The sequence below is a fragment of the Vombatus ursinus genome, unplaced genomic scaffold (assembly GCF_900497805.2).
Source record: "Vombatus ursinus unplaced genomic scaffold, bare-nosed wombat genome assembly UNPS02014942.1, whole genome shotgun sequence".
In the NCBI taxonomy this organism is placed as follows: domain Eukaryota; kingdom Metazoa; phylum Chordata; class Mammalia; order Diprotodontia; family Vombatidae; genus Vombatus; species Vombatus ursinus.
In genome coordinates, this window is record NW_020954720.1 from 6,193,137 (window position 1) to 6,265,225 (window position 72,089).

General features: G+C 37.3%; 1 pseudogene; it reads right to left on the reverse strand.

Annotated features, from left to right (window-relative positions):
- Positions 1 to 2,565: 2,565 nt before the first annotated feature.
- LOC114029889 lies at positions 2,566 to 26,516 on the reverse strand (annotated as a pseudogene).
- Positions 26,517 to 72,089: the final 45,573 nt, after the last annotated feature.

The window sequence follows — 72,089 nt, forward strand, 5'->3', positions numbered from 1 at the left end:
GTTGTCTTTGGTGTTCCTGTGTTGAGAAGTCTGGAAACTGCCACAGCTGCCAGCAATTCAGTCCTCTGAGGCCTGCTCCAGGGTCGCTGTGGCCTGCGTGCCTAAGCCTAACTGCTTTCCTCTCCTTGCCCGGCGTGATATACCTTTCAGATCAACCATCCAGGCTGTCTTTGGCTGGAAATTTGTTTCACTCTGTCTTTTTGTGGGTTCTGCTGCTTTAGAATTTGTTCAGAGCCATTTTTTTAGGTATTTGGAGGGCTTTGGGAAAGAGCTCAAGACAATCACTGCTTTCCCTCCGCCATCTTGGCTCCACCCACTGCATGAGACTAGCTTAACTGGAAATAAAGGGTATAGAATAAATATCACTTCAAACATCAATGGACCTAAAATAAGATCCATCAACAACTCTTTCCTCTTGGGAGTCAAAGGCCTCAAATACAAGAAAAAGTGAGGACCAAATGTGCAGAGTGCCCTGTTTTATTTATTGTTGTTGTTGTTGTTGTTGTTAAGTCATTTTTTGAGACTTGTCTGACTCTCTATGAACCCATTTGGGGTTTTCTTGGCAAACATACTGGAGAGGCTTGCTATTTCCTTCTGTTGCTCAATTTACAGATGAGGAACTGAGTCAAACAGGGTTAAGTGACTTGCCCAGGGTCACACACCTAGTAAGTGTCTGAGGCCAGACTTGAACCCAGGAAGATGAGTCTTCCTGACTCCAGGACACACCCTCTATCCACTGCATCACCTAGGTGACATTTTACTTGTTAGTGGACCTCAAATGATAGTTTCAGTCATTTTTTCCCATTCATTTTGTAGTTTGTCAGTATCTATAAGTTCATCAGGATAAAGAATCTTAAAGTAGTCCATTGACCAGTTGCACAGAAACTAAGTTTGATAAAAACCCAGAAGACAATGACTTAAATGAGGAATAATATGACTTTTTCATTCTTCATGTGGTCTAGAAAAATCAATAGAGACTATCTAGGGCTCCGGGGAGGATACTGTTCAGATTGAGGAGAAGGCTGACCCTAGAGGCAGACACTTAGTTCTTAGCTTCTCAGTAGACTTTCACTGAGCTCCTCTTTTAGAATCTGAGTGCCCCAGCTTGTCCCCTGGCCTAACTTCTTTGGCTCTTAAATGAGAAAATATTTTGGAGGCAGTTGGAACTTCTCTGTTGCCAACATTTCTCTCATTCTTATGAATTCTGCTCAAAATTTTGGGTTAAATTTTCATCTTCTTCTCCCCCCCACAAAAAAAAAGAGAGAGAAAAGGTCATTAAAACATTTTTTTTTAATCAACAGAGAACAGAAAGCCAGAATGAATTCAGACAAGTAGGACAGCACTGAAAGTTACATGTTGAACTTTTTATATACTTAAAAAGAAAAGGAAGCTATATGTAATAAAGGATTCAATTTTTCATGTACAATCCTCTCTTTACATTCTATTGTGTATGTATATATGTATATACATATATCATATATAATATATGTGCTTGTTTTAGTGTTTAGTAATGTCAATAAAATTTTATTCAATTGGCCATATCCATTTGACTTATTGAGTGCCTCAAGGCCAACCTATTAGTTTCTATTCATCCAGCAACTGAGCTAGCCTGTGGTTATCCATTTGTTCTAGCTCTGTTGTTCCTTTGACTACTCATCTTTGAACCAGTCTTTCCAAACACAACAATTCTTTGGTTTTCCTTCCTGCTTGAGGATACTGAGAAATGGACCTTAAACTTCTTTTCAGTCCTCCAAGGTATCAGATTAACATTAGTCTTTGCAAGCATTCCCACACTGATCTCAGGATGTCAAGCTACTTTTGAGATCACATTCAGATTCCTCGAGACCTTCACTAGCTTTGTCCACTTCTCAAGCTTAGTTCCCAGCCACCAATGTATTGTTTTAATAACATATCCTAACAATGATTCAGACAAGTTTGTCCCCAGAGAACTGATTACACTCTCCTAAGAAGGTTCTTATTTTCAAGTTCAGAAAAACTTTATTTTCAAAATCATAACACTAACTTCAGATTTTATAACACTAACTTCAAACTTTTTAATTTAACTGCTGCGTGAAAGAACTATGAACTATTTTTTAACTTTTTAAAATAATTTCAGCTTTCTTCTCACAAGAATGGAAAATCATAGATGCTAACTTAAAAGGCACAAAATAAAAATTAGTTCTCAGTAGTCCTCTGGTTGTTCAGACAAAGTGAACTCAATTCTTAATTTCTTTGAAAAGACAGTTTGGTGGGAAAAGCTCATATTTCTTTTAATATCTGCTTCTGCCTCCTCTTTCAGATCGGCCTCCCCCACAGCCACCACCTCTTGGCACTCCACGGCTTGAACTGCTATATGAATCATGAGGGGCAAGATATCCTCTATCCATCGAAGGAGGAAGCCCTCTCTCTTATCTGCCAACATGATCATGACCACTTGAGTAGATATCACTTCAGTTACTTGAGTAACTTTCACAACTTCCACCATGTCCATCTCTTGAACTGCTGTAATCATCATAGTGACTATTTCCTCCACAGGAGGGAAGAAACCCTCAAGCAAGTGGAACACTACAGGACTCTCATAAGAATCTCGGTAGGACCCTCCACTTGGATGACCTGAATGGTCTCTATCACGACCTCCACCATAGCCATCATGGTCACTATACCCTCTAGATGTATATTCATCACGTGAGCTAGAATGGCCATAATTATATGTATAGTCCCTTGGGGGAAGAGCATAATCTCTGGTATCCGAAGAACTTGCACAATCTCTTCTTGAATAACTTTCTTTAGTACTGTGACCATCATCTCTTGGTGACATATACACATCTCTGCATGATGACATTGGTTCATTTCATGGAGGACCTCCATAGCTATCTCTTCTACATGACACTGGCCCTCTTACTCCTATTCCACTACCGCTACGCACCAGTCCAGAAGGTACAGACCTTTTAGGTGGAGGTCTCCCACTTCGTGGAGGTGACCTCTTTTAACTGGAAGTGGTCCCCTGGAAGAACCCATGTTGAAATTAAGAGAATATCCATTGTCATCCATGTGCCTTCCACCAGGTGGCCCTCTTACTTCACCACTCCCTCCTCTTCCACCTCTAAGACCTCTTGGAGGACCTCTGCTTCTTGAAGGGGGTGGTGGCCCTCGCCTACCGCCACTTTCAAAAGTTGGTTTAGTGGCTTGTTCCACCTTAATTGATTTTTCATTTAATGACTTTCCATTCATGTCTCTTGCAGCATCTTTTGCATCAGCTAGACTCTCCAAAGTAACAAAAACAAAGCCTCTGGATTTGTTGGTTTCCCAGTCTTTCATCAACAAAACTTCTACTATCTGGCCATATTTTCCAAAAACTGATTCAAGACCTTTTTCAGTTGTTTCTGTATTGAGTCCTCCTATAAATGGCTTCCCTCGGCAATACACTTCCACTATTTTTCAAAAAAAAATAATCTTCTCTTTCTTTGACTCACATCAACTACCTATAAAGAAGACCACTATCACAACTGCATAACAGTTACCCTAAGAAGATTCTTAACTTGAGTAGGAAGTCCCTTGAATAGGCACTGGTAGTTAACCAAGGTGCTCACTATCTCTAGCTGTTTCTGGTATTATCAGTTCATCTTGCAAGACAATATTAAGCTGTATTTCTATCTCTTCATCTTTGAGGGAGTGGGAATAGAAAGCACATGGTAATCAATTTCCAAATATTCTTCCCAACCTGAATCTCTACAAGATGCTGATATGTAGCATTGGTTCAATATATTTAACACAATCCTATCACCACCACTACCAATAACAACAATAATAGCTAGCACTGACACAGTGCTTTAAGGTTTACAAAGTGCTTTACAAATGTTATCTCTTTGGATCCTCACCAAAACCCTGTGAGTGAGGTAGATGTTATTATTATATCCATTCTACAGAAAAAGCAAACTGAGACACAAAGAGGTAGAGGGACTTGTCCAAGATAACATAGCCAGGTAAATATCTGAAACTTAATTTGGACTTGAGTCTTCTTTAATCCAAGGCTAGCACTCTATCCACTACACTATATACCTACCATCTGTCACTAAAACAAACCAACATGAGCACATCCAACCTAACATCGATTGACTCCAGGAAAACTTAACATTAGATGGAACAAAGTTAAAAGAGAAAACAGTTGCTTCAATAGCTACAATACTATGTGAGGGGATTCCTTTTAATGGTTCCTACTGTTACAAAGGGAGTTGGTGAGAGTGTATTAAATATTAATTGTATGTAATATAATAAAATGTAACAATTATATTGCAAAATAATGTAGGGCATGTGAACATTTTACACGGTATGCTCTGTATTGACAAAATGATACAGAAGCTTAAAATGGGTGAATGAGGTAAGAATGACAAGCTTCACTTGCCTGTACTGGGATAAGGGCCAATTTTCATTCAATTCTTTAAGGACTGACTGGGAACCTTCTCAGATTAATTCCTTCTCTTCTAGAACCATGCCAGAAGGCAACTCAAAAAGACAGAGTTTAAGGAACAAAGTGCCTCCTACTAAAGACATTGAGGGATTAGGGTCCCCATGTCAATGAAAGTACACATGAGATAAAATAGAAGTAAAACTATTTATGCAGTAACTCAAACTTTGGTCAGCCATAGACTTAGAATATGACTTCTAGATATGCATTCACTATATTAAAATTGCACCGTAAAAACAATGTTTTCATCTGGGTTCAATGGGGTTGACTATAATGGGATTTCCTCTGCATTTTTAATAATACTTATTATTTGCATAATTCCTTTCCTCTTTACAGCTTAATTAATCATTTGACAACCATCGTGCCTTTGGACTCCATCAGTTACAGAAATCCCAACTGTGTATAATAGCTTGTCCCTTGGAAATTGGTCAGTTGACAAACATGCACTTATTATGAGCCAGGCACTATTCTAAGTACTAAGGATATAAAGAAAACTTAAAATCAACAAAAGCAGTTCCTTCCTTGAAGAAACATACATCTTAAAGGGGAAAGACATGTAAATTACTAGGTACATGAAAGACAAATTAAATGGCAACCAACAACATGATGGTCAAAATTAAATCAGAACTTATCTAACCATTAATCATTGCCTAGTCAAACTGACACCTGGAAAAGATCTTAATTTAGGAAGGCCAAGGTCACCCACTACATCCTGGACTGTGGCCAGTTGTTTTGACTTACTTCTTGTCAATGGACTTCAAAGACTCTGGAAGAGAGAGTGAGGCTGATGACTTTACTCTGATCTGCCTCACTTAAATCGAATTCATGCACAAATCAAATGATGCCATTGGTCCTCCTCAAAGAATGAAGAAGGAATAGCAACAACAAAATATATAGAGGGAAGGTGGAAGGTAAGCTAAGAGGGGAAAAATTAGCATCTGGGGGAACAGGGAAGGGCTTCCTATACAAATAGGGTTTTGACCTGAGTATTGAAGGCAGTCATTGATATCAAGAGCTGGAGCTGAGGAAGCAGAGCATTCCAGGCATGGGGGACAGCCAAGGATGTCAGAAGACAGTTCAGAAAAATAAAGGCTTAGAGAAGAGGTGGAATAACATGTTTATAAAATTCTGAGCAGGCCATTGTAGCTGGATTGTAGAACAGGGAGAAAGTGCAAGAATGGAAGTGGGAAAGAAAGATGTTGTGAAGGTAGAAATGACAAGATTTGATATTATATTGTACACATGGAGTGAATGAAAATGAGAGTTGAGGATGAAAGAGCCTGGATGATGAGGATTGTGGTACTTTCTACGGTGACAAAAAAACTTTGTAAGGAAGAAAATTTGGAGTTAGAGGAAATACAGAAGGATCTGTTTGGGACATGGTGAATTTGAGGTGCCTATGATACATTCAGATCAAATGTCTATGAAGAGTTTGAAGGCACTTGGCTGTAGTTCAGGAGACTAAGTCTGGATATATTCAGTAGGGAATCATCAATGTAGAACATATGTGGGCTGATAAGATCACCAAGTGAAATGGTGTAGAGGGAAGCAAACAGGACCCATGACAGAGCCTTGGGGGATGCCTACAGTTAATTGCCAAGATATGTGTGAAGAACAGTAAAGGAGACTTACCAAGAGTAGTTGGACAGATAGCAAAAGAACCAAGAGATAGCAGTGTCACTAAAAAAACTAAAGAGAGAATATCAAGGAAAAGATGAGCAATAGTGTCAGATTTTGCTGAGAGCTCAGAAAGGATTAGCATTGAGAAAAAAACACATTAGATTTGACAATTAAGAGATCACTGGTAACTTTTTTAAAAATATTTTTCCAATTACACATAAAAATAATTTTTAACATTCATTTTTTGAAATTCTGAGTTCAAAGTTCTTTCCCTCTCTCTCACCTCTTCCCAGGAATTTTCCTAATATGGCAAGCAATTTGATGTAGGTTATACATGTACGGTCATGAAAAATATATTTCCATATTAGTCATATTGTAAAAGAAAGTAAAGACCAAAAAAATTGAAAAAAATTAATTAAAAAATTGCATGCTTCAATCTGCATTCAGACTCCATCAGTTCTTTCTCTGGAGGTAGATGATAGCATTTTTCATCATAAGTCCTTCAGAATTGTTTTAGATCTTAGTATTGTTGAGAATAGCTAAGTCTTTCATAGTTAACCATCATACAGTATTGCTGTTACTATGTACAATTTTCTCCTAGTTCTGCTCACTTCACTTCATCAATTCACATATGTCTTTCCAGGTTTTTCTAAAAATGTCCTGCTCCTCATTTCTTACAGCACAATAGTATCTCATCGCAATCATATACTACAATTTGTTCAGCCATTCCTCAATTGATGGGGCATCCTACCATTTTCCAATTCTTTGCCAGTACAAAAAGAGTTGCCATAAATATTTTTGCATACATAGGACCCTTTCTTTTAAAAAAAATCTCTTGGGCACCTAGGTGGCACAGTGGATAGAGCACCGGCCCTAAAGTCAGTAGGACCTGAGTTCAAATCTGGCCTTAAACACATAACACTTACCAGTTGTGTGACCCTGGGCAATTCACTTAACCCCAATTGCCTAAAAATAAAAAAAAATAAATAAAAATCTCTTTGGTTTATAGGTTCAGTAGTTGTATTGCTGGGTCAAAGGGTACACACAATTTTATAGCCCTTTGGGCATAATTTCAAATTACTTTCCAAAATGGTTGGATCAGTTCCCAACTCCACCAACAGTGCATCAATATCCCAATTGCCCCATAAGCCCTCCAGCATTTGTCATTTTCTTTTTTTTTTATCATATTAACCATATTAACTGAAAGGTGTGTAGCACTTCAGAGCTATTTTAATTTTCATTTCCCTAATCATTATTGATTTAGAGCATTTTTTCATAGCTTTGATTTCTTTATCTGAAAACTGCCTGTTCATAGCCTTTAACCATTAATCAATTGGGGAATCACTTGTATTCTTATACATTTGATTCATTTCTCTACATATTTGAGAAATTATGCCTTTATTAGAGAAACTTGCTACAAAAATTTTCCCCAGTTTTCTGCTTTCCTTCTAATCTTAGCTATATTGGTTTTGTTTGTACAAAACCTTTTTAATTTTATGTTATCAAAATTATATATTTTATATCCCATAATGTTTTCTATCTCTTCCTTTTTGCATGAAGCTGACAGATAAAAATATTCCATGCTTCTCTAATTTGCTTGTAGTATCACCCTTTATGTCTAAATCACGTATCCATTCTGACCTTATCTTGGTATATGGTATAAGATGTTGGTCTATATCCAGTTTCTGCCAAACTACTTTCCAATTTTCTCAGCAATTTTCAGTCAAATAGTGAGTCCTTGTCCCAAAAGCTTGAGTCTTTGAGTTTATCAAACACTAGATTATTATGGTAATATAATACTACTGTATATTATGTACCCAGGTCTATTTCACTGATTCACCACTCTATCTCTTAGACAGTACCAGGTTGTTTTGATGATTAGCAGTCTGAGATCTAGTACAGCTATGCCACCTTCCTTCACATTTTTTCCCATTAATTCCCTTGATATTGTTGACCCTTTTGTTCTTCCAAATGAATTTCATTATTTTTTTCTAGCTCTACACAATAATTTTGGTAGTTTGATTGTTATGGCACTGAATAAGTAAAATAATTTAGATAGAATTGTCATTTTTATTATATTGACTCAGCCTTCCCATGAGCAATTAATATTTTCCAATTGTTCACATCTGACTTCATTAATATGAAAAGCTTTTTTGTAACTGTGTTTCCGGGTTTGTCTTGGCAAGTAGACTCCAAAGTATTTTGTATTGTCTACAGTTATTTTAAATAGAATTTCTCTTTCAATTTCTTGCTCTGGACTTTGTTGGTAATACATAGAATATCCTGCAACTTTGCTAGAAGGCAGCTATCCAGCATAGTAAATAGAGTGCCAGGCCTGGAGTCAGGAAGCCATTTTCCTGAGTTCAAATTCAGCCTCCAACACTTACTAGCTGTGTGACCCTGGGCAAGTCGCTTAATCCTGTTTGCCTCAGATTCCTCATCTGTAAAATGAGATGGAGAAGGAAATGGCAAACCACTCCAGTGTCTTTGCCAAGAAAACCCCAAATAAAGTCATGAAGGGTTGGACATGACCGAAAAATTACTGAACAACAACAAAACTTTTCTGTAGTTGTTAATTATTTCAACTAGCTTTGCAGTAGATTCTCTAGTATTTTCCAAGTATACCATTACATCACCTGCAACACTGGTAACTTTTGAGAGGATAATTTCAGTTGTATGATGAGATTGGAAGCCAGATTGCAGAGGATTTAAAAATGAGAGGAAAGACATTTAAGGCATTGAGTATAGATGACTTTATCGAGTTTAGCCACAAAGAAGAGGAGAGATAGAGGGTGACAGCTGGCAGGCATGGTAGGATCAATCGAGCATTTGTTGTTTTGTTTTAAGAAAATGGGAGACATGGGTATGCAGGAATGGAGCCATTAATTAGGAACATATAGAAAATAGAGAGTAAAAAGAGAGTGATACACTTTTGAGCCATGCCAAGATAAGCAAGAGGCAAGAGGGGAGCCAAACACCTCAACTGTTCAAGTGAAGAATGTATTTCAATCTTCCACCAAGAGGGTGGGGAAGAGGATGCCATAGAAGAGAGAACAATTTTCGCTTAGCCACTGTGGACAATGGGAAAGTGAAATTATTAGGGAGGAAAAGAATGTTTTCCTTTCTGCAGTGGTTTTAAATAACAAATTTTAGTGGACCTAGCCATCATAATTTCGCATAAAGGAACAAAATGTGTGGTTAATGAGTGATAAAATAAAAACCAAGAAAAAAACCACATAAGAGACTTCCAGAAATCTGAAAATAATCCTATTTTGACCATGACCATACTAAAAGCAAAACTCTCTTCAATCTAAGAAAACTGAAATTCATGTCCTATCACTTTATTCATGTTTGGAAAAATAAAACATAGTCAAATATGTGAAGATGTTGATCACAAGTTTACTTAAAAAAATTCTAAAAAAAAAAAACCATCCAATTTTCAAGGCTCATTTTCCCATTCTCACAATGAGTTAAGACTACTTTGGAGTCAAATCCTTTAATAAGAAACAACTACTCTGTTAGACTGGTTCTCCTCATCTCTGGCCTTCAGACTTATTTATGTACTTTTCATTTCACTATTTGCTCCATGATTTCAGGCTTAATTCACTCAGCTAAATGCACTATCTTTGTCCCTATGTTTTGTTTCTACTCCTCTTTTTTATCTAAGCAATGGTCCAATTCTTGGTGCCTTTATTTAGTAATATTATTTTTTTAAGAAAATATAAGACAGTCACAAAAATTATGCAGTTGCAGAAATAAAAAGACTTTACAGAATGGCTGAAATGTCAAACAGTTGAAATAGAGTCATTTCCCACAGAGGAAAAAAATGAAAATATTCATTATTCTGTTAAATAACCTGTCACATTTCTTCCTATGAACTCAAATTATTTACTAATATTGAATTTTATAAAATGCATTTGTCCAAGAAAATTATAAATACCAAGTTCAATTTCCTTCCCATCATCAAGGCATTTAATGAATCTGTGAAGTGCAGGCAAACTGTATTACTTAGTGCTCTGCTGAATAATAGAAGATGACCATAAAATATTGCCTCATGTAAACTCTCCTCCAGCACCCTCAGAGCAAATTATTCTGAGTACAAAGATTGTTGTCCTCTTTATTGTAACTGAGAGAGAACTGCCACTATAGGGCAAGGATGATTAATGGTGTTACATAATTGGTTCCAGCCATATATAAAGATATATTTTGTGTCTAACGCTCTGTTATAATTTAATACAGATGATGCTGAGTCCACTATTCTGATATTATCGTTCTACTCAATCATGCATTCATAATTTTGTCAGAATTGGTGTCTCCTTAGGTGTGTAGGGGTAATGGAGGAGAGGGAATCTGAAAGAAGCCTCCAGGACTTCGTCATTTAACCCATTCCTCTTGCTGCCATACCTCCTTATCATGGGATTTCTGAGATCTTCCTAGACATTTCCCCTCCAGAGAGGTCATCAAGGGACCACAGTGCCATGCTTTTTTAGCCTGTTCTTTCAGATAATGTAGGTCAGTGCTAGGGAAAGAAGAGAAATGAAGACAGTCATCATGTGTACCACCTGTAGGATGTCATCCTCACTTTCCCATCCTCTAGAAGCCATAACACAAAAACTTCATCCTTTGCCAAGAGGCCTTGTGTTATGAAAAGCTTTTCCCATTTTGCTCCTGGTACTATCCTCACCTTTGTCCAAGAAGTAGTGATGCCATGTAGTTGACATGGTGCTGCTTATTTGCCCTTCTGACTTCAGATTTATGACCAAAAGATGCCCAATAAAGACATTCTACTGCGCTAAATTAATTCCTGAGTTAACTTGCCCACCCTTGAGAATCTAAACACAGAAATTAAATACAGGTGTCCTGAGACATATCCATAGATACTTCCACTCTATTCTGTCTCTTTAGGAAATCTATAGAAAGAAGCAAGGTGAGCTAAAAGGGAAGGAGATGTTTTTGGACCTCCTTCTCTGGTAGCACACATGGAGAGTTCCATCTGCTTCCCTTCCAATTCCCATTTCCAATTTTGAACCAGACTTCAGAAAGTAGGCTGTACCATGAACACTTGCTATGGCCACAAATCCCACATTGACTCCATGGTGTGGCAACCTTATCAACAGTTGCAGTATCTGAATCCAAGTAGCCAATAGATCTCACCATTATGGAAGACTGCCCAAAGTGCCTGGTCAAGTGCTCCTCTTAATGATCTGACCACACTTACTTGTGCAATCAGTACAAGAACAAGAGCAAGATACATCCTCATCCAAAAGCTGATAAAGCTCACAGAACCATGCTAAAATGATGCTGTTCTAATGCAAAAAAGGGAAATGCTGACCAGAAAGTATTAGTTTTACTTCATAAGACTGAATGGAGTAGTTCCATCACTATGCTTAGTTTCACAAAAGCTGTGATCTCCATTACCTAGCAGAACCCCAAAGCAAATATACCATGAAACATGTATGAGCTCAAGTTGCCACATACGTAAAAACTTATGGATTATTCTAAGGTAGGAGTCATCCTCACCAATTGGACAGGTCAATCGGATTTTTCAAATTGAACGATGAGACAATTTTCATGCTTGCCGCCAAGGTCACCAACCCAGAAACAGATACCAAGCAGAGTTTTCAAGCAAAGCTCCTTTCTTAATTCTGCCTGGGTTTCATTTGCAAATGTGGCCACTCTTGTTAATTTAATTACAAGGTTATCCCTGGCAGATGATAATTTGACATCCTCTCTGTTTTCCTGGAAATTGCAGGAAACCATTTCTGTCTGGAGAGGATTGTTTCTCAAGGCAGACAGCCGTTAAATAAGCAGCAAATGACCTGCATGGTGGTCAATTGTAGCTTCTATTTCTGACATCAATTTTACCCTAGAGGCTCTTTCCATACATATGCTCACAGGATGCCATGCACCTTATTAAATAAAACCAGGAGAAATGCCAGCTAATTAATTTACAGGAAAAAGGTGAGGGAGGTGAGTCTCTCAAAACTGATCTGAAACACCCCTAGGCATTTGCTCTTCCAACAACATTAGAAAACTAAACTGGTTAATTCATAGTCCCAAATACTTTAAATTCTGCCTGTTTGATGAAGTTAGGAGGGGGCGCAGTTAGAAACTGTAGGACAAGAACAAAACTATATTGTAATACTGACATGTTGAGCTAGGAAAGACATGAGATGCACTGTAAATATCAAGATAGTAGCTTTTATTTACAGTAACCTGTCACTGCAATAACTGTAAGAATATTAAAGACTGAAATATTTCCACTAATGTACAAGGGACCACAGACAATACATTCTAATATTTTGAAATGAACAGACTGTTGGTATTAGAATTCTGCTTGCAAAGGAAATATGAGTGGTTTGGAAACATAAAACCCTCTAGACAAAAGGGCTTTTCAAAAATAGCCAATCAAGCCCCTACTCAGATCATGAAACCTGTCTACAACATCCTGAAGAAATGGTCATCCAGACCACTAAGAACTACACATTTAAAATAATTCACACTTTTATAGTGAACTGTGGTTTATAAAGCTCTTTTGTCATAATCATGTGAGATATGGAATTTTATATATATATATATATATATATATACACACACACACATATATATATGTAATATCACCCTCTTTTTACAGATAAAGAAACTGAGGTTCAGTCAATTTAGTGATTTTTCCAAGTATGACCCTAAGGAAAGTCACTTAACCTCTCTTTACCTCAGTTTCCTCATCTGTAATGTAAGGCAAGTTCCTTGAAAACAGGGACTTGGTTTGTTTTGTTTTTTGGTAGAGAATTGTCTTTTTATGTATCCCCAACACTTATGCCTGGAACACAGTAGTCACTTAATAAATGCTTGTTGACTCTCTGTTCTAAGGTCTTTTGCAGTAATAAATCTATGATCTTAAGTGTCCTAAGCAGAAATTGAACCCAGATCTCTTGATTTTTTATAGCCCCAGCTCTGTCACTAAATGGTGTCCAACAAGTCACTCAACCTCCCTCAGTCTCAACATCTTTTTTTTTTTAATGAAGGGGTTTGACTACATAATTTCCAAGGCACTTCCCAGCTTTTACATTCTACGGGTCTCTAGATACATCCATGCAAATAGGAAAAAGACAAAAACCACTAAAAGAAGCCTGTGTTTCTATCTTCTCCAAAGGGCAGGTTATAGGAAACTTTCTGAAAAGCACTTATCCTTTTAATCAGAAGCAATGGGACATTAAACAGAAAATGGAGAACAAGTTTACACTAACTCTAGTGGGGGAAAATGAACATGATGCCACAACTCTGAGTCACAATTCTAGGGGTAGGTTGCTTTTCCCTAGCATGAAGTTGAGAACACCCAGGCTCGAAGTTCAGCTTAGCTATTAACTAGTATAACTTTGGGTCAATCAGTTAAATTTTCTATGGCTCACTTTCCCTATTCCCAGGGGAAGGGGGAAGAGGGTATCGTAATACCTGCCCTCCTCTCAATTCACAGAATAGTTAGGAGGATAAAATAAGACTGCACATCAAAGTAAGTTCTTTCATCCATCCACCATCATTGTGGTTCTGGGTACCTAATGGAAACCAGGAACCATAGAACATCAAGGTTGGAAGGAACTAGAGGGAGAGTGGTATAGTGCATAGGACGCTTGAATTGAATTGAAAGCCAGGGTTCAAACACTGCCTCATAGTCCTGTGACACCAAAGCCATCTCACTTATCTGTCCCTCAGTTCTCTCATCTGGCCCCAAAGTTCCCTTCTGGTGCTAGATCTATGATTTATGAGCATATGACTGTCTATTTCAGCCAATTTCCACATAGGAATCCCCTTTCAAACATTCTTAAGTGGTCAATCAGCCTTTCCTTGAAGACCTCTGGTAGGGGAAACCTACCAGAGGTAGGTTTTTACGTATGTGGCAACTTGAGCTCATACATGTTTCATGGTATATTTGCTTTGGGGTTCTGCTAGGTAATGGAGATCACAGCTTTTGTGAAACTAAGCATAGTGACGGAACTACTCCATTCAGTCTTATGAAGTAAAACTAATACTTTCTGGTCAGCATTTCCTTTTTTTGCATTAGAACAGCATCATTTTAGCATGGTTCTGCTAGTCCATTCCATTTTTGGATAGCTGTAAAAGTTAAGAAGTATTTTATACATCAAGACAAAAATTATTATCCCTTCCACTTTCACTCATTTCTCTTAGTTCTTCCCTCTGGATCCCAGCCGACCAAGTTTAATCTCCCAGTGTATAGTTTTGGATTTGGAGTCAGGAAGGCCTGGATTCAAATCCTGCCTCAAGCATTTACCAGATATTTGGCCCTAAGGAAGTACTGAACCTCTCTCAGACTCAGTTTCCTCTTCTGTAAAATAGGGGTAATAATAGGGCCTATCTCATGGAGTTGTTGTGAGGGGTAAAAGAGATGTTGCAAATCTTAAGGCAGCATATAAATGCTATTATTGTTATTATTCCACAGGGCAACCCTTCGAAGAAAGGCAGACAGATCATCCTTATTCTCCCTGTACCTCCAGTCTTCTTTCATTCAGAATATACATTTCCACATCCTTCAACCAAACCTTGTGTGACATGCTTTGTTTTCCTAACCATCCTGGTCATTAAATATATTTTGACTTGATTCAAATTACTATATAAACTCTTTGAAAATTACCAACATTATAAAAAAAAATGAAAAAAACACTTAACAGACCTCACCTCAACATTTATTTTTCCTTGAGCAATTTGGAAGCTAATTCAAGGACTCATCTTGGACAATTCACTAATCTTCAGGGTCATCATCATAGCCCTACAGAAACACAAAACGCAAAATTACATATTTGTGGGTAAAGTTTGATAGACTTTCATTTTAAATATACAAAGCACTTTAAAAACATCAATGTATTTTCAATAGCTTCAATTAAATGCCTCCTGAGTCATGAGTTCTGATAGCCTCTCCTCACAGAGGATCATAGATTTAGAGGTAGAAATCATCATGTAATTTAGAGGTAGAAATCATCATGTATTTCACAACTGAGAAATTAATACCCAGAGAAATTAAATGACTTGCCTAAGGTCACACAGGTAGCCAGAAGGAAAGCCAGGGTTTGTAACCAAGTCCTATGATTCCAAATCCAAACATAGAAGAGGATATAAACTCTGTTAGGAAATTATCTAAGTTCAAAAGAACAACAGTTTGACTAAATTCATCTGTCAACAAATTTCCCAGGCCTTTCTTCAGGAACCCTGGGAGCCAAAGGGGAGACAGTGTCTTTCAATCTGGATACAACCAACATGAAGAAGCACTTGATATCATTTCTGTTCAGTAGTTTCAGCTGTGTCTGACTCTTTGTGACCCCTTTTGGGGGTTTGGTTCATTTGTTTGTTTGTTTGTTTTTGGCAAAGATCCTGGAGTGGTTTGCCATTTCCTTCTCCAACTCATTTTACAGAGGAGGAAATGGAGGCAAACAAGATTAAGTGACTTGCCCAGGATCACACAGTTAGTGTCTGAGACTGAATTTGAACTTAGGTCTGACTCCAGGCCCAGGGCTCTATCCGCTATTCCACCTAGCTGCTTCACTTAGTATCATAGGGTCATCAATTAAGAGCTAGAAGAGATTCAGAAGCCATCTAATCCAGCCCCTACAACTCTTTCAATGCTTCTTAGCTCTGCTCTTGATTCTCCAGATTTTTCCATTTCCCAGCAGCCTTCTCACCCTGGAAGATCTCTCTGTATCTGCAGCCCCCTCCTTCTTGAACCTTCATTTTTTTTCCCTTTTTTTAGTAATTTATTTTGATTTATCAACAATCACTTCCATAAGCTTTTTAGTTTTAAATTTTTCTCTCCCTCCCTCCCTACCTCTCTCCCCAAGACAGCTTGCAAACTAATATAGGCTATACATATATATTCTTATTAAACATAGTTTCACATTAGTGATGTTGTAAGTAAGAATTAGAACTAATAGGAGAAACCACCAGAAAGAGGAAACAAAACAGAAGAAAAAAATAGCAAATAGTATGCTTTGATCTGCATTCAAACTCCATAGTTCTTTCTTTGGATGTGGATAGCATTTTCCATCACGAGGCTTTTGGAGATGTCCTTGTATTGCTGGGTTAAGCCTATCAAAGTCAATCATCACTCAGTGTGGCTGTTACTGTGTACAACGTTCTCCTGGTTCTTCTCACTTCACTCAGCATCAAACCACACAAGTCTTTTCAGGTTTATCTGAAGTTTGCCTGTTCATCGTTTCTTACAGCACAATAGTATTCCATTACTTTCATGTATCACATTCCCAATTATGATAACTATCTGTGTCTTTCTCTCCATCTTTTCCCCTCATGTTTATGCTTTTCTTTCTCCTTTCTCCTTTTCCCTCCTCACTAATGTTTTGCTTTTGACTACTGCCTCCCTCCCTTTCTTTTCCCCTTTTCCCTCCTACTGCCTATAGTGCAAGTTAGATTTCTATACTTTTTTCTTTTTTTGGCTAGGCAATGGGGTTAAGTGACTTGCCCAGGGTCACACAGCTAGTAAATGTTATGTGTGTGAGGCAGGATTTGAACTCAGGTCCTCCTGAATCCAGGACCAGTAATCTATCCACTGCACCACCTAGCTGCCCTAGATTTCTATACCTAACTGATTATGTTATTCCCTCCTTAAACCAAATCTGATGAGAGTAAAGTTCAAACAATGCTCATCTCCCTCCCTTCTTTGCCTCTGCTGTAATAAGGTTTTGTGCCTTTTCCTGTGATGTAATTTACCCTTGTCACCCTCCTCCTTTCCTTTTCTCTCAGTACACATTCTTAGTTAGATCAGATTAATTCACTTACTTGGATCCATTTAACCCACTTGATTAGATTTTTTTCATCATTACATCAAAGTTAATTTATATCCACCCCCTTTATATGTACCCCTTTAACATGGTGTAATAACAATACAGTTCTCAAGAGTTACAAGTGTCATCTTCCCTTGTAGGGATGTAAAGAGTTTGCCCATATTAATAACAGGTTGTTTCTTTCTGTCCCGTTTGCCTTTATTACGTCTCTCTTAAGTCTTGTATTTAAAGATCAAATTTTCTGTTGAGCTCTGGTCTTTTTATCAGGAAGGTGTGGAAGTCCCCTATTTCATTGAATATCCATCTCTTCCCCTGAAAGACCATGCTCATTTTTGCTGGGTAGTTGAGCCTTGGTTGTAACCCAAGCTCCTTTGCCTTACGGAATATCACGTTCCATGACTTTCAACATAGAAGCCTCAAGGTCCTGTGCAACCCTGACTGTGGTTCCATGATATTTAAATTGCTTCTTTCTGGCTGCTTGCAATATTTTCTCTTTGACCTGGTAATTTTGGAATTTGGCTACTATATTCCTTGGTGTTTTCAATTTGGGATCTCTTTCAGGAGGTGATTGGTGGATTCTTTCTGTGGCTATTTTACTCTCTGGTTCTAGGACCTCAGGGCAGTTTTCCTTTATGATTTCCTGAAAGATACTGTCCAGGCTCTTTTTTTCATCATGATTTTCAGGTAAACCAATAATTATTAAATTGTCTTTCCTGGATCGTTTTTCCAGGTCAGTTGTTTTACCAATAAGATATTTTACATTTTAATCTATTTTTTCATTCTTTTGTTTTTGTTTGACTGATTCTTGTTCCTTCATGGAGTCGTTGGCTTCCATTTGCTCAATTCTAATTTTTAACAAATTGTTTACTTCTATTAGATTTTGTACCTCCTTCCCCATTTGGCCAATTGTATTTTTTAGGGACTTGTTTTCTTCAGTGTACTTTTTATCCAGTTGGCCAATTGTATTTTTTAAGGATTTGTTTTCTACAGTTAATTTTTGTTCTTCCTTTTCCAAGCTATTGACTCTCTCTTTCATACCTCTCATTTCTTTTCCCATTTTTTCTTCTACCTCTCTCATTTGACTTTTAAAATCTGTCTTGAGTTCTTCTAAGAAGGCTCTTTGGGCTTCAGACCAGTTCATATTCCCTCTTGAGGTTCCAGATGTGGGTTTGTTGACAATGTTGTCCTGTTCAGAATTTCTGCCTTGATCTTCACTCTTCCCATAATAAGAATCTATTGTGTGTTTCTTTTTGCTCATGGTGTTTGCTTATTTTGTGGCCTTTAAAGAGATTGGGCTTTCCTGCTGGGGAGAAGAGGGCACTGACCCAAGCTTCTTGTGTTGGAAGTCTAGGACCTGGTCAATGGGGCCTCCAATGTTGGCAGTAGGATTCTGGCAGCTTACCTGGTGTTGGGCTGGAATCAACAACACTGGAACTCTAGGGGTAGGATTGGGTTGTGTGGCTTCTGGAGATTTCTTGCTTACCCAGCCCTTTCCTTCCTTTTGCTTTCTTCAGCTCCTTTCAGATGGATGTTGTAGGGTTTTTATCCACCTGGGGCCCCTTGGAGCACTGCTTACCTTAGTTTTGCTGAGGCACTGGGAGAGCCGGTTGCTGTAGAATGCCCAGGTACCTGGTGGTTTTCTGAGCTGGTTTCCACCAGTTCCCCCACCCTCATTGAGGCACTCAGGGGTCTAGGTGTTGGTGTTTGCTGCTGTACCACTTGGGTTTCAGGATCTCCTCCTGGTATGCTGAGGTAGGGCTTTCTATTAGCTTGCCAGGATGCCTCCCATTCTGTACTGCTCCCCTTCCCCCAGGGTAAGAGCGGCCTTTCCAGTTAATCCATCAGGCTACCTGGGCTATCGGACTACTGCATCCCATCTTTCTTCTGGTTGAGCTGTTCCAGGGTTTTTCCTAGGGTGATATTTTCTGGGCTTTCAGGGGTTAATAAGGGAGGGTAAGAGAGACTCACTTCTTACTCCATCTTCTTGAACCTTCATTTTTTTTGCCTAATTCTTTTTTTTTATTTTATTTTTAGGCAGTTGGGGTTAAGTGACTTGCCCAGGGTCACACAGCTAGTAAGTGTCAAGTGTTTGGTCTGAGGCTGGCTTTGAACTCAGGTCTTCCTGACTTCAGGGCCAGTGTTCTATGCACTTGCACCACCTAGCTGCCCCTTTAACCTTCATTTTTAAGAAGTGCAGAGGCCAGCCATGACCCCTTCACTTCTCTCCAGGCTCTGCTCCTGACTCCTTACATATCTCTCCCATCCCACCCCCAATTTTCATCACTGCTTCCTGTGTTGTCTTCACCCATTAGAATGTAAGCTCTTTGAGGGCAAGGTCTGTCTTTTTCCTTTTATCTGTATCCCCAATGCTTAGCACAGTACTTGGCACATAACAGATACTTAATAAATGATTGTTTGCTGATTCCTGATTATCTATATTGTCTGTTCCCCCACATAATTTTCACCCACTTTAGTGTATAGTTTTTACCTTTTCTGCTTAGAATGTAACCTCTTTGAAGGCAGGTCTTGTGTTTCTTTGCTTTTATTCATATTCCTAGAACTTAACAGAGTTGTTGGCATGTAATAAGTGCTTAGCAAATGCTCACATTATCTCACAGATGAGATAACTAAGCCTGGAGAGGTTGTGACTTGCTCAAGATAACACATGTAGTAAGTAACAAACCCAGAACCACTGAGTCCAAGACCAGTACTGACTTGGTGGCATAATGGTCAGAGCACTGGATCTGGAGTCAGGAAGACTGGAACTTCTGACACTTAGTAGCTATGTGACCATGGGTAAGTCACTTAAACTCTACTTCAGTTTTCTCAACTGTAAAATGGAAATTATAATAGCACCTACCTCACAGGGTTGCTGTGAGGATCAAATGAGATAATATTTATGAAGTGCCTGGCATATAGTAGATGCTTAGTAATTTTTGTTCCACAGCAGAAGTCATTAATCTTAGCTATGTCATGGACCCCTTTGGCAATCTGGTGAAGCCCATGAACCCCTTCTCAGAAGAATGTTTTTAAATATATCAAATACACAGGATTACAAAGGAAACCAATTATATCAAAACAGTTATCAAAATGCTTAAAAAGCAAAACTAAGCATAAGTTCATGGATCCCAGTTTAAGAAACCCTACTCTAGAGGGTGAAAAAACTGAAAAACTTGAGCATCTTGTCAAAAAATCATCAGTAGCTCTCTATTGCTTTATACTTTATGCAGCATAAACTTTATAAACTTTATACACCATAGCTTTAAAATTTCGAGCCTTTCACAATCTGGCTTCTACTTAACTTTGCAGTTTCATATCATTCCCTTTTATACATTGTTATCCAGTCAAAATTAATTTCCCCTTGTTCCTCTAATCCAAAATGACATTTCCCACCTCTGCACCCATACGACCCACCCACTTTCCTGGAGATTGCTCGTCTCCCATCAAAATCCTTTTTGCTTAAAGCTCAGCTCCAGAATCACCTCCTTCACATATTTTTCAATGATACACTTCTCCCCCTCTCCATAAATACACTTGAAAGTATTTTTCTCCACATCAAATAGTCCAAGGATCTCTATCTTGACATCATCACTCTCTGATTATACCATAATTTTTTTTAAGTTATTTATAAAAGCCAATGTCCTCACTCATCACTAGAGCCCCTTGTCATCCTGGGTTTGACATGAGGTATTTGGAGGTAATTATAATTACATAGATTATAGCTCAAGCCTCCATTACATGGCACCTTCTTTTCACAAGCCACAAATCAAATAGTAAAATATTTAATTGAGGCATAATTAGTGATTGAAATCATCCTCAACACCTCTATAAATGGGTACAAACCCATACAGGATTCTGAGGAATTATACTCTAATCTCCCCTTAATTCCATTAATCCTTTAGTATGTCAAAGGGAAGGGACACTGCTGCTTCAGAACTCATTCTGGATGGAGAAACTCTCTGGCAAGATGGTAAGATACCACCAGGCAACGTTTCTGACTTCATTCTCATTAAAAACAAATAAACAAAAAAAAATCCTAGTTTCCTCAATCACAGAGATCACCTCTGCCTCTCAGCTTATTTTTGGTAGCCAGAAACAAAGTGAGTCTTCCTTTGGTGTGCACCAAGCATTGCCAGCTCCCTGCAGGCTGACTTGAACTTCTAGGTTCATTTCCTCTCAAAACATCCATTCGTTTGTCTCAAGAACATGTTTAGACTGCCGGGACCTTGGACATTACCATTTGAGACTATCCTACATAGTGCCTTTCCATTTTTTTCCTGTTATAAAATATTCCCTCACCCATACAATGTGTTTCATGGTATTTCAAACCTGGGAAATTGACATCCTGGGAAATTCTTCTAATGATAGCTCCCTTGTCTCAGACATTATGATTACCAAAGTCAGACAGAAGATGTAGTCTGTTAGACTCTGTTAGATTGTATCCCCAGCACATAGCATAGTAATAAAAGTTTATTGAATGAATATTGTATAAACGAAAGGTAGCCTCAAGCTACTTCCACATAACTAGAGCCACAATGACTATAATAACACTAAGACTAATGGTAAGGCAAGACTGTGAAGACTCTAATACTTCTCTAATGAAGGATCTGTGGTTTCCTTAGTATAGGCACTCCCTCCACTAATTCAGAACACAACAAATCTTAGTTTTTACAGATGGGTTTTTGTGAATTACTATAGCTTTAAAACAGTTAATCACCTAATGACCAGTGCAGTAATGAATATTTCCCAATTTATCTACTCTAGGCCTCAGACAACAGTCTTCTATCGTGGTGGTAACTAAACCCTTACTGGGTTGATGTGACTTTCCATAACTATGCATTCTAATTAAAACAATTCATCAGTTCACATCTCCAGAGCCTAAAGTCAACAGATAAGTTGCTGTATTTTCTAAGAAAAAAGTCTTTGTAAAATTGTACTTTCACTTTATCCAAGTTTATCCTTTCACTGTTTTGGTGTCATTATTAGTATATCATTAAAGGTGCTAATAATGACACCAAACCCACCAAGGGACATTTTAAGTTGTCAAAAAATTGTTGTTGCCTTGGTATTTTCCAATGTTTCATGAAGACCTGGCTTTCCATGATTTCTAGGGATATTCAACAGAGTATGAAGACCTTATGTTGCTTGGATGCCTCTGGTACAAACAAACAGAGATAAATATAAAGCCAATTTTGTCTTCTTAGGCTGATGCATCAGTGATACTGGTTTTTGTATCACCTGAAATGAAACACATTCTCCTTTCCCTTACAGTTTGCCCAAACTGAGCACAAGGAGTTTCACCATTTAGTAGGAAAGGAAGCATTGCCCCATTTTCAATAGCTATTCATTTGTTCTCCCACTCGCACTCCCACTCCACCCCCAAAACAAATAACACTTAGAGTGCAACACACTCCAAGTACAAGGCAAAAGCTTCAACTCTTCCTGGATCTACTGAATTTCAACTATATTTTTCTTCCAACAAAAGGCTGAGTTCTTTCATCAATTAATGGAATAATATATCCCCTGACATTGGGCATGAGGACAGTTTCCAGAAGGACAAGCATTCATTGACCTCCCAGTCTATACTGTCATAATATAGTGTCAAATAAGCATTGTTTGTTATTATCATTGTTTTATATTTGAATATGAGAGCTATGCTTAGTCAGAAATGTCATATGGTACAAAGGGATCAGTTACTTGCTTATTATTCAAGCACAAATTCACCTACCAAATGGAACAATGCACAAATTAGTAAAGAATCTCTTGCAGTTATAATGAGTTCCACAGTTCAAAACCAACCCTACAGCAATTTTTTTTTCAAATTTATATGGATGAGAAGACTTCATCTAGTAGGATTGTATTCTAAGGATAAGCCTACCCCTATTACCTATTTAGTCCTGGCATCTTCTGGTCAATGCTTATGATTACATGTTTGAAGAGCAGCCTAAGTTGTTGTTGCCTTGAATGTATATCCATTAGTCTGGTTCTAGATCTCATGAAAAAGAAACATCCTTACTGGTGTGCAGATCCATGGGACAAGCTATAATGCTGAGATGGTTTCATCTTGTGGCAACATCACTTAGCTGACTCAAAAGTCAGTTCAGATCACATAAAACTGGATTGAGCTGGTATAGTTTGATCTCTGTCAGGTGAGAGCTAGATTTTGTTCCATGTGTGTTTCATTGTTATATTTTATTGTGACTTAAGAATGGATATTATTTTGAGGAAGTTTGCAAAAGTTGTCATTCTTTTTTTTTAATCTAATATTTTATTTTTTCCCAATTACATGAAAAAACAATTTTGAACATTCAGGTTTGTTTTTTTTTTAATTTTAAGTTCCAAGTCCTTTCCCTCCCTGTCTCACCTTCCCACTCCTTGAGAAGGCAAGCAATTCACTCTAGGTTATACACGTGCCATTATGCAAAACATAATTCCGTATTATTCATGTTGTGAAATAAAACACAAACCGAAATAAAACAAGAAAAATAAAGTTTTTTTAAGCTTCCATCTACATTCTAATTCCATCAGTTCTTTCTCTGGAGTTGAATAGAATTTTTCATCATAATGCTTTGGAATTGTCTTGGATCATTCTTTTACTGAGTATAACTAAAGCTATTCACATCTGATCATCTTACAATATTGCTGCTACTGTGTACAATATTCTCCTGGTTCTATTCATTTCACTTTGCATCAGTTCATGCAAGCTTTCCGGGTTTTTCTGAGAGCATCCTGCTCATCATTTCTTATGGCACAATAATATTCCATTACACTCATATGCCACAATTTGTTCAATCATTCCCTAATTTTCACATACATTTTCAATTCTTTGTCACCACATATGAGTCCCTTTTCCTTTTGGGGTTTTTTTTTTAATCTCTTTTGGATACAGACACAATAGTGGTATTGCTGGGTCAAAGGGTATGCATAGTTTTACAGCCCTTTAGACATAGATAGCTTCAAATTGCTCTCCAAAATGGCTGAATCAGTTCACAACTCCACCAACAGTGAATTAGTGTCTCAATTTTTCCACAGCTCCTCCAACATTTGTTATTTTTTTCCTGTCTTACCAGCCAATCTGATAGTTGTGGGGTGGTACCTTATAGTTGTTTTTATTTGCATTTCTCTAATCAATAGTAATTTAGAGCATTTTTATATGACTGTGGGTAATTTTGATCACTAATGATTACTTCATCTGAAAACTGCCTATTCATATCCTTTATCAATTGGAGAATGACTTGGATTCTTATAAATTTGACTCAGTTCTCCATACATCTGAGAAATGAGACTTTTATCAGAGAAACATGCTATAAAACTTTTTCACAGTTATGCTTACTGTGATTACTATTGTTCCCAGCTTATCCTTTCTCCTTTGACCCTGTCTGTCCTCAAAAGCATTTTGCTTCTGACTGCTTCCCCATCTCTCTCCTATATCCTTTCCCTTCCTACTTTCCTGTAGGGTAAGATAGATTTCTATACCCAGTGTGTGTGTTATTCCCTCTTTGAGCCAATTCTGATGAGATTAAGGTTCAAGTGCTTCCTCCCCCTGCCCTACCCACCTCCTCAATCTTTCCCTCTACTATAAAAGCTCTTTTGTTCCTCTTTTATATGAAATAATTTACCACATTCAACCTCTCCCTTCTCTTTTCTCCTAATGAACTACTCTTTCTCACCCCTTAATTTTATTTCAGACATTGATCCATCATATTCAACTCACACCTGTGCCCTCTGTCTATGTATACTCCTGTCCTAATAATGATAAAGTCCTTAGGAGTTACAAGTATTATCTTGCCATGTAGGAATGTAAACAATTTAGTCTTATTGATTCCTTTATGCTTTTTCTTTCCTGTTTAACCTTTTCACTCTTCTTTCAAGTCTTGCATTTGAAAGTCAATTTTCTATTCAGCTCTGGTCTTTTCATCAAGAATGCTTGAAAATCCTCTATTTCATTGACTATTCATTTTTCCCCTGAAGAATTATATTCACTTTTGCTGTGTATGTTGTAATCCTAGCTCTTTTGTCCTCTAGAAAATCATATTTTGAGCCCTTTATTCCTTTAATGTAGAAACAACTAAATGTTGTGTGATCCTGAATTTGGTTCCATGCTTTTTGAATTGTCTCTTTCTGGTTGTTTGTAATATTTTCTCCTTGACCTGGGAACTCTGGGAATTGACTATAATATTCCTGGGAATTTTCATTTGAAACATCTTTCAGGATGTGATCAGTGTGTTCCTTCAGTTTCTATTTTACCCTCTCATTCTAGAATATCAGGTCAGTTATCCTTGACAATATTTTGGAAGATGATGTCTAGGTTCTTTTTTAGTCATGGCTTTCAGGTAGTCCAATAATTCTTAAATTATCTCTCTTCAATCTATTTTCCAAATCATCTGTTTTGACAATGACATATTTCCCATTTTTTCCTATTTTTTCATTCTTTTGATTTTGTTTTATTGTTTCTTCATGTTTCATGGAGTCATTAGCTTCCACCTGCCCAATTCTTATTTTAAAGGAATTTTCTTCATGGAGCCTTTTTACCTCCTTTTCCATTTAGCCAATTCTACCTATAAAGGAGTACTTTTCTTTAGTGGATTTTTGTACACCTTCTTCCATGTAGTCAATTTTGTATTTTAAACAGTTCTTCTCATCTATGAATTTTTGTATGCTTTTCCACTTTGGCCAATTCTGCTTTCTAAGGAGCTCTCTTCAGTGGATTTTTGTGTCTCTTTCATCATTTGGCCTATACTATTTTTAATTTTAAGGTGTTGTTTTCTTTAATATTTTTGTGACTCCTTTATCAAGATATTTACTCTCTTTTTCATGATTTTCTTGTATCATTCTTATTTCTTTTCCCAATTTTTCCTCTACCACTCTTATTGGCTTTTCAAATCCTTTTTGTGATCTTCTAGGAATTCCTTTTGGGTTAGAGACCAAAATCTCATTTTTCTTCAAGGTTTTGGACATAGCAATTTTGACTTTGTTGTCTTCTTCTGAGTTTGTTTTGTTCTTCCCTGTCATCATAGTCACTGTCTATGGTCATGTTCTTTTTTTGTTGTTTGCTCATTTTTCTAGTCTATTTCTTAACTTTTAACTTTATGTTAAAGTTGGACTCTGCTCCAGGAATGACAGGGGCACTGTTTGAAGCTTCATGTTTTTTGTGCAACCATTTTCAGAGCTAGCTCTGGGAGTCTGTAAGTTTTCAGTTCTTCCAAGGTGGTTTGATCTAAGGAGAGGTGTATTTACTACTCTCCTGGCCTGTGCTCTGGTCTGTGAGCAACCACAAACACTCTTTTCTGCCCTGAAACTATGACCAGAGTGCCCTCTCCCTTGTGGCTGAAAGCTCTGTTGTGCTAGTAGTGTTCCTGCTCACCCTGGGACTGCAACCCAGCTCCATACATGGGAAATGCACCAGAGTCCTGCACCCAGCATCATTCCTTCTGACCAGTTGTCTAACTACTTTACCATCTATGTTCTGAGAGCTCTGGAAGCTGCTGCTGCCAGTTCAGCAGCTCCCAAAGCCTGATGCTGTCTTGCCAAGGAGCTACACTGAACTGTACTTCACTCTCAGACATGACAGAATTCTCAGACGTGACAGACTTCAGTCTCAGCATGACAGAATTTCCTGCTGACATTTTAGGTTGTCTTGGCCTGGAAAATTATTTCACCACATTCTTTTGTGCATTCTACCACTCTAAAGTTCATTTTGAGGCATTATTTTAAACTTGTTTGGAAGGGAATCTGAGAGAGCTCAGGCAAGTCCCTGCCTTTTCTCCACCATCTTGGCTCTATCCTAAAAGTTGTCATTCTTAAAGAACACACTTCAATAACAGAGCTATTACAGGAGATTATCCTGCCCTCTGAGGCATCTCATTCCACTTTAAGACACTTAACTGAATGAATCAATGAATAGTGTTTACTAAGTGATTTCTATGTGCCAACCATGATTGGGAAGGGAGCAACATGGTCTTCACATTTACTGAAAAGAAGGCAGCCATATGATTTTAAAGTAGAAAGAGACTTCAGAGGTCTAGTCCCATTTCCTTGTTTTATAGATGAGGACAAAGCCCAGAGAGACTAAGTGACTTAACCAAAGCCAACTAGCTAAGAGAGCCTGAATTGTTAGAGCAATGCAAGCCAATTTAAAAAAAAAATGCTTACTATATGCAAGGCATTATGCTAGCACAATACAAAAAAAAAAGACATAGTTCTTGCCTAAAGTAACTTACATTACATTTTAAGGACACGATATGTACATAAATAAGTATACTACAAAGTAGAGCATGCTGAGAACAAAGGAGAGATGCAGGCAAAATTCCCTAGGAAATTTGGAGGAGAAAGAAAATAACAAATTCAATCATGAGAATCAGGGAAATTTTCATGAAGGAACTATCACCTAAACTGGGCCCAGAAATTAGGAATTCCAGGCACTGTGAATAGTCTGTTGTAGTGTATGGTGGTGGGAAATAGTATTTTATTACAATGGCTAGCCAGGGGCTTACGACCTGAACCTATTCATTTCTTCTCCTTTCCCTTACAGTTTGCCCAAACTGAGCACAAGGAGCTTCACCGTTTAGTAGGAAAGGAAGCACTGCCCCATTTTCATAGTTATTCATTTGTTCTCCCACTCCAGCTTCTCCAGAAGCAATTCTATTTTTGATGCAGGTCTAAGAAAGAGAATGTATCAATGTTTTGGGGGTGAGAGGGCAGTGAAAAGGGAATAAGAGTAGAAATACTGTTACCAAGAGTTGAGACACCAATACCAAGAGCAGAAAGATGAATCATATATGGTAGGGATAGTTTTATTCCCTCATAGAAACAAGAATACTAAGAAATAAAGAATCATTGAATGATTAAACCAGAAGAGAAGAATTTATCAGTACAAATAAAAGCAATTGAAAGGATAATATCCAAGCCTTGTTAAGATGTTTTTGATCAATTTATAATGGCTGTTAAGGAGTTGTTCTGACAAATGTTTAACAACAGCTCTTCAGGGGAAAAAATGTACTCATGACACACTTCTCAGTTTTAATTTACATTATTAACATTTTCTCTATCGCATTGTTAAATGTAGGAAGTTAACAAACAATAAATCAAGCCCTGATTTATATCATTTGCTGATTTATAAGGTATAAATGCTCACCCTGAAAATCTGGCTCTCAAGCCAATAGAAACTGGACCTAGCAAGCTCCATTCCAACTCAGCTGTCAATTCAAATAATTTTTTTTTTTTTTTTGGTCGCAACCACAAAGTATAAATCCCTGAGTCATCACTGCCAACAGGAAGGAATCAGAGGTTATCTGACATTTGGACCTATTCAAAAGTAGTGGAGCACTGAGGAATGAGTGGGTTGGATTATTCAGCCTCAGCTTCACTATCTCCATTGACACAGAATCCATTGTTATCTCCTGAGGCAGCCCATTCAACCTCTGAGAACTCTGATTATTAATTAGTTTTCCAAACCTAAATTTCCCTCTTTGTAGCTTCTGCCCAATGCTCCTGGCTCTGTCTCCTGAGAGTAAACAGAACAGTATAATTCCTCTTTTACTTGACCACCCTTCCAATACTTGAGGACAGCTATTGTGTCTACTCCAAGTCTTCTCTTTTTTTGGCATAGTAGACATAATGCTGGATTTGGAGTTAGGAAGACCTGAATTCAAATCATGCCTCAAACCTGGGCATGGAAGGGAGTTTGAGAGAGCTCAGGCAAGTCCCTGCCTTTTCTCCACCATCTTGGCTCTATCCTAAAAGTTGTCACTCTTAAAGAACACACTTTAATAACAGAGCTATTACAGGAGATTATCCTGCCCTCTGAGGCATCTCATTCCACTTTAAGACACTTAATTGAATGAATCCTGAGCAATTCACAGCCTATCTCAGCCTCAGATTCCTCATCAGTAAAATGGGAATAAGAATAACAATCCCAGGATTGTTGTGTATGCCAAATGAGATAACCTATGATAGCGCTTTGCAAGGCTTAGTGTGCTATTATCCTCATCATAATCATCTTCATCATTAATAATAATAAAAAACACCTCTAGTTCTATCAACCAGCCCTCAAATGGCAAGGGTTTGAAGCCCGTTAGCATCCAGTCTGCTTTCCTCTGGACATTCTCTAGCTTCCAAATGTCTTTTCTAAAGGACATTGTCTGTAGTGCCAAGAACAAGACATAATACTCCAGATGTTTTTCTGACTTTTCTCGTCCTTATTCCTGAACACTATATCTCTCAATGCAACCCAAAATAGCACTGAGTTTTGTTTTTTTTTTGGCTGCCACCTTACCTTATAATCAGGCATTGCTGAATGTGCTGTAGCCCAAAGGGGCAAATCATGGACCTTTTTGGTATGCATTTCTGAGAGAGGTTATCACTATTATACTTCTATTTTTATTACACACATTAGATCACAACAATTTCATATTTAGGCCATTCTTTAATTTCATTAACTCCATGATTTAATCTTCCAAAAACTGAAGACTCTGATTAATCCCCATACCTTGGTTGCCTTCAGAAAAGGTTTTTTAGCAATATTCACATTTATCTGGGGCCTTGAAAAAGAAGAAAGGAAACCATCCTTATCTTTGGGGCAAGAAAGGATATGGTCTATTGTATGAGACAAGCCTGAATTAAAAATATCAGTTTTCAAGAGTATTAGCAGGATGGTGCATCACAAACCTATGGTGTAATCATAAAACTTCAGTTTTTGTCCTGGAATGGGAACATTATGGTTTTTTTAGTCACTCTCCCCCTACATCCCCATATCCATCAACAACACAAATCCACTCTGCACTGTCTTGGGCGTACCTTGATTTTTTTGTTCAATCTGCTCCCAAACATAGAATGACCACATTTAAATAGATCTGGAAAATAAAAGGCAGAAAGCCAATCATAGGTGATCTAAGCTATTAGTGAGTTATGTATGGATGACTAATAATTAGCCCTGAAATAGTCCCTTTAGACCAAAATTTCAGTACAAGGGAAAGACAAGTCACGGTCAATTGAAAAAAAAAAAAAAAACTTCCAATTGCTTTTGAGTGCAATGTCTTAAGGAGGCATAAATTACTCTTTTCTAGGCTTTCAGAGATGGAAATATTTAGTAAATTGGGCCGCTGTGCCTGAGAATGTTTAGGAGAAAGAGAAGAGAGAAAGAGAGAGAGAGAGAGAGAGAGAGAGAGAGAGGAAAGAGGAGGGAGAGAGAAGAAGAGAAGGAAGAGAGAGAAAGCGAGAGAGGAAGAGAAGGAGGAAGGGAGAGGAAGAGCCAGTTGCAATTTAGATAGAGCATTAAAAAAATAAATGCCTTAAAGCATGGCCTCTGTATGGATCTACAGAGACATACACATGAAGTAATGTAGAATCAAGTCAGATAGGATGAGCTCTTCAATAGAAAACAATACTGAAGAGAGATGTCAAAATACATGCCTTCCTACTTGGTTGTTAAGTTTAAAATACATTGGATAGTGAGGAAGAAGAACCTTTGCTTCCAAAAATCTAAGGCCCAGAGATTTAGAGCTGGAAAGGACTTTAACAGCTATCAATTCCAACCTCCTCCTTTTACAGAAAAGACAACTTCCTCCCAAAGAAGTTAAGTAATTTGTTAAAGGTCAAAATAGAGGTGAGATTTGGACTCAGGTCTCCTGACTTCAAATTGAGGACTTTTTTCTGCTCTACTCAGATGCCAAAGTGATTTTCCTAAAGCAAAGGTCTGATGATGTCACACACCCCACCTCTACCCCCAATCAATAAACTCCAGTGTTTTCCAATTGCCTCGAGGATCAAATATTGTTTGGCATTTAAAACCCTCACCCCCTCTTACCTTCCCAGGTTTCTTCCCACTTTACTCCCTACTTCCACACCTTGTATGGTTCAGCTGCTTTGGCCTATTGGCTAGTCCTCACACATGACACACCATCTCCTACCTCTAATTCTTTTCACTTGCTGTCCCCCATGGCTGGACAGCTCTCCCTCCTCTGCTCTGCCTCCTGGTTTCCTTCAAGACTCAGCCCAAATTTTACCTTCTGCAGGAGGCTTTTCCCATACCATTCCCACTTGTCTCTTCCCTCAAGATAACCTTCCATTGACACTATATATAGTATTTTATGTTTTATACTATCTATATCTATGTATCTTACACTTATCATCCGATCTGCTATTTCCCCATTAGAATTTTAATTCCTTGAAAACAAGGACAATGTTTTGCATTTAAAAAAAAATACACAAGCACTTAGCACATAGAAAATGCTTGATTGACTGACTGTAACATATTGCCTCTGTACATGATATTTCTATCGTTGGCAGAAAATGAATTGGGCAAGTTCTGCATGGCTCTCCCCTCACATCAAATAAAGTGGGACCAAAAAAATGTATAAGGAGAACATCCTTTTCCTCTCAATAATAAAAAGAACAGGGAGAAAAAGAAAAAAATTTGAGGGAAGGAAAAGGTAAAAGAGGAAAGCCAAGATAGACATTCACTTTTTGCAGAGTTGGAAACCATTTTGGATGTGAAGAAAAGCTTCTAAAATTTCCATGCCTGTTTGCCAGCAGCCATACCATTTGGTGCATACCCCAAGGGCATCAAAGACAGAAAGAAAGGTTTTATATATACCAAAAATATTCATATCCTTAGAGAGTAACACTAAGAAAAATAAAATGAAGGAATTTGAGGTGGAAGGGAAGGCAAAATCACCCCAAAGCTAAGTGCTTTACAATTATCTTATCTGATCCACAATAACCCTGGGAAGTAGATTAGATTATTATCCTCATTTTACAGATAAGGAAACTGAGGCAAACAGAGGTTAAGTGACTTGACCAGGGTTACTCAGCCAGGAGATACCTGGTCCTTCTAACTCCCAGCCCAGAGCTTTATCTACTATGCTGTCCAACTATCTTTTAAGACATAAGTACTTACGTCCTCCCTTTGTTGATTCCCAACTAGTTGATGCCTTCTATATGACAAAGACTACCTATGAAACAGTGGGACAACAATGGAAAAATAATTTAATTTAGTTAAATTCAACAGGCATTTCTTAAATGCATGTTATGTGTAAGGCACTGTGCTAGGCATTAAGTATAGGAACAGCAGTCCTATTAATCAATCACTCAGTACTACATGCCAGGACCTGGGCCCACAAAGAAAGCCAAAAACCACAAAAGTAATCCCTGCCCTCAAAGAGCTTACACATTAATAGGTAGGGGAGGAAACATACAAATCAATACATACATAAATAATAGATAAGGAACAGAGGGAAGGTAAGTTTGGAAGGCAAAGCTCAAATAAGAGAGGTAGAGGACTCCAGCAGAAGGTGATATTTGGACTATATCTTGGAAAAAAATCAGGAATGTCAAGACTTGGAGATGAGAGGGGAAGTATTCCAGATATGCTTAGGGGTGGGATGAAAGGGGGTAAAGAAGCCAATACAAAGACACGAAGACATACATGTAGCATTTGAGGAATAGCAAGTAGGCTAGTATCGCTGGACCATAAAGTATATGGAGAGAAATAAAGTATGAGAGGTATGGTCTAGAAAGTTGGGAAGGGATAAAGTCATGAAGGGCTTTAAATATCAAATAGATGGTTTCATATCTATTCCTGGAGGTAATAGGTAATCAATGAAATTTGTTTTTTAAAATATGTTTTATTTATTTCATGAGGTAGCTAGGTGGCTAACAGAGCTCTGGGACTGGAATAAGGAAGACCTGAGTTCAAATTAGGCCTCAGATACTTACTAGCTGTGTGACCCTGGGCAAATCACTTAACCTCTGTTTGCTTCTGTTTGCCACCCCCTCACCATTTTCTCCTGTATTGTAAAAGTTCTTCTTTGAGCACCTCTTTTATGTGAGATAATTTTCTTTATTCTTCCTCTCTCCCCTTCTCCCAGAAAATCATACTTTTTTGCCTATTCATTTTTTATATCATCTCAACATAAAGACTCACTACTACTTCTTCTTTCTATTCTCTTAGAAGTTAAAGGTATCATCTTCCCACATAGAAATATAAACATTTTAACTTTATTGAATTCCCTTATCATTTCTTTTTCATGTTTAACTTTTTTATGCTTCTCTTGAGTTTTGTATTTGAAAACCAATTTTCTATTCAGTTCTGTTTTTTTTTTTAAATCAGGAATCTTTGAAAGCCTTCCTTTTCATTAAATATCCATTTTGTCCCTTGAAGCATTGTACTCATTTTTGCTGGTTAGGTTATTCTTGGTTGTTATTCTAGCTCTTTTACCTTCCAGAATATCATATTCTGCTACTTTAACATGGTAGCTGTTAAGTCTTGTATGATTCTGACTTTGGCTCCACAGTATTTGATTTATTTCTTTCTGGTGGCTTGAAGTAGTTTCTCCTTGACCTGGAAGCTCTGAAATTTAGCTATAATATTCCTGAGAATTTTTATTTTGGGATCTTTCAGGAGGTAATCAGTGGATTCTTTCAGTTTCTATTTTACCCTCTAGTTCTAGGATAACTGGGCAGTTTTCCTTGATAATTTCTTGAAATTTGATATCTAAGCTCTTTCTTTCATCATGGCTTTCAGGTAGTCCAATAATTCTTAGATTATCTCTTTAGGACAGTTGTTTTTCCAATGAGATACTTCACATTTTCTTCTATTTTTTTTCATTATTTTGCCTTTGTTTTATTATTTCTTGATGTCTCATGGAGTCATTAGCTTCCACTTACCCAATTCCAATTTTGAAGGAATTCTTTACCTCAGTAAGCTTCTGCACTTCTTTTTCCTGTTGACCAAATTGTTTTTAAGGTGTTATTTCTTCAGTACTTTCATGCTTCTTTTAACAATCTGATAATTGTCTCTTCATAATTTTCTTCATTTGCTCTCATTTCTTTACTTAAATTTTCCTCTACCAGTCTTAACTGATTTTAGAATTTTTTAAATTCTTCTAGGAATTCTTCTTGGGCTTGTGTCCAATTCACTTTTTTTCCTTTGAAGCTTTACTTCTAGGTATTTTAAAACTGTGGCCATCTTTTCAGTTTATGTCTTGATCTTCCCTGTCACCATGGTAGCTTTTTATGGTTGAGTTCTTTTTGTTGTTATTTACTCATTTTCCCACCCTATTTCCTGATTTTTAACTTTATGTTAAAGTTGAGCTCTGTTAACAGTGGGAGTGGGAGTGGGGCAAGAGGGGCATAGTCTCAAGTTTCAGGCTTTTTCCATACTGCTTTCTTCAGAGCTAATTCTAGTGCATTGGAAGTTATCAGTACTTCCAAAGTGATGTGATCCTAGGAGAGATGTGGTCACTGCTCTCTTAGTCTATACTATAGTCTTTACCCAAGAAGGGCCCCTGATCACTTGGGATTGCAATAGATACTTCTCTTCAGAGCCTCTCCTCCCTTGGTACAAGAAGTGATACTATTCCTCAGGGTCCCTGATTCCTTGTGATCAAAAGTGACACTTTTCTCAGAGTTCCTACTCTTTCTTGACCAAGAGTGTTCTTCTCTGCCCTTGAAGTATGACCCAGAAATGGGTATAGACAATGCAGTTGCAAAAAAAATATATCTGGTTCTGCATATAGTGCTAGCATAAGGGCTCTCTGTAATCACTTTTGGAGGTCCCCTTACTACCTCTGGTTTGAGAGCTCCCGAAGCCTCTGCTACTCCTGTCACCACCACCTAGTCCCACCACTGGTGTTTGATCTATGTGGGCTCTGGGTCAGCCTCCAACCCCATGTCACAGATTTCTCTGACCTCCTAAATTGTCTTGGGCTGGAAGAAAATCTCACCCTGAACTTTCGTTGGTTCTGCTTTTCCAGATTTTGATTTGAAGTGTCATTTTAAAGTTGTTTGGAGGGAAATGTTGGAATTGCTCTGCTGAGGGTTTCTTCTATACCATCTTAAATCATTAGAGTTTATTGAGAAGGGTGACAGAGTCAGATTTGTGCTTTAAGAAAATCACTTTGGCATCCAAATGTAAAATGGATTAAAGTGAGAAGAGGTGAGAAGCAGGAAAACAAAGTAGAAAGCTTCTACAATAGTCCTGTTGAAATGTGATGAGGACCATCTTTATTAATCAATCTAAAGCAACATACTCCAAATGTTTTTATTTTAAGCTATGTTATATGTGGATAAACATAGACACCCAGAACTGGTAAATGTTCCTTCTTTCCTATTACTCCTGAGTTTGGAGTTTCTCTGCCTAGGCTTTACACAATCTATAAAAATTTCTGATGGTATTATAAGGTCACTGTTGCTATGAATGGCCCTGGATGAGTTGCAAGGCCTGATGAGTTCTATTTCATCTCAGCTGAATCTTATTCATATCACATGCCAAAAGCAATCAGCAATTTGATAATTTCACCTTATTTCCTCATGTAGTTAAAATGGTATTTAAATAACACAGAGATAAATTAATTGCAACCAGAAAATCTTGCTAGTCATTTCTTCAACTAGTTCAGCCCAATCCATGGTGAAATACTTTAGCTTTGTTTTTTAATTGAAATATGCCAAAGAGTTCCTGCATACTTATCCCCTATTAAATAGTTTACCCCTATTTCTTTAATACAAATTTCTAAGCACATAAAAGCATTCTAAATGATTCTAAATGTTTATTTACTATTTATTAAGCAGCTCTTAGGAACTGTAAATATTCATGAAGGCACATCAAACAAATTTTTAACATCAATACATTAGTAACCTGGACTCTTCTAACTAGTTTCTATAAATATCATTTCTCAGTAGTCCACAAATATGATCCTGGGCAATATTCTTCCTTGACTCCACAACTAGAGGTCAGTTTAGTGATTAGTGTTTGGTCATTAAGCAAGAGTCATAAAAGACACTAGAAATTAATTCAAAAGCAATGAATCTACATGTCTTGCTACTATCACTGTTCTAGTCAACTAGGAATGAAATGCTGCCTCCTCTATCTAACCAGTAGCCAGGTCCTCTTGATTGTACTTTTACAATATGTTATAAATCTATCCTCCCTTTTCTACTACTCATGCTACTACTCTGGTTCAGACCTTCATCACCTACTACCTAGATTAATTTAACAAAGTCTTAACAGGTCTTTCTCCAAGTCTTTTTCCACACTGCATTCACAGCGCTCCTGGCATAAAGCCACTAATTTACACTGATCTGATCACATTAATACCTTCTTCAAAAGCTTTCAAAGGGTCCTCCATTGCTGCCTCCCAAACAAAAGCATAATATCTGGAACAAGGGAGGAAAAAAAACCTCATTGTCATGGAGGCCATAGGATTTAGAGTTGCAAGGGATGTTAGAGATTATTTAGTCTGACCGTTTCATACAATAGATGAGGGTAAAACATGAGGCCCCCCAAAATGGAAAATTGCTTGGCTAAGACCATCCTTATTAGTAAGCATAAGCCTCCTGCCTGCAAAGTTATCTATTTCAACTACCCTGCTGGCAGCACCAGGAATTCAATTCAGATAGAATGACCCTATATCCGTGTGGCAGCAGAATGAATCTCAAGTACTGTGTTCGGTTCTGGGTGCTGCATTTTAGAAAGGGTTTTAATGAGCTATAGAGGGTTCAGAGGATTACAAATAGAATTATGAAGGTAGTAAAGAACAAGCTATGTGAGACTATATTAATGAAATTAAGGGGGGAGGGGTTTCTGGACTGAAAATTATGACTTTTGGTATCAAAGGGCAGATAAAAGAGCTCTTTTTTATGTTTTTAAAGGAGTATTGTGTGAAAGAAGGTTGGAATGGTCTCCTTAGTCTTAGAAGAAAAGTCTGGAAGAAATAAAATGCTAACTTCAGGAAAGTAAGGTTCAACTCATTTTTTTTAAGGCAATTGGGGTTAAGTGACTTTGCCCAGGGTCACACAGCTAGTAAGTGTCAAGTGTTTGGTCTGAGGCCAGATTTCAACTCAGGTCTTCCTGACTTCAGGGCAGATGCTCTATCCACTGAGCCACCTACCTGCCCCCGGTTCCACTCCTTATAACATAAATATCTTCAAAACAACCACAACTGTCTAAAAGTGGAATGGAATACCTTTTGGAAATAATGAGTTCCTCATCACTGAAGGCAGTCATGCAGAGTGAATATCCACTTTTTTTTCAACTTTGAAATATTAAAACAAACTTACCATGACATTCAAATCCTTCCAAAAAGCTGGTCCCAATCTTTCCTTCACTACTTACCTTACACTAATCAGGACCTGCCTTTTTACTGTTTTTTTTCTGACTTCATATTTTGGCTCCAAATGTCAATACTACTCCTATTTTCATGTCCTACTGCTACTATTCTGTGAATAGAGTACATATACTTCATAGAGTATAATGTGTAACACTACTGAATGTCACTGTGTGAGTGTGTTTGGCTAACTAAGACTTGATACTTTATTTCCTTCTCCCTGTGGAATAGTGGAGACCTTATTCTTTTCCAGGCCATAGCTAGGTCCTCTCTGGGCATGGAAGTGTGGGGAACTGAGGCAGAAGGGAGAGGGTGGCTTAGGAAGTCATCTTTTCTTTAGTCACTGCCGTCTCCTCCCCCACCTCTCTCCTCTCTGGAGATTTAATCAGCCCGGTTTAGCTGAGGGGCAAGGTACTCCAGTTCATCTGATCCTTTCCTATGCAATTTTAAGGAATTTATTGCAGGTGAAAAATTAGTAACATAATCACAATAGCTCAGAGCCCCAAGTTAAGAAAATTCTTAACATCCAGACTCTACCCTAACTTACGTTCATTGCTAGACAGCCCCTGGCTAGAGGCAAAAATCAGGATGAAGCAATTATTTAAATAAAAAAGAAAAAGCAGAGTATGTTACAGTGTCAGTTACTAGATAAGCATAGGGAGGGAAAGCTTGAGAAAGAGCAGATCTTTTAGGGGTTCTTTCCTCAGTCTTTGAAAAGGTGGCTACAACCTATAGCTTCAGCCTTCTTCTTCTGCTATATGATGGGGCCCAATGACTCTTGTCAATATCTCTTCTTCCTTTTTCCTAATGCCCCTGTGCTACTAATTGGATTCTTTCTGACTCACCTCCTTAGGCCTTGGGCAGGACTTTAATTACTTTCTCACCACAGCTGCTACTCAGCTCTTAAAGTTTTCACTCCTTCCTCAGCCTATGTCTTTCAGTTTATGTGTATCCCTTTAAGAACTCCCAAATGGGATTCAAGTCAGTCTTTCAGTTCAATGATCCTGGGAGTCCCAAACCACACTGAGGGTTAGGAGCAAGAATGCTTATCTCTCTGAACTACACATTCCACAATATGTTAGTTCTCAAACCCCTATTCCATATGAACCTCAACATGATGAAGGCTTCTCAACCTTACCACATTCTATGTTTAAAACCTGTTATCGGTTTCCTCCTTGGACTCACCTGGATCTGCCCTTCACCTCAGGCTACTACTTAGGAACAATTTTGCAATTTAGGCAGGTGAATCCTTTGCTAGTATGTGACTCACAGAAGGATGATAGCCACAACAAGCCCTGCACCATCTCATGAAAGCTCTGCCATCAGAAGACTCTCAACCACCCGGAACCCTGGCCTGGGTCAGATTGAATAGTTTAGCAACTCGGGAGCCTTTCCTAATTACCACCAGGGGGGAATTATTTCTTCCTTCTTAAGGTTCTCATGAACCTTTGGTTGGACCTCTCCTTTGCCTTTTGCCATTATAGTCTAATTAGTGCTACAATTCTAATAGTTTTGGGCAGCTAGGTGACGAAGTGAATAGAGTGCCAGGCCTGGAGGCAGGAACTCATCTTTCCAAGTTCAAATCTGGCCTCAGACATTTACTAGCTGTGTGACCCTGGGCAAGTCACTTAACTCTGTTTGCCTCAGTTTCCTTATCTTTAAAATGAGCTGGAGAAGGAAATGGCAAGCCACTCCAGTATCTTTGCCAAGAAAACTCTGAGGTAACAAAGAGTCAGACACAACTGAAAAATGACTAAACAACTCTACAGGTTCTATTTATTTTATCTCCTCTATTAAAGTATGAACACCATGAGGGCAGGGATCATTTTAATCTTTTTTTTTTTGTATGTACAGCTTCTAACACATTGTAGACATTGAATGATTTCAGCACTGAAATGCTACTAGCACATGAAGATTGGCCATGGTTTCCTTGAAGATAATGTATGAGATTATCTGGGCATTGTCATTCTTTATCCTTTTCATTTTAATAAAAAAAACACTTTAATACTAGGGATATTTGAAAACATATTTTAGTGGCAAATGTAGATATCAGTTACTATGTTTAAATTTTGGACTGATTCCATTATCTATCTGCAGAGACTGTCCAGCTTCATAGATTTTGGGAAGGAGACATTTCATCTACTTTGTTTTTGAGTTGTGGATGATTAGACCAGTCTCTCTTCCAGTGCAAAGTACACTCTGAAAGTTTTGTAGCATTCTAGGGCTCAATGCAATTAGTATGCCATCTGCAGAGAGGAGCATTTGAATAATTTTACCATCAATGAGGCACCACACCACCCAAAATCTCTTAAAAGATTGTCTTGTTACTCCAACTAACGTAATAGTCACAGAGCTGTTTTAAATGGTCTCCATAACTACATCAGAGAACATCGGAGCCTCTCTTTTCTAGAATGTCACTTACATATTAAACTTTTGTCTCAATTTCATCTATGGGAGAGTTGTCTATTTTCAAATAACCATTGACGTTACATTATTATTTATATTGATTAAAAAGGTAATTCAGTAATTATTTTTGCTGCATACCCTTTTGACCCCTCCACCAAGAGCACTCACTCTTCACCTCTGAAGCATCTAACGGGAGAGAGGAAAAAATTTTCATATCTGGGCAGTGAGCTCCAGGCCAGGTTTTTTTTTTATTAACTTTGAATTATAAAGCAAAAAAGATGAGAGGAGTCTGAAGAATATGACTTATAAATTGGTAATTTAGTGAAGGGATTAAATATAATTCATAAAGCTGACTTTTTTGCACTGCTTTTTTTTTTTTTTATCCTGCTATGCCTCTTTCTCTGGCCTGTCTCTTTAATCTATGCCTGAAATTCTCATCTCCTCACTTACCCCCTTAACCTCCACACAGGATTGAAACCAAAAGTCGCTCCTGGGAACTCTCTGCAGTTGCAGCAGACTGAGTTTGAAAATAAGAAGCTTCTTAAATTACCCTTGAACCTCCAAAACCACCCTGTGCTGGATATAGAACAAAGTTGTTACAGTGGGTTTGTGACTTCTCTCCCAGGGCCGTGCTTGCAAAGTGAGACATAGCTTTATAGTCCATGCAACCATAGAAGTTCATTAATAATTAACTATTGAAATTTAGTAGAAATAAAATATAATTGATAATTCTCTTCTAGATCATAAGGAAGGAGTATGGTATGGTGGAATCAGAGGTCCAGAGTACAAATAACTCCTCAGTCTCTCCTTGTGTGACTTTGGCAGGTCATATAACTTGCCCATAATGTGGGCAAGTCTTGACCCCAGTTTCCTCTTCCATAAAATGAAGGGATTTGATTAATTAATCTCTAAATTTCTTTCCAACTCTATGTTTGATCTAGTCATCTATCAATGTCATCATCTGCAAAGTTTTAAAAAAGCTCAGTATTTTGGACCCAAAACCTTTACCATAAACTTTATATGTCTAGTTTATGCTAAATCAACATATCCCCAGAAATTGTTTAAAAAAAAAAAAACCCATGGGGAGAATTTGTTGCAAATATAGTGAAGAACAAATTCACTCCAGAACAGAATTTTCAGGTTACTTTGTAATGGCCATAGGATCTATTTCAGTTAGTACCATTATGATGACACTGCTTCAAATATGAGTCTGAATTTTATTTTTTATTTATTTTTTGGTCTCTGAAGGCAGCATTACAGAGAGGCTGTCATATTCAGCAGTTAGACTGCGTATACATAATGGCCTCTTGGGAAGTAGGGGGTAGAAACAATTAAAATCTATGCAAATTTAAATATACTGAATCAGTATTCTATATAAATATTAAACTAGATCTCTAGACTACTCAGATTTTGGGAGGGCCAGATGGGGATGGTCAGAGGGCAGCTTCTGAACCTGTGATTTCATGAGATGTGGAAAATCTCTTCAGCAAAGCAGATGACAACTTATTTATATCTTAGAGATTTGCCTGGGGCTTAAATCTCTTAAGCAATAATATCATTCGATTAGATAAACTAAACTGAAATAAACCAAGTCTGTCTGACATTCTGTCCCTCTATTAAAATAAATGTCTCATTCATTACTTTCAAATTAAAAATTTTTAAAAAGCACTCAGTGAACTTATTTATGATTATATTCACTGAAGGATCTGCCACTTTATGCAGACTATGCTTCAGGGCACCTGAGGTTATACTGAAAAATGAAGTTTACTTCAAGGTCACTTTCCTGCTGCTTCCAGCACAGATCACTGATTTGTAAGGGTGTCTACTGCATTCTTGTTTCTCTGTGCTTATGCAATGCTCTCTCCTTGCTCAAATGATGATGATGCTTCTCCCTTATTTTCATGTTCCATTATGATGCCAATATTAGGTATGAGAATCTACTAACAAGGCTTATCCCCAGAGATGATTACTTCTAACATTTCATATATAGATATAGATATACAGATATATACACGTAACATAAAGCTACTAATGATTTTTAAAAGACTGGATGTAGCCGCAATTCCTTGCTCTTTAAGTACTGACATTGGTTACCATCACAGTCTTTTACAAGGACACTCAAAGGTGGCCAATTAACTGTAGAAGAAAAACATGTTTGTACTTGGACTCTATCATGAATCTGCAAAAGTTAACAAAATATATTTCTTAAGCATGTAGTGTGGTAATCATATGCAATATACATAGAGTTGTTCTTCCTGCTTCAAGACAAGTGTGGCTAAGCAGACAGGCAGGAGCTCTTCATCCGCTCACAACCAATTGTTGTGTCTCACATGGCCCAAAGTAGAAACAGTAGCTCTGTGCATATTTCATGGGCTAGAATAATTACAAACAAATCTTTTAATTTGTCCCATGGGATGGCTGCCAGGGAAGGGGAGAAGGAAGGTTACATGGGATACTATGGTGATGGAAGAAACAGAAAACACCAATAAATATTTTTAAATGAAATTTTCAGGGTGGTTTTGTCCTGAAATACTTTTCCAAGCAAAACTTCAATTTAATAAACTACTGAACTATTCTATGCAAAAAAAAAAACAAATGAATACATAAATCTTTTCATTTTTACTGTGACATCTCTCTTTTCTTCATGGGCAGCAATTTGGTAATGAAGGAAGTGAACAGTGTTATTGATAATCTATAATTCCACTACATTTAAATATATAGGCAACAACTTTCAAACATGTGACAACAAATGAGTGATTTTCTTTAAAAATCAGTCACCTGAGTCTACCTGCCAAGACAAACCCAGGAACTGTATGAACACAATTATAAAACACTTTTCACACAAATAAAATCAGATCTAAACGATTAGAAAAATATCAGTTGTTCATAGGTGAGCCAAACTAATATAATAAAAATGACAATTCTGCCTAAATTAATTTACAATTCCAAGCCATACCAAACTACCAAAAATTATTTTATAGAGCTAGAAAAAATAATAACAAAATGTATCTGGAAGAATAAAAGGTCAAGAATATCAAGGGAATTAATGAAAAAAAGTTCAAAGGAAGGTGACTTAGCAGTACCAGATCTAAAACTTTATTATAAAGTGGCAATCATCAAAATTAGTTAGTCCAGGCTAAGAAATAGAGAGGTGGATCAGTGGAATCAGTTAGGTAAACACGACATGGTAGTAAATGACTACATTAATCTACTGTTTGATAAACTCAAAGTCTCCACTTTCTGGGATAAGAACTCACTATTTGGCAAAAACTGCTGGGAAAACTGGAAAATAGTTTGAGAGACATAGACATAGACCAATATTTCACACTGCATACCGAAGTAAGGTCAAAATGGTTGCATGGATATAAAGACTGATACTATAAAAACATCAGGAGAGCAAGGAATAGTTTACCTGTCAGATCTATGGAGAAGGAAATTTATGACCAAACAAGAGATAGAGAACTTATTAAATGCAAAATGGATAATTTTGATTACATTAAATTAAAAGGTTTTGCACAAACAAAGCCAATGCATCCAAGATTAGAAGGGAAGCAGAAAGCTGTGAAGCAATTTTTACAACCAGTGTCTCTGATAAAGGCCTCATTTCTCAAATATATAGAGAACTGAGTCAAATTTAAAAGAATACAAGTCATTCTCCACTGATAAATGGTCAAATGATAGGAACAGGCAGTTTTCAGATGAAGAAATTAAAAAAATGAATATGAAAAAATGTTATAAATCACTATTGATTAGAGAAATGCAAATTAAAACAACTCTGAGGTATCGCCTTACATCTATGAGATTGGTTGATACTACAGAAAAGGAAAATGATAAATGTTAGAGAAGATGTGGGAAAATTGGGACACTACTGCAGTGTTGATGGAGTTGATCCAGCCATTCTGGAGAACAATTTGGAACTATGCCCAAAGGGTTATTGAACTGTGCATACCCTTTGATCCAGCAACACCACTACTAGGTCTGTTTCCCAAAGAGATCATAAAAAAGGGGAAAGGAACCACATGTACAAAAATATTTATAGCAGCTCTTTTTGTAGTGGCAAGGAATTGGAAAATGAGGGAATGCTCATCAGTTGGGGAACAGCTGAATGAGTTGTGGTATATGAATATAATGGAATACTGTTGAGCTATAAGAAAGGATGAGCAGGCAAATTTCAGAAAAACGTGTAAAGACTTACATGAACAGAGGCTGAGTGAAGTAAGCAGAACCAGGAGAACATCATACACAGTAACTAACATCGTACGATGATCTGCTATGATAGACTTAGCTCTTCTCAGTAATACAACGATCCAAGATAATTCCAGAAGACTCATGATGGAAAATGCTATCTAAATCCAGAGAAAGAACTCTGGAGTCTGAAGGTAGATCAAATATACTATTTCACTGTGTTTTGTTATGCTTTTTTCTTTCTCGTGGTTTTTTCCTTTTGTTCTGATCCTTCTTTTACAACCTGACTAATGTGGAAATATGTTTAACATGATTGCACATGTATAAACTATATCAGATTGCTTGTTGTCTTGGGGAAGGGGAAGCGAGGGAGAAAAATTTGGAACTCAAAATCTCATAAAAATGAATGTTGATACTTATTTTTACATGTAATTGGAAAAAAATAAATACTATTGACATAAAGACAATCAGGCCCCTGGAGAAAACCCTAGCCCACTCCTATTTAGAGGAAGAATGGTTAAGAGTGCTGAATTTGCTTTACTATTTGTTTCCTGTGTGCTCTTGGTCAAATAATTTCTCATTGCAACCTCAGTTTCCTCATCTATAAAATGAAGGCTTGGATTAGATGACCTCTGAGGTTCATTTCTTCATCTGTGTAATGAGGTAGTGATGGATCAGATGATCCCTAAGGTCCCTTTTGATTCCAGAGTCTATGATTTTATGGCTTGATTTTAAGATAGCAGCTTTAACAAATGTAGCGGAGAATTCTTATCCTGATTTGGAGTTCCCAGACAAGTCAGTAACTTACTATGAAGAACTTCATCTAAAATTGATTTAAATTCAGTTAATAAGCCCACTAAATGAATGTGTAAGCTTTTACACATTTGAATTAGGTTTATTAAGTTAATAGATTTCCTTCAGAGGTATTTGTCTTAAGGGGAGTATAAAGGTAGGTGTGTCGGACAAATGATAGTGAGAGAGCTAAAATCGTAAAGGCTACACTACCACCCTATACATACACACTCCAATACATATGGTTTACTCTAATACTGGAACGGATTTGGGGGCACAATTTCCACAATTTCATGTCACAAAACTGGAGCAATAGCTGCTCATCATGACTATTTGTAGTCATTGATAACTCAAAAATCCCTGGAAAATGTTCAGCATTTTTCATTCCAATTCCTTGAAATTCTTTGTTTGCTAAAATATGACTACAGTATAGTAAAAGAAAATCGTTACCCCAATCATTTTTACCTTGATACATTTAAATACTTAAGTACATTTTATTTAGTAGGAGGCAGTATAGCTCAGTCAAAAGAATGCTGGCTCTCAAGTCAAGAAGACCTGAGTTTGAATCTTGGTAGGAAATGCTTTGTAACTTCTATTCTTAATATGCTATTTGAGTAAATGTGTTTTCTAAAGAACTAAGCATATTGGTTGATTGTTAAGAGGAATCATGCCACTGGGATTCACAAGCTAACATAGCTGGTAATAGAACTCTGAAAGTAATAACAACCTCTCTGTGGATCTAATATGTCAGTGCTAGGGTGAACTGGGGAAAGTAAATTCAGATTGGGTATAATATTTGGTACATTTACAATTAAATAAAAATTTTTCAACATAGGCACTTAGCACAGTGTCTGACATATGTTCTTTATTGTTGAGTCATTTCAGTCAAGGCCAGCTCTTTATGCCCCCATTTGGTGTTTTCTTGCCAAAGATACTGTGGCATGACTTGCCACTTCCTTCTCCAGCTCATTTTACAGAGAGGAAACTGAAGCAAACAGGGTTTTGCATATGATAAGTGCTTAATGAATATTTGTTACTACTTTACCTAATTATGGCTTCACAAACCATAGTTTTTATGTCATTTGTAAACATCTTAAATGAAATTTTATAGGGCCTAGCAGTCATGGACCTACAGAATTACACAGACAGTCTCTTCTGATTGTCCATATGAGAGTGTAGAAAGAGGCCTGGCCCAACCTCCAAAGAAACATGGAATTTCAGAGTTGGAACAGGGATCTCAGCCTCAGATACTAATTTAGCTTTGTGACCTTGAAAAAGTAGTTTTACTTATCTTCATCTCTATGTCTTCATCTTTAAAGTGAGAGAAGTGAATTAAATTTCTTCTCAAGTCCCTTCTATGATTGCAGGACCCTCATTACCTTAGTATAGTACCTCATATTTATTCAGCATTTTAAGATTTCCAAAAAGTTTAGAACAACCCTGTGAAGGAAGCGGGATTATTTTATCACTGTCTTATAGCAGAGGAAAGTATAGCTCAAATGGATTAAGAGACTTGCCCAACTTCTCACAACTAGTAAGTAATACAGTATTTTAAATCAGATCTTCTGACTCTTTTACATGTACAAACAAGAATGTAAGGAGAGCATTCTTGTTATTTTCATGCTACATAAAAGTAATACAGTCTATGGGTTCAACCTAAAAATGATAGTTGGATTTCTTGCTCTCTGTCAAGATGAGGGTGAAAGAGCCTTAAAGAGAAAAAAATAAATGTTTATTCACCCTGATTTATCTGAGCAACATACAATAACTAAGATTCATACAATAACTAAGATTTATTAAATGTCTCTTAAGTACAGAGTACCCTGCTAGGTGCCAGGGAAGATACAGAGATTAAACCAAAATTAACACTCAGAACCCAAACAAAATTATAATTTTTAGAGTAGTTCATAAGTCTTAAGAAAGATAGAACAGTACGAGATCTCAGAGAACTTCAAATGTAAGCCTTGAATCACCACCAAATAACTGGCATGCTGCTAACCTTTTATATTTTGATCCTCCCAAGATTCACACAGAATAAAGAATAAAAAAGAAGGTATCCCCTGAATACCTTCATTACCACCTATACACTTTCTAACAATTACAGACCTGAGTTCAAGCTTTCATAGCAACAGAACTGAAAGGGACCTTAGAATCCAACCCCTCTCATTTTACCAATGAGGAAACTGAGGCCTAGAGAAATCAAATGACTTGCCCAGGGTCACACAGCTAAGCATCTGAGGCAGGATTTGCACTCAGGTCTTGACTCCACATCCAGCACTCTACCCATTACTCAACCTTCTCTGTTCCTTTTGTAACAGCTTGATGATCAAATCCTGACAGGCATTAGACAGGCCTGGTTTGCATTAAGTGTTTGTGCTCATGGTAACCATAGTGACAGTAGCTGGAAAGCAGAGGAAATGGAAATTCTCAAGTAAAGATCATGGCAGGTAAGTGACATTGAAATTGATTCCCTTCCCCTATGGGTAGGGAGGAAGCCCACTCATTTAACATTAAATCATCTTGAGAAAAAGACTTCTCCATAAAATGTTAAGTTAATCAGTAAAGATACAACAGTATAAAAGGATAAACTTATATTTTAGTGTTTGCTCAAACACCAATTGCAAATAGGATCTCAAACATTTCATGGAAAAACATAAATATTTTTGTCCTGTAAATTGATAATATTGGGTTTTTTTTCTACAACTTAGCATTTAGAGCTAAACTGATCTAAACCAGGTCCCAGAGAGTTGATTTTGACCTTTAAATATTAATGGTAGAGCTTACAAATTCTCCTTTAGTGAGATTTACTCAATGAAGCCCATAACCTCTTACTACCTCCAAGATAATTAACTGTAATTTGAGATTGAGAAAACAGGCAATTGACGTCAACAGAGGAGAATGAGGCATAAGAAGGTGGACTGATTATCAAGAGATGATAATATTAAGATGCAATTTAGAAGGGTAGAAATGAGAAAAACAAGAACAAAGTTCAGCTGAAGTCAGTACACTATCATTTTAATATAAGCTAATCCTCCATTTTATCCATACACATCAATAGGAAAAGCCCCCAACATTCACTTTACTTATTGACATTGAAGACCCAGACACTAGAGTATGCTATTTGCCTTTCATGGTGGGTTATAGAGAGCAGGGGCAGATATTTCCTAGCCTGTTCTCAATATAGCCACACATAAAAGGTTCCCTAAATTGTTTCTTGGCCATGAGTTGATGACAAAACTGTAGGTTGATGAGGTAACTTTTGGTTGATTGTAAGACCAGAGAACTCATTGCCTCAGGAGGAGAGGAATTAGAATTGAGTTCACATACAAAAGCCCTCCCTCTGCCATTTTTTCCTTATGAATGTCAAAGAAAGAATTGCTATGAGATGTTTGAGGGGACAGAGTAAGGGAGTAGTGGAATGCCCTATATCCTACCTGACCTCCATGTATAAATGAGCACATGATATCTCAGTTTCTTTGAGGTTATTCTTTCCTAGTCTTCGGTGAACTAATATATTGATGGAATTGCAGAGGCAATGGTTGAGATTAGACAATTCTCCAAATCCTACAGAGGTTAACCAACACCAGAACCTGCTAGCATTAGCACCCAAATCTAGTAAGGGAGCCGCAAAGTAGCTGACCCCTAGTCCATCAAGAGATTGACACATTGACGCCACATCTTACAAGAAGCCTGCTCAGCCAAGCAAGGGAGCAGGTGCAACTCAGGCAATCCTGACATCTTACACTTTTAAGCAAGTTTGTTGAAAATTCTACAGAGGAAGAACATGACTCCCAGGCCAAGAGTGAAAAGGTACCCTTTAGCCCAATCTATTCCCTGCATGTGTGTCTCACCTTTCTATTTTCAGGTTGAGCTGACTCTCCCTAGAGACCATTTATGTACAGGAAGGATGGCAAGTTTGGACGATATCTTGTAAATCCTGCCATAGTAAACATCATGTTGTAAAAATTAATTTATGTCAACTGGTTGATTGATACTGGATGAGGACTTGTGAGCAATGGTACTGGAAACTCTTAACTCTTAGAACACGAAGATCTAATCTGCCACTGTGATTGTGAGTTGGGAGAGTGATAACAGAGGAGAAAGATACTATATAATCATGGCATATCTATCTAATACCAAAAGTAGCCCTTTATAGTGTGATTTTTTTAATTATAAACTTCCCCAAATTCTTACTCTGATGCCACTTCCTGGGGCAGAGTGAAGCCTGAGTTCTCAAATGCTATGTTGGCAAAATGTAAATTCTAATAATAACTAGCATCCATAGAGCACTTTAAAGTTTGTAAAGCAACTTTTTTTTTAATTAAATCACCTTTCACATGTCATGTACAGTGCTAGCCAATGGTAATACAAATGTAAAAGTGAGACAAACTCTGCAAAGAGCTTATATTCAATCAAGGGAATACAACACATAGAGGTGAGTAGTGGCCATACAAGTGAAATTTGGTAATCAAGTACAACCCTAGAAGGTGGGTGCTATTTTTATCCCCATTTAACAGATGAAGAAACTGAGGCAGACAGATTAGGTGGTTTGCCCAAAGTAACATAACTAGTAAATGTCTCAGGATGAATTTGAACTCAGGTCTCTCTGACACCAGGTAGCATTCTATTCACTGGAGAAGCTTTGAGCACGGTAGAAGCAATAGACTGTCTGCTTTCTTAGGATCATCCTAGCTAATTATAGAATTTGTCACCAATGGATTGGCCAATTCATGGTGAATTACTTGGCTGTAGTGGCTCATGAAACAAAGAAAAATACAAAATGGCCCTCACTCCTGTCTAGCCCCTTATTGTTTCTTCATTGAGGACAGCAGAGTAATAGAAAAAGAGGCAGAGTGTGCTAAAAAAAAAAAAAAGCACATCATCTTATACTAGGTGTTGCCATTAAATTGATCACGCTCTAAATGTGAAATTCTAGTCCAATTACCAACAAGTGGTCATACTACTGAAGGAACTATATCATATTAATCTTGGGTATTCTTGTTATAAATGAAAACAGAAGAAGAAAAAGGAAGTTGTCCCCAAATGGAAAATTCTTCTTGGAATGGCAAAGAAAGGAATTAGAATCAGTGATAACACGTATCCAGGAGCAACAAGAAACATCATTTCTTGGGCCATTTGGTTATCTTATTGCACTACTCATGGTAAGTATTTGCAAAAAAGACCACCATAAAAATCATTGATGTTGCAGAAGACAAAGAGGTAAAGAAATTTTATGAAGAACTCAATAAGAGCCCCCTTTCAATTAAATCAACATATTTGTAAACTCAGTGACTTCAATACAAAGGTGGGGATAGATGAGATCAGTGGGGAAATACTGTGGAAAATACGGATAAGGAATAAGGAATGGGAGAGATCAATGACTATAGACTGTATAGAAGCCTTGAGTCTATATATATAGTATGAACAAAAAATAATGAAATCGCATTTTAAGGGAAAGGAAACATGTCATTAACTTGTATGAATGTCATTGCTAGATTAGCTGTCCAGATATAATCTGAGCAGTGACTTTTTAGAGCAAAGATCAAAAATTGATACAATAGTGGAAGAATAAAAATTAGAAAAAAATCACTGAACACGCAATTAAAATTACTATTATTTTCTATTTAAACAAGTTATTGATGACAAAAAAAATGAGAAAGAATTGGAGGAAAGGATACTAACATCAATATGACTTCATATAGAAGTTTGACCTATGTAAATCAATTGTGTTCAAGACACCAACAGAAGCTAAAAAGTCACTTTCATCAATTCAGAGGAACAGAGGATGGATGATTGTATGACTAACTTCTCTTAAGTTCTTTACTTAGTTTTTGTGTTTTAATTAAATACTTTTATAAGGGGAAGTGAGAAGAGAAAGAATGCTTATTTATCCCAGCTATAATCCTTAGAGTTTAATGGATATATTCAAATTTAATGCACAAACTATATATAATGTCTTTTGGGTTATGTATTTTGGACAGATATTGAAAACAAAAGCTGCCTTTGGCCCCAAATTGAACCAGAGTAAGATAGAGGATTAGGTTAATCCCTTTGAGACTACTTGAAGAAAATTGCAGTATTATTTTATTGGACCCAAGCTTCCTGAAACAAATGTCATTATTTTAATTATCACTATTCTCTTATTGTTGTATGACTGAGAACAAAAATACTAAAATATCCAAAGAATTGAAACTGGGTGTCACCCAATGAGTAATATAAAGAAGTGTGCTGAACTTGAACAGTTCAAGTTGTGGTATATATTACAATTAAAAAATTACAAAGGTAAAGCAATGTAAAGTGTGTCACTGAATGAATGAAAAAAGATAAGTAGTACACAATTGTCTCTATTGGTATCCTGGTGATGTCAAGAGAAAAAAAGGCAGACCCCATAATTTTAGATGCATCCTCTCTAGTCTACTTATGGTAGGACATAGACAAGTGTGAACATGCACATATGGATTGCTACCTATCACTGGAAGGATTATCCATGTTAATGAGATAATCAATTCATTTAAGTTGAATTGATAATTTTATGAATTATTAGGTCAACCAGAGATGTATGAGCCAGTAAAGGTAAGCCAATCCAGGGAAATCTCTTTCTCTTTGTACATTTCCTACTTGTCTTGTTCATGCACTGCATCCCAGGCCATTGCCAGTTGTCTTAACCTTTGTCCTCCACTGGATTTTGAGAACTCTGGAAGAGAGAGTGAGGTTGATGACTTTGTCCAACTCTGCCTCACTTAACTCCAATTCCTGTGCAAGTCAAGACATCACCCATGATGTCATTGATCCCCTTCAAAAATGGATGAACAACAATGAACAACCCCTTATAATAGTTCATGATATTAATAAAGCACACAGTAGTATATTCAAGCATATTTGAATTGTTAAACATCCAATCCAATCCAATAAACATTTATTAAATACCTACTATGTGCCAGGTACTGTGTTAAGCACTGGGGATACAATTAACAAAAAGAAAGACAATCCCAGCCCTCAAGGAACTTACAATCTAAAGGGGGAGACAATACACAAAACAAGGAAGTAAAAGAATTGGGGAATGGGACACCAGAGGGTAAGCGGCACCAGGGTATCTAGTTCTGTGGAGGTAAAACTAAATAGTGCAGCAGATGCACAATGGAGTGAGTAAACAACACGTAAGTTGTTTACATTTTTATTCTTAAAATGGAACAATTAGCAATATTTGTATTCAGATAGGTCTCTTTAAGCCTTTTATGAGGATCTTTAAGATAGAGTTCTAGGGAGGGGATCAAAGGATACATTCAGCTGTCACTTTTATTGAATATTGTCATGCTGCTTTCCATAATATTTGTACCAATCTGCAGTCCAACCAACAGTGTGATCAATTGGCTATTTCCCCATAACACTGCATTTTTAATTTTATATATGTAGGTATATAAAATATAAAATTTGTATACTTTTTGATAATGTTATTAACTGTTTCTAGTTCCTCCCTCACAAATTAAGTATTCATGTCCTTTGACCATTGCTTCAATAAAGAGTGTATATTTTTAGTAGTATAGATATGTGTCAGTTCCATATGGAATCTAGATGTTGGAACTTATTCTAATATATTTACTTCACTGTAGTAAAGTCATAAGGAAAGTATTTTAAACCTCCATTCTGAACTAGGGTGATTAATCTCTTCATTCAGTAGCTACTTTTCAAATAGGAAACACTTCTTAGAATTTTTATATTCTCTTTAACCTGAGATTTCCGCGATCTATTAAAATCAATTATGACAAAAAAAAACTCTCTCAAGCAGTCTAACTTTGAGATTATCATAGCAACGTTCAATGCATTTCTATTTTGAAAAACTATAATAACTTTATAGATATATAGATTTAAACACATAAAATTATATGATACACATGTATGTCTGTGTGTATTCATGTGTATATGCAATCCACATGTACACATACACATACACATATATAGTAAGTAAATAGGATATGTATATATATGTAGATAGAAGAATATGTGTGTGTGTGTGTGTGTGTATAATATGTAAGTAAATGGAAGGAAGAAAGGAACTCATATATACGTATGCCAGGATGCTGAGAAACATGGACTAGTCTTATAAGGACTTGGGGTTTTCTGCATCGTTTGATACCCTTAGTGATAGCCACTTATGAAAAGAAGTGAATCAGTTATAGTCATCCTTTGCCTTCCTCAGAGAGCATCTTACTAATTTCTAGTCACATAATTGAATTTAGCCATTTGGAACCACTCATTGCTCTTAACCATAAATGTGAATCATTAATTTGGACAGTCAAGTCATTGGTCCCCAAAGTCCTTTCTCAGAAGGGTTTTAACCTTTAACCTTCATCTGATCTCAGCTTTCTTACTTTTCATTTTTTTATTTTTTGCTTATAGAAGAGAGTCATGTTATGTAACAAATTTCATGGATTAGGCTATAAATCAGATTAAATTATATATTGCATTTGCATAACACTTTGTGCTTTTTAAATCTATTGTCTCATTTGTTCTTTACAACCAGCTGTAGGATAAGTAGGTTTGGCATTTTTATCCTTAGTGTACAAATTAGAAAAGCAAAACAAAAATTCACAGACTTACTCAAGAACAGCAGCTGATCACTATTGAATCCAGAACTAGAATCAGGTGTCCTTAATCATAGTTTGGGAATTTTTCCACTATTCCAAGCTTTTTCAATTTCATGATCCCCAAAGACAAAGAAATAGTCCTGTTCCCTGGCCTCACAAGGACAGCAGTGTATGAGTTGCTTAGCAAAAAAATAGTAATTTTGATATGGTTTCATTTTGTAGCAGCGATACTTGTAAGTGTGAGTGTGTGCTTCCACCAACACCAGGATGACTCAAACATCTGTTCTTGACTAGATATAAAAGGATGGAATTGGTTTCTCTGTTTTAGTTAGTTCTTTGTCTGGTAAGGATCAAATTTCATGACTTACATTTGTTTTGTTGTTCTTTTTTGTTGTGTTTTTAATGCTATTCTTTGTGAAAATGGATGTCCTTTCAAGGAAATGTGAAAATGTTGTAGTTATTTAGAAGTACATTTTAATGACTAATAGAGACATTGTAGTAGCCTTTGATATGGATGTCAGGCATTTTAAGAATCATTTAAGCCTATGACAAAACACCAAAAAGCATGGGAAATAATGGCAAAAAAAATAAAATAAAGAACTGACAAATTACTACTACAAAACTGCCTAATTAATCCTCAGAAAATAAACAGAACTTCATAAGGACCTGGCAGCTAGTGGAATTGTTATTGATTCTTATGTAGCATGACAGGATCCTTGAAGTTGGAGGAACAGTGAGAAGACCAGTTGGTTTTTGTTTTTGTTTTTGTTTTGGAAACCTGCTAACCTCTGCTGTAAAGGAAAAAAAAAACATTCAATAAAGACACAACAATACACAAACTGGAGTATTAAAGATTTGGGGGAAAAAAAATAATTTTTACACATGAAATTCACTTTTTCATTGGAGGCTGTGTCAAAACCTTTGTCAAATGTATAAGTAAGTCTATGTAATTTATCAGACTGTAAGAAATCAACCCAAAAATGTTTCAGAAATAATTTACTTCCAATGGGCTTGTAAATCTTGCCCACACTGAGGGAATAATGAACTCTGATAAATATATTAATATGCTAACAAACAGAATTGTTTTGGGTTAACAAATTCCCAAATGGAAATGGAATACAGCTACATGGCATTGCACTGTGCTACAGGTCATAAAAGGTTAAGACACTTAACCAAATAATAGACATAAATATACTTCATTAGTCTAGAAACTTGCCTGATTTAAACCCCATTGAAATCCCATCAGCTGCATTCAAGGTTAGACTTGAAAAAATGAACTGTTCATCAAAAGGATATTTAATATGCAATGTAATAAAAATGTGATTTAATGACGAAGAAACTTCATCATTATGTGTTAAAATGCCAAAAACTTAATACCAAATCATGTACACAAGTGATTGTAGTGAAAGTATTACAAATTTAAAGCTTTTTAAAGATGTAAATAGTTATAAAATGTTTATGTTGATACATTTAATTACTTTACTTTGTCCCAGTTCTCTTGAAGACCCAAACATGCCATAAAAGTCAGGCTATTCCACTTTCATAGGGCTTGCTCTCATTTTTCCATCAACCCAAAGAAATATGTCAGCTACGTGATATTGATACAACACCACTGATGCAAATTGCACCCTAATTACGTGTACCTATCTTTTATGACTCTTGTCCATGACCTCAACTAAGTTTGCCATGGGGGTGCACCCAATGTACTGGGTACCTTCCTAACTTTTGATACCAGTGTATGACAAAGGCTATCTACCTGTTATCTGGTTTTTCAATCACACCATTCTTTGATGATATCCACATTTTTCATGGTATCTTATTTCTTACGTGGTATCTCCTACTCCCACTACCATACACCTCTCCTAATAGATGCTAATATCCTCCAGATGTTCTTGCTTAGAGATGACACAATACTTGTCTCAAAATCCAGAAGACTGCAGAGCCCCTTGTAAGAGAACCATAACCATTCAAGAGTTTGGTCTAATTCTCCACACAGGAAAAATCAAATAGATAAAAAAATGCCTACTGTCCACATTATGAAAAGCGTTTCAATAGACAACCTGTAAAAATCACCTATCTATAAGTATCATGGATAGTTTGGTCCAATAGAAAAGGAGTTGCCTCTACAATTAAATAGGAGGAGGAAAGATTGCCACATTCCCTTTGGGAGATTATAGGTTTTCATTAAGGGTTCCAAACTGCTTACAGAAACAAAGGCATATCTTTTTAACACAGTATTCCACCAGTGTTCTCTTTTTGAGAATTGTGTTTTATTTGCCCTTTAATAGTATTTTATTTTTTCCAATTACATGTAAAGAAAGTTTTCAAAGTTCACTTTTATAAGATTTTGAGTTCCAAACTTTTTTCTCCCTCCCTCTCTCCCTCCCTCCTTTCCCTCCTCCCCAAGATGGCAAACAATCTGGTATAGGTTATGCATTTTACCAGTGGTCTATAGTTATTAGTTATGAAACACTAGTCTGAAGAACTCAACATTAATATTGTTCAATTGCTAATGGAGAGTCATATTTTTTTCCATTTATCAACCAAAAATTTGCTTTTCTGTAACTTACATCCACTGACGCCATGTGAAATAAACCCAATCTTTCTTTTACATGACTGTCTTTAAAATACAAGAATACAATTGCCATGTGAACATGTACACACACATACATGCATACACATGCACCTTTCTCTCATACCACAATGTCATCTGCTCCCCAAACTGAGTTCCCTAAACTAAGTTCCTACACCCAATGCTCATATAGCATGGTTTTAAGACTCCCCTCACCATCATACTTGTCCTATTCTTGATGCACTAGAGCTTATTAATGCTTTTAAAATGTGCTACCAGGGAATGAGCAAAATACTTGAGGTGGAGTCTAACCCCCCAGTAAAACTATGGGGCTATAACATTTTCCTCTGGACATCATGGTTTTTTAAATTCAGCTTTAGTTCATTTTTGTTTGTTTTTGTTTACCATGTCATATGGTAACTATGAGCTTGCAATCCAGTAAAATTTGTCTTTTAACTACCATCTGTTCATGTTTCTTCCTACCCCCTACTTGTGTAAGTAATTTTTTAACCCCAAACTAAGAAGTTACATTTATCATTATTAAAATAAATTGGGTATGGTATATTCAACCTGGGACTTGATTTTGTCTCTGATGCTTACTACCTGTTGGAATCTGAACAATTCGTTAACCTCCTTTGGCTTTAATTTACTAATCTGTAAAATGAGAGGGTTGGCACAGAAGGCTTCTGAGATCCATCCCAGCTCAAGTCCTATAATGCTATAATCCTGTGATCCTATGAACTCATGACCCAGATTTAATCAACCAGCAGGGAAAAGAAGCTCTCTAGAACACTGGGAGATCTATAGGAGAACATGGATAAGAATACCACATGATGAGAAAACATGAATGCATTGCGGTCCTCACTGGTGGAGAGAATATGTACATTCACGAAACTGTAGAACCATTTAATTCAACAAACATGTCTTTTACATGCACTAGACTACGTGCTAAGGATTCAAAGACAAAATGAAAAATAATCCTTACCCTCAGAAAGTTTACGTTCAGTCCAAATAATGAAGTCAATTCATCTTAGATTTGACCTATTATTCCAGCTTTCTATCATTTGCGGCTTAAATAAATGTGTGATCTATGCTGCCTGAGGCAGCTAGGTGGCACAGTGGATAGAGTGCTGGGCATGGAGTCAGGAAGACCTGAATGCAAATTTGTCCTTGGGCCCTTACTAGTTGTGTGACCCTTGGCAAGTCAGTTAACCCTGTTTGCTTCAGTTTTCTCGTCTGTAAAATGAGCAGGAAAAGGAATGAGAAACTACTCTAGTATCTTTACCAAGAAAACCCAGATGGGGTCACAAAGAGTTGGGCATGACTGAAAACAATAACAAACCTATGCCTCCATCCAATTCACTGATGAAAACAATTTTATTGGAAGAGTGCCAAGAACAGAGTCCTTGGGTCCACCACTAGGAATGTCCCACTAGATTGACATCAACTCAATAATCAATACTCTTTCAGACAAATTGTTTTGAATCCAACTGTTCTTAGATCACATTTAATCATCTTGTCCACAAGAATTTTGTGAGACACTTTGTCAAATGCCTTGACAAAAGCTAGATAGAGTGAACATTTATTAAGCTCTTACTATGTACCAGGCACTATGCTACAACACTGGGGATACATATAAAAGCAATCAAGACAACCATTCATTTCAAGGAGCTTCCAATCTAATGAGAGAGAACAATACTAAAAGGGATGTGATAAGGGGGGAGGGTACCCATGTGAGGGCCTGATGGAGAGACTTTAAGAATTGGAATGATGGACTGGTTCTTGACTAGATAAAGGGAAATGACTCATCTATAAGAATCAGGGAGGGATGACGAAAATAGTCAGAGTGAGGACATCATAGCAGAGAGAATGAAGGATGTCTCTTGGTACTGTATGGTTTTCAGATTAAAAAAAAATTAAGTTTGCCATTACTTGTTTTTGACAAATAATACTAGATCTCCAGGATCATTCCTTTTCCTTTAATGCACTTGCAAGTCATCTTTAATGTAATTTCATTCTTGAATTTTTCCAGGAGTCCAAGTCTAATCCAGCACTCCATTAGATTCTCCTAATACTTCACTATACTTTAAACAATAGTAACTCAGACTGTCCCCAGACAGTGGAATGCTAGAACTTATTTTCCAGAGCAAATCACTGTACACTGATCCCTCCCTCAACTTAAGGAACTCTTCCCTTTCTGTTGCTGACACCAATACCCTACCTTCATGTTGACATAACAATTTCTCTACTCTTATTCTCTAGATTATTGTATTGAGCCTCAAAATAAAAGTACCAAATCTTGTTCTCCTAATTTTTGGACCAACTGAAAAATGACATGCTTGATAAATGTGGCTCATTAATGATAGTGAATACTGTGTATATTGACAGCAATTTATAATTTCTTCTTATAATTTCTGCTCATCCTGTGGTGAGCTTTGTTGGATAACCTCCTCTCCTAGTAAGTTGTTATCCATATGAGATAAATTATCCCATCTTCTCTTCTTACTTTAAAGGACTCATTCCACTACATTAATTGTTATCCTTATGAAACTGTTTTTCCACATCTCACTTGCTAAGCTATTTTCTATTTTCTAGACTATCCTAGTTCAGCAAAGGAAATCAGTCCCTAAACTCACTTAGTAGGATGACATTCCACTTAGATTCCTCTTCATTCTGCATTTTCAATTGCTTGTCTGTCAGCAAGTGAATGATATGCATGTTTAGTACAGGTGATGCTAATATGCAAGACTAGTTTTAGAACAAATCAATCCTTCACAGTAATCATTAAGGACTCGCCTTGAGTCACTGTGTTGATATTGTACTGGGTATAAAAATGCGTTATAGACAATAGCAGACACCAAGTTTGCCTCCAGTGAACACTGAACTTGCATTTGGAGGCCATTAAGAAACCTGACTGTTTTTGTCATTATGGAATCACACGTTTATGGCTACAGAAGGAAGGTTCCCTAATGACTCCCCCAGCTCACTTGAAATTAGTGTTTACTTTAAGTTGAAGTTTAGTTCCAGAAAAAGTTTACTTTTTCATTTTTATCTCTGTCAAAAAGAGAAAGGAAGGTTGTTTACAAAGGTGAAATAAAGTGGAGAGCTGATTTTGCCAATCTAGGCAATTTAATCCCCAGAGCCTGCTCTCCTAAATAATCTCTTCATTTTTCAGTTTTTCAGTTTACTTTGTTCATATAGACTTAACTAAGTAGGGATACATAAATTATATTATAATCCTGAGAAGCAGAACATGTTAGGGTATCTAGTCTATGGCTTAGTAGATGAATCCTAGGAAGTCACTGAGCAGAGAGTTTAAGTGACTCTCTCAGGGTCATCATATCAGAGGCAGAATTTGAAACCAAATTTTGATGACTACAAGTCCAATACTCCATCCATTCTGACCCATTGTCTTTAACCCTACACATTGTACACACTTATTTCAGCTCCCACCAATACATCGAAGCCATGCAGACATTGTCCTAGTTCACCAAGACAAAAATGGGTACCATTTAGTAGATAGCATCTAGTACAAGGAGGCCGTCAAATCCACCTTGCTGCTTCTTTAATCACACAACAGTCCTAGTATGATAGGCTATAAAAAAGAGTACTATATCAGAAAGAAATAATCATTTCATTTAAATTTTGCAGCTACCTCAGAGGAAATATTTGGTTTTGTTCTTAAAGTTTTGTTTGTGGAAATTGACTCTTCTTGAGTTGAGAAGGAAAAAAAAAAACAATGGCTTTCTTGTCCCAAAAGGGTTTTAGGTGCAAAATTATCTGAATATGAATAATTTAATAAATAAAAGCAAAGCCTCAAGTCTATGACCAATGAGAATCAACTGAAGGAACTAGGAATGGTTAACCTAGAGAAAAGAAGGCTTAGGAGGGACATGATAATTGTCTTCAAGTATCTGAAGAGTAATGATATAATAATTAGGCTTGTTTTATTCAGCTCCAGAGGCTAGAACTAGGAACAATGAGGTAGCTGTTACAAAGGGACAAATTTAGAAATATGGGGGAAAACTTCCTATTCTATACAAAGGTCAAATGCTCCATCTTTGGCAGCGGATTTCCTTTAGGCAAAAGCTGAATGACCATTTGTCTGGTATGTTGTAGAAAGGATTTTTTTGGGGGGGGGATGGGTTGGACTAGTTTGCATCCACTTCTGAGGTTCTAATTCTAAAATTATGTGACTAATCAGAATTTACTACCCACTGGTATAGCCTTTTAACAACCTAGTATAGAAATGCCAATGTATTAGGAGACACCCTGTTTTCTAGAGCTAAGACCTGGGAAAGCCATGCCCTGGGTTCAGCATAACAACAATCCTCTGGTAAAAGGCATTGCTTTGACCAGCACTGTTCACTGAGAGATTTATGATTTTCATTTTAATCAATAAGTATTTAGATTTGTTGGAGTTCTCCTATTTCCCAGATGATCCATGACTGAGAGCTAGAGACACAGCTGGCCCACTGAAGCAGAAAGTCATCTATCACATCTCCTGACATTCTAACAACTTCTGTTCTTGTAACCACTAAATGAACTGAACCAGGTGCTACACTCCTGTTCCTGCCACACTAGCTCCAGTTCTGTACCCCGCTGAATGATCACAGGACTCTAAGACCCTAAAGACTTTAGACAATCACAAGGATCAGTGATTTTAATAACTTAGGGACTGTTCCCACAGGACCCAAGAACACCTGTATCATCCCAAAAATGCCTACACTCATGAGCCTGCAGTGGGAACTGTTTACTCAAAACCTAAGAATGACTCTGTTGGGTCCCACCCTTTTGTGGTTATAAAACCACATATATATATAAAAACTCAACCACCGGCACAAGCCACAAGCACCTCTTCACAGGAAGACTTTAGTTTGCAAACCTGTTTTCTTCAATCTGAAATTAATTAAACTGCTACTTGATTCCTGACTCACCTGCCTTTGTCAGCTCCAAACATTCACAGGTTAGAGAATAGTCCAGTTCAGACTACATTTAAAGTTCTTTTGTCAGAAACTATATCTCAATGAAGTCAAAGACAGACACATAGCCAAATATTCAAAGTAGCACTATTGAGGGGTGCAAAGAACTGGGAACAAAGTGTGTAGCCACTGATTTTATTGTATATAAATGTTATAGAATACTGGTATGCCTTAAATGATTAATATAGGCCATTCAGGGAAACAAGAGGAAATTTTCATGAATCAATGCAGATTGAAAGTAGTAGAACCAGAAAAAAAAACAAATAAAAAACTGTAACAATACAAATAGAACTAATTAAAAAAAACATCATAGAATCATAATGTCCAATGCATATGTACATGGAGGGACCTCATCTCTTCTTCAGATCCAAAGGGAAGAAATACATTTACATTTTTCTTTTTTCATTTGAGATTCAGCAGATTCTGGGTAGGGAATGTGGGATATGATATCAGATGTGGTCATGATTTGGTTGGCTTTGCTAAACTGTTGGGGGTTTTTTGGTCACAAAGGGAGGTTCCCTGGGTGGTGGGAGGCAGTGCTGTATATGTAAGCATACTTGTAAGTCAGTATGATGTTAAAACAAAAGGTATCCATCAGTTATTTTTTTTAAATAGCTTAGGGTAAGTTTAAAGACATAAGGTATCAAAGTAAGACTTTAGAGAAGCTGGCCCTATTTTAATTCTATCATTCTGTGCCCAGAGAATCAACAGTCACATTCACACACTACTCACTGTGAATTAGTCTCTCCCTTTTAACAGTTGCCTAAAATTCTCAACTGAAAGCTCCTGAATAGAAGTTTTCACATCTGGTATCTTTCAAAAATTATAATTATTTTCATTTTCATGCTAATATATATCTCAAATCAGGGAACAACATTTCCCCCGCCCCGTATACAGTGTGAATAAGTCAGTTACAAGAAAATCCATCAGTTTATATGTAAAGATGCTTGGTTCATTTTGTATTTCTACTTTTCTTAACAATGCAATAGCATTTGCTAATGTGCTCTATGACAATGGAAGATTATAGCTGGTTATGTTAAGACACTTTATATAGCTACTTCCATTGCCTTAAAGAACTGTAAGCCCTCCAAAGTTGGTATGATAGGATCAACAATGATCAGGGTTTCTCCCCAACATATATACCAATAGGGATTAGTTTTCACTAAAAGTTGACCTGCCTCCCCCAATGGAGGGATTCATGGTCACCTAAAGGGTTAAAAAGGCAGCATTCCTCTGAGTTGGTAGATGTCTGAAGTCCAAATATGCCACCAGACCCTGCAGAGCTGACAAGAGTAGCTAAGTATCAATGTATCCTTGCTGCATATCCTTTCTATGTTAGGACTAAATAAATCTCCTTTGTTGTTCAGTCATGCCCCACTCTTCATGACCCTGAGGACCAGAGCATGCTGTTCAGGAGTCTTCTTGACAAAGATTCTGGAGTGATTTGCCATTTCTTTCTCCAGGCAAACAGAAGTTAAGTGACTTACCCAGGGTCACACAGCTAGTAAGTGTCTGAGGCCGGATTTGAACTCAGGTCTTTGTGACTCCAGACCCAGCACTCTATCTGCTGACCCACTTACCAGCCTCCAAAAACCACTTTTAATCAACTGTTTGATGACTTATTGATGACTAACTTATAAATGCCTCGTTTCATGCCAAAATCAAGCCTGAACTAACAATTTCAGTCCCTAAAAGATGACTTTTTGTTGACAGTGTGATGGAGTAGTTTCAGTGTGTAGACTTTATGAATTGAAATATAGATCAATTAATCATGCATATACAACCATGGTGTCAGAGGGTTCACTGCCACAAGGTCCTGAGACTTCCCCCAAAATGTCTCTAGCTCACAAACACACACCCAGGAAAACCCTGGGAACTTCAGCATCTAGCTAATTTTTATTCATCCCCTCTGAGGACTTAGACTAACAAGGACATAAATCCTTTAGCACAGTTAATGACAACCAAAATTTTGTACCTGAGCCCAGAGAAAATCTTATACCCTCTCTTTCCCCACTTCCTGTGGGCCCTCCTCCCTCCAGATTCTGCAGTATCCATGATTGCACTGTCTAAAGAAAAATCCCAACAAAGGGAAAAACTGCGGGTTGCTCCTCTGCTATCTCTCACCTCCCTTTATCAGATAAGAAAGTCTGAATTCTGCATTGTTGTTGGACCTTGGCTCCTAGATTCTTTCCACATTGTCTCTCCACCTTCCTATCTCTAGGCTTCCATGGTTCTTGAAGTCATCTGATGTTTACCAATTCAATTGGAGCTAAAAGACAAGTATGTACTGCCTCAAACCCATGTGGCTACATCTTGTTCCTGCCCACATATAGCTCTTCTCATACCAAAAGATGCTTTAAAAACTGATTCATTTGAATAAAAATATCTAACATCAGCAAGAAAGTATCTTTAGTTGGTATCTTCTTCAAAACAGGTGACTTTTAATTGGTAGTGGATTGTAGTTCATCAATTCTAAAGCTGTGTACTATCAACAAAGGTGTCAACAGTCTTTGATAAGCTAGCTTGGAGACCCTGGCCCTTTCTAACACCCCTTATAGCCTTCTAGGTCCAGAAATAGTTTCTCCTCTTACATATGTGCCCCTAAAGTCACCACACGTGCAAGGGGAAGGGCAGACCCTACTCCTTTGGGCACATGCCTGCCACCACCCCCCCCAACACACACACACAACACACACAAATTGAAGCCTACGGGCTATGGTATGAGCTTTGTGTGGATCTATTCCTTTTCTGCCTCTGACTCAGGTTGTTTCTCAACAGTTAGATTTTATGGGGTTTTTTTACCCAGTAGATTCCCACATTTTCTATTCTCTTCATCTCTGCCCAGTGACTTCTTACAGTCTTCTATTTCCTCCACTCAACAATCACAAAAGTACTTTTAACCAGTCAACAAACTAGGTAGTCAAGTGGATAAAGCACAAGACTTAGAGACAGAAAAACTTGAGTGCGAATCCAGTTTCAGACATGAATTAGCTGTATGACCCTAGGCAAGTCACTTAACTTGTCTGCCTCAGTTTCTTCATCTGTAAAGTGGAGCTAATAATAGCACCTGCTTCCTAGATGAGGATAAAATGAGATAATATTTAGAAAGTTTTTTGCAAAATGTAAAGCACCATAGAAATTCTAAGGAGATGAAAGAGGAGAATTTGGGTCAGGAGGAGGAAGAAAATAAGGGGTAGGGGATGGTGGAGGAGGAGGAAGCAACTAGTATGTGACAGGTACAGTGTTTGCTAAGTTCTGGGAATATAAAGAAAGGCAGAAACACAGTCCACAATCTCAAGGAGCTCATATTCTAGGAGGAGAGACATCATGAACATAATTATGTTCATTCACGATAGATACAGGGTAAATGGGAAATAATCTTAGAGAGAAGACATTTGGCAGGAGTGGGGAGAGGGAGAGAGTGAACCTAGATTGGCCTCTTGAAGAAAGTGAGATTTGAAGCCAATCTCCAAGGAAGCGATCAGCAAGGTGGGAAGGGAGGGTAAAATGTCATGATATCATTCTTCAGAGGAACAGTTACCACCATGTACTTGTACTCATCCTCCAAAAGGTTCAAAGTGTCATTTTCAAAATCAGACCTGGATTCACATGTTGGAGTTGAAAAGAACTAAAAGTACCATCTAGACCAACCCCTTCAGTTTACAAAAGAGGAAACTGAGACCTCTTATGTTAAGTGGCTTGCCCAAGGTCATACAACTAGTAAGCTTCAGAGATGAGATTTGAAGCCATGATATCTGACTCAAAGGTACCATCCTGTCTTCTCTTTGTCAGCACCACTACTCTTACCCTTAGGCTCCATTCAAGATCAGCTCTGAAGCTCCCAAGGACAACCACAATGGGCTTCAGAATCTTGGGCTAGTTGAGTTACTGCTCTTGGGAATAAAAACCAAAAAAATCATAAAATTTCCATTTTAATAATACTTTGATAATCACCAAGTGGTATAAGTATATCTTTAGGCTGTGCTTTCTAACCTCCCTTAGTCTGGTAACTCTAGTTCCTAATAGCATACAACTCATACATTCCACCAACTTCTAAAATTAACTAAGATTAACTAGAGATTAACTAAGATTAAGATTGACTAGATTAAGATTAACTAAAATTAACTAGATTAACTAGTTTAAGATTAAGATTAACTAAGATTAGATTAGATTAACTAATTAACTAAGAATAACTATATCAGATTTATATTCCAGACCCTCCATTACTACCTCTTCCCCCAATATCCACCAGATCTCTCAAACTTTTTATAGAGTGCCAGACCTGGAGTCGGAAAGACCCAAGTTGAAATTCAGTTTCAGACACTACCTATACGACCCTGGATAAGTCACTTAACTCTGCCTCAGTTTTCTCAACTGTAAAATGAGCTAGAGAAGTAAAGGGCAAACTACTCCAGTATCTTGGCCAAGGAAACTCCAAAGGAGGTCACGAAGAGTCAGACACAGGTGAAATGACTGAGCAACAATAAATTAGTCTCCCTACCCTGGCCAGCCAACTTTCTTCCATTGGCTGTTTATACCAACAAACTTTTCTCATCTCATTTTATGAATGTATGTTTTGCCTCCCATACAGATATTCAAAAAATACCTCCTAAGTTACCTGAGTTGAACTGCCATTTCTCTAATTATAACTCCCTTTGAGTATGGGGATAAAATTACATGCATTGGTTTAAAAATTCTCTCCTGAATATTGAGCAGAGTATAAAGAGAAAACCGAAATCTTCCTTACCATCCAGTTTCCTCCTGGGTTGAAAATTAAATCATAGTTGAAAAATCAGCAAAGAAGGTAATGAAAGTTTCTGCCACTCTAAACACTTTGATGACTGTATACAACTTAACTATTGATAAACTACAATGTGCATAATCCAATGTGAAGCATGAGTTACCTTTATTTAAAAAGAGAATAATAAAAAGTGTCTTCCATTCCAAAAAGAGACCATTTGTACACATACTAATAAATATTTTTCCTCATCTCTAAACAAGTGTATCAACTTACCTAATTCTTGAAATTACAATACTTCAAAATTCAAGAGTCTAGCATTTTCTAAATTTGAGCATGAAGTTTAACATCATCCAAATTTAAGAACATTCACTACATATCCACTATGTGCAGCACACTATGCTAGGCACTAGGGATATAAAGATGAAAAACTAAATAGTTCTTACCTTAAAAAAAACCTTATAATCTACGGAGGGCGAGGGTTAGCAGAAGGAGGGATGTAGCCATAAAATATCTACAGTATGAGGTAAAATATGAAGGAGTGAAAGATAGAATCAAATTAGTCTCACTATAAAAAATTTGAAGAGGGAAAGATATTATCCAGACACAAACACTACAAAGACTCAGGTCTTAAAATCTGAGATTCCAAGGCTCCCTACAACTCCCTCTCTAGGTTTATCTCAGCAGAGGCTAAGGTATCATAAAGAAACATGAAATCTGTGAGATTATACATATAACTTGGGCATTTGCATAAGACTCTACTAGTTGGTAGAGAGAATTATTACTCAAATCTCCTTGCCCGAGTTGACAAGAATTTGGGAAAGAAGGTTGTTCCTTTTCTGACTTCAAGAGGGGATACACATGGTTCCAGGCTCTTTATAGATGAGGAACCTGGAAAAAGAGAAAGACTCTGGAAATAAGCTGCCAAAGAGAGGTGCCAGTGTCTCAACATGTCCCTGATTTCTTGCTTGCTGGAACTACAGACTACAGGGAATTTCCCTTTGGGTAAAATCGAGAACTCTTTTTCCCAGTTGAGAGGACTCTTGCTTGAAGTAGGAAAGCTCCATTCTTTGTGTATTTGTGTATTGTCTGTCATCTGTATAACTTCTCTGATTTTGGTTTGTTATTGGCTTGGATAAATGACTTTATTTGCTATACAATATTTGTGATAGTCTTTGTGTAACCTACATTTAGTAAAAAGGGAGCTAAATTTTCAGATATAATTTGGAACACTTAATTCCTATTAAAGAATGGTAACCAGGAGAGAGGCTTGAAAAAAACAAAACAAATAAAAAACACATTTTCCTTAAACTAACAATATGGGGGGAAAGCAGGTAAATATGATTTTAATCCAATATCCCCTCTCTAAGGAGAACAGAGTGGGCCAGTCTCATGACACTAATCTCTTGCTCCTTTCCAAGCAGAAATCAGTCTCCCTTGAAAAGGGATGGGCAAGATTCCAGAGAGATCTATTCACACTTCCCTGTTTGCTGTATTTAAATGACCCCATGTTGACGCAGATAATCTACATTGGCAACCCACATATCATGTATACAAAACAACTCATCTTATTTATCTAAACAGAAAAGAATATGTATGTTTAAATACCAAGACCCCAAACCAAACTTAGTAAAGGGCCCTTTCTTTGTGCCTCAAAGCACAGCAGACTCACTTTGGGGTGGGGGAAAGTTTTGTATCGATATAACCTTAGATTTCTTTAAGACTTTCAAAATCCAAGGCACTAAACACATCCTTGGTTTGAATACCTGGGCACAGTTCCTAATTCCTTAGCATTGACCTTGGTTAATTATTACCCACTGTAAATTTAGCTTCCTAATCAAATTTCTGCCCCAAAGAGCAGAATCTTACTCAAGTAGGTTCTCTACCATCATCATTCCCTCCTCTAAACACTTCGACTGGTATTTCCCCCATCATCTCTAATTTCAGTGATGGTGTATTCTCAGAAAACCATAACTGAGTTCCAACTTAATTGTTTCCAACTTTTTTCAGAAGGCCTTTCAGAAAAGTGAAACCATGGCATCTATTCATGTTCCCGTAATTTACATTCCAAGTCTTGTCTTTAAAATCTCATAACTGCTATATACTTATTACAAAACGGTGCAAGCTAATGTTTTCCATTTCAATAGTCCTATTTATTTCTATGGGTGTTGTTTTGGGGGAGGCAGAATCAAGATTATGTAGAACAGAAAGCTGTTTCAGTGGTAATATACCCTTAAGCTTACTCAATGAGGTTGAGTCTTTTTTAAATGAATGATATATCCAGCTCAATAGCTGTACAGAATTCTTTCAACTATTCTGAAAGATATTGTGCAGTGTTACCACAAATGCATTCAATTTTCTGTTATTCACACTCACTAATGGAGGTAAACAGTGGTTTAGTTTAAGTGGATAGTTTAAGGACATATGTATTTGTGCTGTTGTTCAAACTTCTCTCCTGGTTACTATTCCTCAATAGGAATGAAGTGTCCTAAATTTTGTCTGAAAATTTAACTCCCTTCTCACCAAATGCCAGTTAGACAAAGACCATCAAAATAGTGTGATTAATGTGAAAAAGCAAAAGATGAAAGGATCATTTCTATTTGTTTCTGAGATTCATCATTGATGACAAAGAAAAACTACTCAATTCATATTTTCTCATTTTTTCTCTGCCAGAAGAATTATCTTTGCCTATGAATAGCAAAACATAAAGGGTTAACAGGGAATAGATATACAATTTTAATAAGAAGATAGGATAGCTTTAATTGTCCTTGATAAATTCAAGACACCCATCCCAGATGAACAATGTCCTTGGTTACTGAAAGAAGTGGCAGATATGTTTGCTGAGCAAGGAAGTCTAACCATAACAGTGCACTAATAAGAGTTATACTCATCTGGCCAACGATAAGTTGGTCATTGTTTGGTCCCTGATTGACTCAGAATGGTAGGTTGGTTGGTTGGTTATTGTCCTTTGTTCTCAAAGAAGACCAAAATGACATCATTATGCTAGAGTCAAGTTCTAGTGTGTCTTATTATGGCTGATCAGACTGATACGAGCTCGGAATGCTCTACTACAGGTTGGGCACAAATAGTCTGTGTGAGCATTTGGGGTAGATTCTCTAAATTTGGGCATCCTATGTTTCCTTTAAGCTGTTTCAATTCTACTTTGCTCATAGAGCACTTCTCTAATGTGGGCACTTCATGCTGAGAGGTCCTGTGCCAACGTATCCTATGTCACACAATCAATTCCAAAGTTCTTGAGACCTTGAGAGTGTCCTTGTATCACTTCTTCTGACCACCATGTGAATCTTTGCCCTGTGTTTGCCCATGAAATAGTCTTTTTGGCAAGCATACATTTTGCCTTTGAATAATGTGGCCAGCCCATTGGAGTTGCACTCTCTGAAGCAGAGTTTGAATGCTTGGCAGTTTAGTTTGAGAAAAGACCTCAGTGTGTGGTACCTTATCCTGCCGGATGATCTTTAGTATCTTCCTAAGACAATTCAAATGGAAACAATGCAGTTTCCTGGAATGGCACTGATATACTGTCCAGGTTTCATAGGTATACAATAATGAGGTCAGCACAACGGGCTCTATAGACCTTCAGTTTGGTAGTCAATCTAATACCTTTTTTCTCCCATACTTTCCTTCAGAGCCTCCCAAATACTGAACTAGCCCTGGCAATGCATGTGTCAACCTCATTATTAATGTGTACATCCCTGGAAAGTACATTACCAAAGTAAGTGAACTTAAACACAGCATTCAAAACTTCTCCATTTTCTATAACCAATGGTTCCACATATGGATGGTGTGATGCTGGCAGATGGAGCACCTGTGTTTTCTTGGTATTAACTGTTAGGTCAAGATTAGCACAGGCAGTAGAGAATTGATCCATACTTTGCTGCATCTCACTTCAGAGGCTGCATTGAGTGCACAATCATCTGCAAACAGAAAATCATGCACCAACACTCCCCCTACTTTGGTCTTGGCATGTAGCCTTTTCAAGTTGAATAATTTACCATCAGTGTGGTAGCTGACCTTGATGCTGTGATCATCCTCATTGACAGCATTTGATAATATGGCTGAAAACATCATGCTAAAAAGCATGAGAGAAAGCACACAACTTGTTTCACTCCATTGGTGACCGGGAAAGCATGAGAGCATTCTCTGTTATCCAGAACCTGGGCAAGCATGCCATCATGAAATTGACGTACAATGTTGATGAATCTCAGGTTGAAGTCAATCCCTTCCTAGCTGAAATTCCAACTGAAGAAGAGGTTTTGAACACCATTAGGCTCCTTTTGTGTGGCAAAGCACCTGGTGCTGATTCTATTCCTGCTGAGATTTACGAGGGAGCAGGTACAGTGCTCATACAAAAGCTGACTTAAATTTTCCTGGTTAAATGACAAGAGGAGGTTACCCCCCACAAGAGTTCAAGGATGCCTCCATTGTCCATGAACCAGTAATACTGTTCTCCTTTCTAGTCCTCTCATAAGACACTCCATCTCCTGACTCACTACATTCTCACTGGTTGCCCCCTATACCTTGAATGTTCTCCCTCCCTCATCTCTGACTCCTGGCTCCCTTACCTTATTCCCAAGTCCCAGCTAAAACCTCTCTTTCTACAAAAAGTCTTGCCTGACCCTTGCTCCTATTATCTATTTGTCCTGTAAATATCTTGACAATACATGTTTTTGTTTTGTTTTGTTACTTGTTGTCTCTCATTAGACTGTGAGATCTTTGAGAGCAGGGATCTTTGCCATTCTTTGTATCTCCAATGCTAAAGGCAGTGCCTACAACACAGTGAGGGCTCAATAAATGCTTGTTGACTGGATTTGACTCAACCATATCAGTAATATTTGAAAAATTGTGGAAACTGGGTGAAATATTACACATTTGAAGAAGAGCAACTATTATTCTGCCTTTCAAAAAGAGAAAGAGAACAAAATTTGAAAACTATTAGACAATGAACTTTTATTTTTATTCTTGGGAAAAAAATATACCAGATTGTTAAGAGGTGTAGAGTGTTCACTTAACCCCGATTGCCCCCAACACAGACACACAAATCACTTAACCCCAATTGTCTCATGCAAAAAAAAAAAGGTAGCATGAATATCTAGAAAGGGAAGCAATGGTTACAAAAAGTCAGCATAAGTGGCTTCATCAAGAACAAATCATGCCTCACCAACCATATTCCTTTTTTTGACAAGGTATTAAAATAAGCAGTTCCCCTAGATTTTAACAAAGCATTTGAAAAACCAGCTCCTATCTCCTTTTTCTAATCCAGCTTCCATACAATTGCCCAAATAAATTACCTAACAAGTACATTTGGCCATGTCTCTCCTCTTACTCAATAAACTGCACTATCTCCCTATTACCTCCAGGATCAAATAGAAATCCTTTGTTTGGCACTTAAAGCTGTTCACATTTATGTCCTCCATACTTTTCCTTATGTTACACTTTACTCCCTCCGAATATTCTTATGATTCAGTCATACCAGCCTTCTTGCTTTTACTCACATATGGTGCTCAGCCTGGAGTCTCCATGCCTTTATCCTTTCAGTCTCCTGTTTGGAATGTTCTCTTCCTTCCTAATCATTCTCCACCTCTTAAGACTCCTTGGCTTCCTTCAATACTTAGATCAAGTGCCATTTGCTGCAGAGAGCTTTCCCAATTCCCCCAGCTGTTAGTACTTTCCCCTCTACATCTCTTCCATCTACTCTGTATGTATCTTGTATGCATCTATTTTATATGTGTGTTTTCTTTCCCAGTTATCAATCAATAAACAGTACCAGGCACTGTGCTAAGTACTGGGGATACAAAAAGAGGCAAAAAACAATTCTTGCCTTCAAGGAGTTTATAATTTAATGGGGGAGACAAGATACAAATATATGCAAAGCAAGCTATATACACAATATAGCAGAAATAATTAACAGAAGGAAAAATCTGGAATTAAGATGGATTGGGAAGGCTTCCTATACAAGATGGGATTTTACTTTGGACTTAAAGGAAGCCAGTAAGGTCAGTAGTCAAAACAGAAAAGGGAAAGGATTCCAGGCATGGGGGATAGCCAGACCAAATTATCAGAGTGGCAGGATGGAGTGTCTTGTTCATGAAACAGCCAAGAGGCCAATGTCACTGGATTAAAGAGTATTGTAGGGGACTAAAATATAAGTGGATTGGAAAGGTAAAAGAGCTTTGAATGCCAAATAGAGTGTTTTGTATTTGAGTATGAGGTGACATGATCAGAACTGCATTTTAGGAGAATCACTTTTGTGACCAAATGAAAGATAAATTAGAGCGGGGAGAGACTTGACAGAGGAATACCCACTAGCAGACCATTGCAACAATCCAGGAATGAGGTGATGAGGGGTTATACTAGAATGTTGGCCAAGCCAAAGGAGAAAAGAGGGCTGATATATATGAGATGTTGTACCCATTACAAGAGATGCCACACCTATTCAAATGAGATCTCTTTGAGAGCAAGGATGACTTTTGCCTTTCTATGAATCCCAAGATACTCCTATAGCACAGTCCCTAACATATGATAAACAACAAATTCTGGATTTCTAGGAGCCAAGATGTCAGAGTAAGCAGGAAATCACCTGAACTTTCCCATATTCATCTCCAAACAACTATAAAATGGCATCCAAGAATAAATTCTGGAATGACAGAACCACAAAAAGACATGGTAAATCAATTTTCTAACCCAAGACAACTTAGAAGCTCAGCAGGAAAGGTTTGTCTCACTCAGGTAAAAGGGGAGCATAGTCCAAGGCCAGCAGCATCTCAGCAAGCCAGTAGGAACCCCTACTCCCAGCACAACACAGGCAGACACTAGCAA